Genomic DNA, 60,948 nt, shown 5'->3' with positions numbered 1-60,948 from the left:
GAGGGGGAGGGGGATATAGAAATGATCGAAAATGACCGATATTAGTGTCGAATCCACAGTTTTCTGAGTCGCTGAGATGAACAGTGACACTTCAGAAGCCATTTAAATCCAAATTCAGCCCCGCAACTTGGGATGGGGGGAGACACGTACGTAGCCAGGATTTCGTGAAGGGGAGGGGGTCCGTGACATGAAATACTATAGTCATCACACCAGAGGCTAGATCATTCTAAACTATTTTACTGTAACATACAGGGTGAGCACAGAAACAGTCCCAGGTTTCAAATTAGTACTTTAATATGTGAAGGAATATTTTGCTGAAATTTTGAACAGTGATACATAAACTCATAAAGTTTTTGTAGCAATAATTGAAATCACAAACACTCGATGTGTGCGCCACCTGTAACGCGGGAAATATCGAGGCGGTAATCTAGCTCCAACCACAGGTTGTGAAGCATATCCGGTGTGATAGAGTTGACAGCATCACTGATGCGTTCTTGGGGATCGTTCAGAGTTGCGGGTAGTGGAGGTGCATACACTTACTGTTGTTTGTGGCATCTGCAATTCTCTGCTAGCTTTACGTGTAGACTTCTGTGGGCTGTGTACGAAGGCTGCTCTTACGCGCTCCACAGTTTCCTCGGAGACTGGACGTCGGCCTGAATGTCCTTTTCTTTGATCACAAATGCACCCCGTCTCAATAAACGTTCTATGCCACTTCACAATGGATTTGTGTGTGAGTGGATCAGCATTAAATTGTCGTTTAAAATCACGCTGCACTCTCACAAAACTGCTTGTTTTTGCAAATTGTAAAACGCACCAGCTTCGTTGCTGTGGGGTGAACGCCATTTTCAATGTTACTGCCCTCTATCTGCCCTGGTCAGAACTAGGATTCTGAAAAGATAGATAGGAAAATATTTTGAGTTTACTGAGCTCTGTACAAAATTTCATGTAAATATTCAAGTAAATGTTAATTATATGGCACTTGGTTCGTTTAGTCAGGATTTCGTTACGGGGGGGGGGGGGGGAAGAGACATGAAATTCTGAAGGCCCAAAAGCTCGATGAATCTAAACTACTTTACTATTAACAAATATTGGTTAGTTAGGACAATAAAATGAGGATATGTTGGTAAGTATTTTAATAACAAACTATGCACAAATATCGAGTAAAATAATAATAAAAAAAGCGTATTAAAAAGATTTTACAATATTTACGTCATCCCTCTCTTAATTCAAATATAACAATTTTCCTTTCATTATGACCTCAACTATTATGAAAAGTACAAACTCAATAATGTCTTGTAAATTATTTTACAATATCTACGTTCCTTCCTCTGTTGAATCAACTGTTAACAACTTTTTTCCACATAAATTTTTGTTATTATTCCGTCAACTACTGTCTGTTCCAAATGATAGGTTATAGAAGCAGTAGGAAATTGTTTTGGAAATAACATGTTTGATACTGCAAGGATGCGATGACGAAAAAATATGATAAAAAATGTCCACGCTGTTACACAACGGCACTATGCTTTCGGGAGCTTGAAATCTCCCTGACTAGTAGCAGAAATTCTGAAAATTCCGTTAACTTTTCTAGAAATATCAAATTCCGTGACTCTTACAGGTTATCCCGCTCTTTCGCCACCATGTATTGCTAGTAATACATATTTCGTCAAAAGAAAGAGTAACCAAAAGCTTGCTGTAGCTTTTTATTTTTAACGCTGATCCTTTTTTTTTTTTTTCATTTCATTTTGTTTCATCCCTCCTTAATTTTATTCATTTCTAATCTCGAATGGTGGGGGATCCAGACACCCCCTTTGGCTACGCGCCTGGGGAGATATATACCGGTATAAATATGATCGAAAATGACCGATATCAGAGAGCGCTTCGGTAATAGTAAAAAGTGACTAACGAACGCAACATATTCATACTAATTTTTTCTTATTTTAACCGAGCGAAGTGGATAATTCACACTAGTTACTTATAGGAGTTCTTACAATATCTGGATATGAATCTTTTAAATTTTGAAAAGAGCTTCAGATAGAGATCTTAAAGATGAAATATGTCCGGAATGACTAAAAAACTGGACTTAATCCCCTTGTGCACGTAACGCACCATATGTAATACATTATACTAATTAAATAACAATTATAACTATATAGCATTTGAATTTCCTATTATGAAGTGCAAATTTCTACCAAGACTACTTCCAAAAGTCAAGTACATACATTTAAAATATAAGAGGAGCAAATTTTGAAATGAGACGAGAAAAGATAGTCGCGAATCCGGACGAGATTGTAAAAAAAAAAGTCCTTCGAGAATCAAGTCTTCTTTAATTTTTGTCTTTAAAAAAAAAAGACGAGAAAACCATTATTTTTATCTTGCTTTGTCTCGTGGGCAACATTTACAAAATCTTAATCTATTTAAAATGTTAGGTATATGTATTGACATCTCCACGTGTCCATATACTCAATCTGCATCATATCAAGTTGAGCTCAGCAATGAATATTGTTGATATATGTAAGAAAGTTCGACAGAAGGGGACCAGAAACAACCTAACTACCCTAACCTAATCATTATGCAATTGGAGCTGTAATAACCTAATTTCACAGAAGGGGACCAGAAATAACCTAACTACTCTAACCTAATCAATATGCAATTGGAGCTGTAATAACCTAATATATCTATCCTAACTTAGCCTAATCTAAATTTTACATTCTATGCCATCAATAATGTTTGGACAACTTATATGAAATAAAGGCCAAATTGTCAGAGAAAATTTTCATGAGAAGAGACTGTTAAACTTCCGTAGTTGCTGCCTATTCATGAATGGAATTAGTTCCTAGTTTCAATATATTTGTGTTGACATAACAGAATAATGAAAGCCAATATGAATCATTGTTTATAGCATTTAGCTTCAAAGACACCTTTTACGGCGAAAGTAGACCGAACTACAATTCTAAATTATCTCATCCCTAAAAAAGAAACAAGATCATGGGTTGCTAGCATACATGCCTTCGGCGTGGAACAGTGTTTCTTTCAAAAGGTGAAAATGAAATTAAATTTTTGAGTTTTACGTCCCACGATTATGCTGGCTAGGCTAAAGAAGGCGGCGATGATGAGAAATGAATGAAATGGTGGAATGAAGAAAGTGGGAATAAACGGGAGAATCTCGAGGAAACCCACGCACACGGTGTTTGTCCAACACAAAGTTCATTTGGAGCGGGCTGGGATCGAACCCGGGACCCCAAGCACCAGAGGTGAACGCTCTACCACTGAGCCACCGCGGCCCCAGTGTTTCTTTTAGAAACAATGTTCCGAGGGGGCATACTTAGTATTCCGGGCGGCACTGCCGTTACTATCCTATTTAGTATTATATACCTATTATTTTAGTCTCCTCCGGAGGGCACTCTCAGAGTCCCCCCAAAAAACATGTCTGGAAGAAACACTGGCGTAGAAGACCCAGTTTCTATTCCCAGTAGAAGCTCATGTGGTTGTAATATCGCCAACTCTGAAAAATAAAATTATCTGCACCTGTTTTCAAATTGTGTCCTAGTTCGGACCCAAAGATTGGGCATAACAAAAAAAAAAAAAAAGAAAGAAAGAAAAAAAGAAAAGAAAGAAAGAAAGAAAGAAAAGTATTGTAAATTCACTAATGAGGTAATAAGTACACAATGAAAGGAAATGCTGGTGCTGGTGTAGTTTTGGCGCAGCACATTTCAGAAGATTTACGATAAAATTGAATACTTTGTACGAAAAGACATTTTTATAAGAAACAAATTTCTGCAGACGACTAAATTAAATGAGTCATCCATTTTCAAAATGGCTCTTGTCCATTTACAGAAAATTCCAGAAAACCGAGAAAAACTGTAGAATAGATGGGTTTTGTAAAACTGGAAATATGCGAGGATGTCCAGGTTTTTCACATGAACACACTGAAGTATTCTCAGTTCTACAAAACATGCAGATATTACATTTAAAAAAAATTCTGGGATTTTCTGTAAATGGACAAGAGCCATTTTGGAAATGGGCGACTCAAATATAAAGTAATACAGTTGTAAGGTTAGGTTTACAAGTGTAGGGTTCCTAGTGTAAAATCATTACAATTGCTCTACGACGGATAAAATAAGTGAGTGCATATGAAAAATGATGCCATTAGATGCTACTTTCCACCGGCAGTGTATTTCTGCACTGTACTGAAGCTATATTTTATATTTATAAGTGGAGCATTACTAGTATAAAATCATGACAACTGTTATTGAAATTCGTATCATTCACTTACCGTCACTTATACGTATACCCACCATCGCTGACTCGCCCGCTCCCTTCGGATGCACAAATACTTCTGGTGTCCCCTTGAATTTTATCTATGCCGAGTGAGATATTTTCATGTTGCCCACTGCAAATCTTTTAGGTGACAACAAGGAAGAAATTAGTGAAAAAATTATATTTTTCAACACTTATTTCGAGTAGTGTGCCAAAATTAAACCCGCACGGAAATGCGACCATTCTGTACAATTCCCACCAGTGCACAAAAGTACGACGTATTAACAACGCTTGTCAAGAATGCCTTTAAATATTAAACTTTTCTACGTTAAGTCGAACAAAGAGGACTAGCTCGGGACTAATATTCCCGGAAGTAGGAACTAAATACACGGTTCTGGTTGCTTGGTGTTATCCGTTTCTTGCCACGTAGTAAACATATAGCAGAAATCAAACGCTTGCTGCTGTCGGCGCTCATGGCCGAGCGTTCTAGCGATACGGGCTAACAACAGAAATCGCTTTTGGCGTGGGTTCAAACCATTCCCTAGCAGGAAGAGGAATAGGAGTAGGAGTAGTAGGAACATTTTAGAAGAACCGCATGACTAGTTTTGTTTCACCTTGACCCCCATGTTATAAATTTCGTGACCAATTTAAAACAGCTGGCTAGGGTGGAGCCCGAAAAAAACGTACTTAAGGAAGTATTACTCTCCCGAGCGGAGCGTGAAGAAAGAAAGAGTTTCTCAAATTGATAGCAAAGCTATTATAGCGCAAGATTGGCCAGTCAGCGTTTAGCAGTTGAGAGGTGACTAGTGAAAAGATCGAACATATTTGAATTCTAATAAAATTGCGAGGATGGTGGCAAAGGAAGGTGCTTGACTATGTGGTATACAACTATCATATACTTACATATGCATGAATTACTGAGCAACTATGCAAGATGAATTGAAAAGTGAACTGCTCTCACTGCTTCCACACTAAATCCAGTAAAGTAAGAGGGTTCTGGCGAGGCGAAGTGCTTTACGGTGTTATACCATATACTAACATGACCATGAATTTCTGAGTAACTATGCAGGATGAACTGAAAGTGAATGGCAAGGTGAACTGCTCTCACTATGTATTCGGACTAAAATCAAGTAAATCAAGCACTTTAAGCCATAACTTTATAATCTATACGAGGCTCTACGTTTTCATTTTCACGTACAAGATTAGCTGAATGGTTAAACAAGTGCATTTCACGTGGTAAAAATGTGTTCCATCCAAAGAGAAAAGCTCTGAATAGGATTCGTAACAATAAAGGAAGAAGAAGAAAGTATTTGTCTGTGGTGAAATGTGTTATTTAGGTGCTGAAAAAATTGTAAATAATGTACGACTACTTTCATAATTATTTTAATTTTACTTATTAAATCAGAAACCACAACTCATCTGTCTCCAGAATTTATGTTTAACATTGAGTTTATGGAGGAGAAGGAAAAGTTAATTCTATTAGAATAAGTGACACTAAATCTAGTTCTGGAAGTACAGGTATTTCTAGAGAAACTGATTGGGAACAAACTTGGGGGTGAATACCTGTTAAAGACTTGTAAAGGTAAAACTGCTCTTGAAGGAGAAAAATAAGCGTTGAAGTAGGAGACGCTAAAGAAGTTAGTAGTGAAGTAGGAATTGGTAAAAGGATTGTTAATATGCAAAGCACTACCCCAGATGGTGCTGTAAAACCATGCAGTGGTGGTGCAGGAGGAGCGGGTGGAGGTTCAGGTGGTTGTGGAGGAGCAGGTGGAGGTAAAGGTGGTAAAGGTGGTTCTGGAGGAGCGGGTGGTAGTCCTGGAATTCCAGGTGCTGTAAAACCGTGCTGTGCCGGTAAAAGTGGTGGCGCAGGAGGAGCAGGTGGGGGTAAATGTGGTTCTAGAGGAGAAGATGGAGCTCCTGGAGGAAAGGGTGGTGGTTCAGGTGGTTCTGGAGGAGCAGGAGGTGGTAAAAGTCATTAGAGAGGAATAAGTGATTCTGGAAGAAGAAGTGATATAGCTGGATCTCTAGGATGGATAGGCACAGTTGATCAACTATACTTATTCTAATATTCTTGCATTGGGAAAGCTCCGTGAAAATGGAATACTTATTATTATATGTAAATGTCTCGAGTACCGTATCTAGTCTAGTATTTATGAAAGATAATTCGCAGGGGTGAAAGTTACTGTTAACAAAAGTGTAGCCTGTAGAAGACAAAGAATTTCTCCATTTCCCAGCTGATACACAATTCATATTTTAAACCATATATAATATTTCTAATATTTTACATTTCATACTTGTATATTAAATTATGTTCTTAATACAACAAAAGAGTTTCATTTGATATACGAAAAAAAATGAGTTTAACATCCCAAGATTATGCCTGTCAGTCTAAGGGAGACGATGATTAAGCAAGTAAATGACGATGGAAGAATTGGTGGAACGAGAAAGTGGAAGGAAACAGGAGTACCCTGTGAAAACCCATGAGCATGGTATTGTCTACCATAAACTTAGCCGGAGATCGAATCTGGAACCGCATGCACCAGAGGTAAGCGCTTTACCACTGAGCCACCGTGCCCCCCTTTGATATACGAGTATAACATAAATATTGTATAAACTGTCGAGTTTACATTCTAGGGCACGTTGTTAACGTGTAGAACAGTGTCGTTAACGACAAATGAAATATAATGTCAAGAGAAGTCAACATATCCTGTGTTTATTGACTCAATATGTGTTCTAATATTTAGTAATGTTTGAATACACTAATCTCTTGAATATGACTCGTATTATTGTATTGTCACTTTATATTAATAACGCTTATAGTAGATGTTATAAATTATTCCACAAACATGACTACTTTTTATAAATATGAGTTAAGAAGAGAATACTGTCACATGTTCGTTAAGCCATTTTTCAAAATTTATATTTGTAGTTCCTCTCTAGCACACTACGGGGCTCTGAGATTGATTGCTTCAGATTTCCATGAAAACTAGTATCCGTTAGTAAGTGATACACAATAGATTTTTTTTCGTAATCGCTTGCGATTTGTTTAATCAAGGGCAGTAGGAAAAGATAACATGCAATCATTTCAGCTGAAATCGTTATATGTAAATATAAAACGTTCTAATTTTTGTATTTGCAATTGGTGATAATCTCAGGAGGTAGCCCAGAAAGAAAATTTTCACTTGGAACAACGAAATCTACATCCTGATCATGGACATGTTTCCGATTATGGTCAAAATGAGTTATCTGTATTTCTGCAATCGTACTTTTCACCTACTGATGCAGTTGAAATTCCACCCGCGGGAAATCTGAGATTACCACTACAGTATTTGCAACTGCGCAAAACTAATGAAAATTAAACCTGATACATATAATCGAAAATTATAGAACTAAAGATATGCCACATTGACTTGATCCTAAGGCTTCCGTAGCAAGCGCTGCTATCGGCTGAAGGAATTCCACTCGCTTTTTCTCGCTTAGCAACAGCTGAACTCTTATTGGCTCAACGCGTGGGTGTGTGAGGGTGTGAGCTTTAGTTCGCATTTTTGCCACGGCTCAAGACATTTTGGCAGCACAATAGTGTCGATTATAGAACTATAATCGCAAATGATAGATGATTCAAATGCCAAATTAGGAATTTAGGATTTAGATTTCTGGGCTTTCGGCATCTATGGCCATGTTAGCTCGTCACGTTTGAGGGATGACGTCCCTCGGTGAGCACACTATCGGGAGAAAGGGAAGGAAGAAAGGATTGGGGAAGGAAGGAAGCGGCCTGGGTCCTATAAGTTAGGTACCCGCCCCGGCATTTGCTTAGTGTGAATGAAGAAAGCCGAGAAAAACCTCATTCAGGGTGGCTGGCCTGGGAAACCATGTTACACTTTTTCAACCGAGTGTACCCATCGTGAGTAGAACCCAGGACCGCTCGCACTGAAAGCGAAAGCATTAGCGACTACACTACGCGGTGTCACAAGTATAAAATCAATAGCAATAATATTTTAATACTCTTGATAAAGCATATCTAGGCTTCGAGGTAAAATACGGGACGTTAAACCCTTGTTCTTTACGCTCCATCTTCTGTTGCTCACCAGGCAAGACGATAAGATTTTTTATGACGAGATACAATATGAGACAGATTTTCTAATCGAAACAACATACTTTTGGAGACTAGATGGTATTTCCACAATACCTTTTCGAGACAAGACAGACCCAAATTTCGTCTCGCGATTAACACTAATTTCCTTCTATATTATTTCAGCGACTACTGTGGGTTATACATCTTGATTTACCGCAACCTGTTAGCTCAACTTTGGTAGTAAGATATTTCTAAGTTTGAATAATGTAATCCTGTTTATCTTTTTTTTTTTTTTTTTATTGTGATGTCTACTTATGATCTTAATTTCGTTGAAAGCTTTCTACCGCTTTCAATATTGCTTGTAAAAAAAAAAATTGTGATGATGTCAACTTTGCTAGAACATAATTCAGACTATAGTAACCACGACGACTCGTGAAGCCCGGACTCAATGCAAATCATAGAACTGCTTTTCTTCACGTGTGATGGATCGGAAGAATTACAATACAATACGAGGGGGCTCAAAATAAGAAATGCAACGTGATATAAAACAGATAGTCTATTTGCTGAAAGAACATGAATAAGAATGGAGCTACTCATCTTGGATCCAGAAATAGATATATTCATAAGTTTAATGCAACCGATACTGATCATTACATGGAAAGTATTGTCTCTTGAAACATCAAATCCATATCCCTCGGTACATCCATCGCCCCATTCAGAATTAACTAACTCTATGGCCTATGTAACCCGATGGATCAACACCACGTTCATACAAGCTTCCTATTGACTTCTGCCCTTAGCCAATAGGATCCATCTTGTTCTATCTTTTCTATCTTGTGTTCCTATTTCTGCGAGATTTATCTTAATATTGTTCCCCACGTGCGCCTAGAGGTGGAGTGCTGACTGCCACAGCCAATTATTGGTCCTGATTGCCACGACTGGCGCTGATTGCCAATATCAAGGTGCTGACTGCCACGAGCCTGAGATAAAGTTGATAGACGTAACATTACCGGACGCCAAGAAGCGTGAAAGATAGTAGATGAACCTTAGGATCGTGTTGTTCAGACCAACACCTAACAAAGGTAAACAGGTCTGTATGTACACTCATGTCCATGCAACAGAGTATAAAATTTTAGATATACTTCGGAAAAGCCCTGGTTTCATATTTTATGTAACCATGTTTTCTGTTAAAAGGGCTTATGTGTTAAAGGATTAATATTTTTGTAGATTAAACAATAATTCACAGTTACATTCTATATAGCTAATAAACAATTAGTAACCATGCACATTTACACATATTTTTTAAAATTTTTTCATCAACGAAACCGACTCGTGATAAAACAGTTTTTTGCCATTTTAGGAAAATTTTGTTTATTGCACATACGCCCTTTTAACAGAAAGCGATTCAATTTTAATGCAGGTATCCTCAACACTAATGCATTCAGAACCATCCAAAACCGAAAATCTATTCAACACTTCAAATTGACATTCCCCTCCCCCCTGGGCCATAAAACCCAATTCTAGAAAAGCAATACATAATACAGTGGTGCCCATCCCCCCTTATGTCCATGACGCACCCCCTTCCCCAATTGTGTATCCGTAGGTGTTCTTCCATTGTATATAGACGAGTGAGCCTCAGGCTCGGGTGCCAAATGTAAAATGACCTCTCAAGCACAGGTGTGCTGACATTTGCATACGACATGAAGTGTCCAGCATGTAAATTTGCGTGAGGCTCTGTAGAGAGAAGAGGAAGGCGTACCAGTGATGGTGAAGTGTGTCTCTCTCTCTACATTTGACAGCAGTCTTACGTCACACCTGAGAAGACTGTCTGTCCTCGTGGGTTCCATGAACTATGAACTGTTTGGTTGCGGTAGAGACTGAGTTAAAAAAAAAATGTTGAGACTCTTTAAAAAAAACAAAAATTTAATTTTGATAGACTAATCAAAATTGCCCCTATGTAGATCTATGCTACTTTTAAACTTAAACAGAAAATCCCGATTTTGAGATCTACACAGGTCTCATAGTTCATGTTTCCCTACCCTGATTGTACGCTCTCGAAGCGACTCATTGGCTACACAATTAGTAGCGGCTCATGTAACATGAGTTTGAGTCTAATGATACCAACAGAATACATTTACAAGGAGTACTATTAGCAGTAAGTTAAATGAAGTCGCCGAACGAAGTCCACCTGAAAAGAACAGAAGTTACAAAACATTTTAGATATTTTTGTACTCACCAGGCAGCAAGTAAACCTTCAGGATTCGTACGGGGATTGTAGTATGCAACAGACGTATAAGTAGATTTTCATAACTATTTAATAGATCCTTGGCGGAATTGAATTTGAAATATTTACACTCGATTTCACAAACAACACTTGTGCACGAAAAGAAAAAAAAAAACAGATACTCGTTTTAGTGGCCAATATGTATTACTTATACCAATAGTTCTAGTCTACGCGTGATTTAATTTGTAGTTTTCACAGATATGTCCTGCATGAGTCCAGTCTTCACTGTTGTCTGGATCCTCCCATCTGCACGCATTCTTCCGTATATGCGTGACGTAATTTTATCCCACATATTACGGTTTTTGATGATCAGTCTTGAAGATCACGTTGTCTTCGTCGATCTCTGCATTGATATCTCTCTGTTACAAGTCGAGAGTTACTGTCATCACTATTACAGTAAAGGTGACATAGGCTCGTCACGCCTTACTGTATTTGGTGCTCTGTGGTGCAAAAAGTCCCACTATTTAACTTTCACAGGTTAAAAAAAAAATATGTCTGTGGTGCACTAATTTGTGATGCACAGGTTAAAAAAAAAATAAATGTTTCTTCTGATGACATATCTTCTAACATATTTGTGTATTACACACAAAACAAACTGGTTGGAAGTGTGCTCATGGTAAATGTGAGCCACACGGTGAGTCCACCAACACTTGTTACTAATCTCTTTATAATACGTACATGTTCTCAGATAATAGTTGGCATTGGTGTACAACGAAACACCCCTAACTATATGTACGCATATGTAACTATAGCAAGTTACTTAAAAAAAAAAAAAACTCCCGATGGGGTCATATAGAGAAGATATTTCCCCTTTTTGCTATCTAAGCATTATGTGATACATGTCATAGTAGTTGCTATTACACTAGCAAAGACATGATAAACTAATGTCACTAAATGAAATGTTCTATGCACTAAGAACTCAAACGTAGTAAAGTCTCACTGAGCGACGTGAAGTGTCCTATGAACAGACTCGAAGTGTCACTGAACGATGTGTCCTGTGTTCAAACTAAGAACGAAGTGTGTCGTGACCTCTCCTGCGATCCTAGTCATTAGGCTCGCTGGAACTTGAAAAACCGAGACTCACCTTCAGTCTACCGGTTTTCTTATGGTCAACGTTCTCTCTCTCTTTTGGTGACAACCGAAATTCCTAAATAGGTCACCACTGTTATGCCCTAATATTACATTTATATACAATCTCTGGTGAGTTTCACATACTTTACATGATTCTTTGATCTTCTATGAATAGTTTGATATATAACACAACATATGTCATGTACCGGAAGACTATTTAAACAATTAAGAAAACAAAACATATTAGAAAAAATACATGTTCCCCCTTCCATCAAGAACTCACGTGACAGGTAGTGACATCTATCCCCAAACACAGTCTGCAGCGGGGTGTAATCTCAATACAAACTTTTACTGAATTTCACTCATCCCTGCTTATTGAACAAATATGCTGCAAAATCAAACCTTAGATTAATAACATTATACAATTTACTATATATCTACATTATAATACATGACTGTCATTACCTTAGGGGTGGTTAATTAATATATATGTCTTCCGGATACATTGGTGGGCTGGAAGCCCCTTCCATCTTTGCAGACGAACATAGCTCAACGAGCTCAAACAACTGCCTGTAAATAGTACTGTTAAAACGTACTGAAAGAGTACGTGATACTGTCGGACATGTGACATACCGTGTTAAATAATCATAATTTATAAACGGGTGCATCCAAGAACCTTTTAAATTTGAATAAAAACAAATTTTCGAAAACCAAATCACAATTTCAAAAACATATTACTCCGCGTTGAGGCTGGCGATAGCTTCGTTTTTACCGGCCTAGAGCCGTGGCGGGGAGGGCGGGTAAGGTGACAAAATACGTCATCAAGAGAGTTTCTAGCACCTTATTGTTCCCAAAAAACAACACTACTGTGTGACTAGTATACAATAGCCATGTACACGACTGAACGGCGCTATATTGGAGAGTAGCCAACCCATCTCTCATCCACTAGTCCTTGACATACAGCTGTAGTCCTGCATACAATTATTTCTGAATAGTCCAAAATCTAGTCTGGAAACTCATAGTAAGCTGGAAACAGTTGTACCATCTTAGTTGCTGTTCGTGTGTGTTCCGCTGGAGGCTATGAGTTTGCTGAACTTCAGCTTGAAAATTTTGAAATGCTCTTCCAGAAAAAAAAAAAACTTTGTACTCGAAGTTCTTCCATCTCTTCCCATGAAAATGATATGAATTCTTTACGAAGCATTTACATCTTGTTGGCTTTTAACATCTAATTATGCATGATTAAATATTTAAATGAATTGATATAAAATATATGTGGTTACATATTTACATATAATTTCCATTTTGATATGCAAAGATTTTGATATGACATTTGCATATCAAAATTTAAATAACGTACGCACTAGGTCTTTACAAATTCCCCCCTTTCGATATGTTTTGAGAGTAAAGATACTTTAGCTATCAAAGCTTATCGAAATACATCACTACACACAAGTATATACAATAAGTGCGGACGTAATAGAAAATACTTTAACACAACAATACTGATTAATACATAACAAAAACATGAAAGAAAACTTGTTTCCATAATAATCTAATGGCATAATACATACACAAAAGTTTAAACTATTAATGTTACACGTAAAACAAAATATTTACATGAATATAACACGAAGAGCTCAGTTCTTCTTCGGTGTTTCAGCAATCTCTTCTTCAGTTGCTGGTATTTTTCTCTGACTTTTAGGTTCTCTTTCTCTATACCGCTTAAGCAAGTAAGCGTTTCTTTTCATCACTGCCACTTTAGTCTGTGGGTCAGCGAGAGTATACACATTCTTGTCAGTTTTAGAGAGGATCAACCAGGGTCCAGAATACATCAGTAATATCTTTTTCGAAATTCCGGCCAAAGCATCAGATTTCGGAAATACACGTGCTAGCACTAACTGTCCTACATCATATTGTACTAAAGTATGATGAGCATCGAAATATTTCTTCCTGGCTGCTGCATTCTTCTTCAAGTTCTTGTGTGCTACTTCCACGAAGTAATCCTTATCTACTGGCCGTTCAACTTCGGGTATTTCAAATATTCTGGCAACGTCAGCAGTGGACGAAACTCCCAGATGCAGCTCATAAGCTGAAAACCCTGTACTAAGATGTTTAGCACTATTCAAGCATCTTTCTACTTTACTTAAATGTCTTGGCCAATAACGTTGATTGTTATGGCAATACTTTCTCAACATCCTGGTTGTACTTTTCACTACTGTCTCTGCAGGTTCCGCTTGAGGGTAATAGGCAGTAGACATGTAATGTTTCAGTCCTAAGGCCTGAATCTCTCTCTTCCACTGATTACTGCAGAATTGAGAACCGTGGTCCGTCAATAGAATTTCAGCTCGCGGACACAGTTTGAGAAACTGTTTCAACTTCTGTAAGGCTGTGTGTGTGGTTGCGCGACGACATGCGAAAAGACCAATTAATTTGGAGAAAATGTCAACAAATACAAGTATGTATTGGACACCACCAATACCTCGCACTAGTGGTCCACAGAAATCTGCGGCGATGAACACACCAGGCTTCTCAGGAATAATAGAGTTTAGTGGGCCACACATGTAGGTGTGTGGGGCAGTAGCCTTCTGACAAATGACACATGACCCGCAGTATTTCCTTATCTGCTCTCTCATTTTTGGCCAAGTGTATGTTTCGACGAGCTGTGGTATCAGCTTCGAAGCGGATAGGTGCCCACTTTCATCGTGGTGGTACTGCAGAAGTGGTCGAACCAAAACTTCTGGTATACAAATCTTTACACCATCCTTATCTCTTTTACATAATCTTCCACTAAACAATATATATTCGTGATGCTGACTTTTTATTTTCTTCGACGTTTCGGCACTCTGTGTCGTCTTCTTCAGAGGACCGTAAAAGGCATCTGACGATTGCAGTTCTGGCAACACTGCAATTAACTTCCGAAGTTCACACGGAACTTCCTCTAACAATGACATTAATGTCTCGCGTAACACAGGCTTACTGTCAAAATTTGTCACGTTACTAGACTGCGCTGGGTAGCGTGAATGATAATCCGCTTTATTGTCTCTTGATCGAACAAATTCGAATGAAAAATCTAAATTCGCGAGCCCTAAGGCCCAACGTGTGATACGTTGATTCGTCAATCGACAATGTAAAATGAACTTCAATGATAAGTGATCGCTGCGAACTCTAAATTTCCTTCCTATCAAATAATATTTGAATTTACCGACACCCTCTACTAAGCTCAAAAGTTCCTTCTCAGTAATCGAGTACGCCCTCTGCGCACTATTGAATACTTTTGAAGACATCCCAATGATTCTGTCTTCACCATTGTCGTCTATCTGATATAGGATACTATTACAACTCCTATCACTGGCATCCACTTCTAAAATGAATTCTTTATCAGGAAGTGGTTTCTTTAAAACGATTTCTTCTTGAAAAATCTCTTTTATTTTTACCAAGGCATCATCATGCACTTTTTCCCATTTAAATTTCGTATTCTTCTTCAGAAGATCAAAAAGTGGAATTAGTACCTCAGAATAACGATTACTGAAGGGACGATAATGTTGGAGGAAACCTATCAACTGTCTAACTTCCTTCACCGTCTTTGGAGGTCTAAAATTTACTACTTTCTCCATCTTTTCCCTGTCTTTTCTGATTCCTTCAGCAGACAACTCGAAACCTAAAAGTTTGACATGTGTGCGTGCAAAAACACATTTCTTTAATCTGAGCGTTATTCCGCCAGTTTCCAGCCTAGTGAAAACTTGGTCTAGATGGTCTAAATGCTGTGTAAAATTGTATGAGCCTACCGCTAGGTCATCGACGTATGTTTGACAAAAGCTCTTTACATCATCTCCTAGAACTAAATCAAGTGCCCTTATACAGGAAGACAGAGACGTCTTTGTCCCAAATGGTAGTCTGACGAAGCAATATGAAATGCCTTCGTGCACAAATCCTAGATACTTCTGAAATTCCTCTTTTACACGTACTTGAAAGAAAAAATCGACTGCATCGAAAACAGAATAAATATTTTTGTCGCTCAACTCTTGTAAAACATCAATGGCGGGGATTGGTTGGTCTGTTTCTGCCAAAGTGACCCGCGAAAGAGGGCGCCCGTCGATACAAAGGCGTAACTTCCCATTCTTCTTCGGTACTACTACTAGTGAATTGCTATAAGGCGTGGCAGCCTTTTTCACTATTCCCCATGCTAGAAAACGATTAATCTCATTCCTGACCTGATTCTGATAACAATGTGCAAACGGGAACATTTTCGAACGAATCGGTTTTGTGTCGGTTAGATGTATCTCATGTTCATAACCTCTAATGCAACCGGGTCTCTCATCAAACAGCTGTTTATGTCTTATGAGGAGGGAGGTGAGTTCTGCTCTCTGAGAATCAGTGAGATCAGTGTAGCCATCTACGTGCTCTTTTATATCACGCTCACTCGCGCGCGTTTGAAAATTTTTCCACTCTTCTGGTGAAAATACGGTTCTGGCCAATTCTGTGGGCGTCGGGTATCCTCTAACCTGCGACTTTACGGGTGGGTTGCTCTCAATTAGCCTATTCTTCCCTATCTCCGTACCCATCTCATGATTGCCAACTTGTCTACCTCTTACAAGTGAATAACCGTTATTTGGATCTCCGCCTTCGAGATCATCAAAACTAAAAATCTCCTCAATATTTCTTAGCACTAGATCTTCATTTGATATTTCGACGTCTTTGAAACTTACATCTACTTCTACTGGCTTCTTCAAACTGAACACCCCTCTCCCATAGTCTAACACAGCGTCAGTCTCAGCAAAGAACTGAGAACCAAGAATCAACTTTCTATTCAACCCTTGCACTACTAATGACACAGTTTCAAACTCTTCTCCATTGATTGTTACTTGCAATAAAATCTGACCAAGAATCTTAGCCACATTACTTCCGAATGCTGATGTTACTTTCATATTATTCGTTCTAAGGAACGCAGGTCTGGGGTTACTATTCTGTACTGTTTGCCACAATTCACTACTGATCGCGTTGATACTCGAACCTGAGTCCAACAAACCAAGTACCGGCTGAGCGAACACGATAACTTCAATTTCAGGTAAAGTTATCACATTATTTCTAACAACTAGGTCATCACTAGTGTCTAATAAATTATCAAAAATAGCATTTGCCTGATCATATTCTGTTCGATTCAACAGTATTACGTTACCATTTCTCAATTTTAATTCTAATTTCTCATTATTTGTATCAAAATTTACTACATTTTCCTTAAAATGATTTTTCTCAATAATTTCCTGGCACTGATTACAATTCTCACTAGCATTTACATTTACTTCCTTGACCAATGTCTCATTTTCATCTATTTCATTTCTCGAAATTTCCAGCACACATTCAGTTACATTATCCGACCTCATTGGTGTGTAATCGCTATCCTGAGATTCCACGCTAATGGGATTCCAAATGTGTGCCGAATGTCCTCAGTTATGAGAAACATTCAGTACACGCCCATTGTTGTCGGACTGTACTTGTCTCGAAGTACTTGCCCGAGTCTCGTCTCGTGTATCGTACACTTCAAGAACTTGTATCTGTTCATCTCTACTGTTTCTCATCTGGTGGTTAGGCCTATTTCTATTACCTCTGTTGCTACCTCTTGTACCTCGGTACGAACTAGTTCCATTCCCCCTGAATCGATTCTGTCGGGATTCGTTTCGAGGATTACTACTAGGCTCTCTATTCTCATTAGATCGTTCTAGCCTGCCCCTACTATTTCTAGTATACGGCCCCTGCTGTGCCCTGTTACGTCTTGTGTTACGTTTGAAGTTCCCCCCTGCTGATTGATTGTTTTCTGTCACTTCAATCATATTTATGTTTCTTCGCTGCTGGTTATTACCGTTCTCCCTGTGCGTTAACTGTACTTCATTCACTAACGCGAGCAGCTCTGAGATGCTTTGTGGCTTAGCACTAATCAAACACCTACAGATCCACTGAGGAAGCTGTCTCGGTAGTAACTTCAAAAGATTTTGCTCGGACAAGGGAGGGTCCAAAACAGCATTTCTCTGCAGCTGAGTGAGAAGGTACTCACTAGGCTGTCTGAAAATTCTAGGGTCATAATGACTCATTAGCAGGGTTGCACGCAAGGACGCTAAACGATCGGAGCTTAAGTAGTTTTTCTTAAATTCCTCTATGAAACTAGTATAGTCGGTGATCTTGTGTTGCATCACTTTGTACCATTGTAGACTGATTCCTCTTAACGAGCGTGTTAAGAAGCTCAGTCTATGCTTTGGCGCTACTCCAGTTAGCTCGAAATAATTATCTAAATCTACTAGATAATTATGGGTAGCTGATTCGTCCTCATTCCCATTGTATGTCGGTAGTTTCAGGTCTCTGTGCAAGAACGAGTTCATTGCAGTGGCAAGTTGGGCAGCTTCGCCACTACCTTGAACTGTGTGAACGCTTCCGTGTCCTCCCACACGCGATGTTGATGGCACAGGTTCCCTACTATTACTCGACAACAGTTCAGGCGGGGCTAACAAATAGCTCGTGCTGGGACCACTGTCGACAACTACTCTCTCCTCTGTTTGTTGTGTCTCGTTCTCGCTAGAACGAGACGACAACCCGTCTCGTGCAGTTAGTAGTGTCTCTATCTCTAGTCGTGAACTTTGCTTTACTTTCTGTATCTCACGAGACATTTCATCTCGGAGATCCTTGATTTTGTCTCCCAGCTGTGCTGTGGATTCAGATCTCAGTGCAAATTCACTTTGCACTGTCTGAAGTTCAGCTCTGATTTCGGCCTGACTGCCTACAATGTTATCTATACTTCGATCGACTCTCTCCATTCGCAAGTGCATGCTCTCAACTGCATGATCGATGTCTGTTTGTTTGGTGGAGAGGTCGCCTAACCTATCACTGAGGTCCTTCGATCTATTCTCGACATCGCTTATTTGAACTGTCAGTGAACTTTGAGCATCTTTCACTGACTGTTCAACTTTTCGGATCTCATTACTACATGATGCGATTGAGACTTCATTAGACTGTACCCTGTCGCTAACTTGTTCTAATGAAGCCTGTATCCTTTGACTTGTACACACGAGCTGTGTCTGCAGCTCTAAGTTGGAGGTGTCAAGTCTCCTATTCACTGACGCAATTGACTCGTTCAATTGCTCAAATTTTTTATTGTTCTCTACTACAAATGAATCTATTCTCCCTACTAGAGACTTTTCAAGTTTTTCGCTATTCGATTGGATACTAGCACTCGACTGCTCAATTTTAGCCGTAATAGTATCTAGAAATCCACTTAGTAGCCTCGATAAGTCAGCGGTCGTGACGAATTGAGCTCCGGACTGCCCACTTCCGGTCTCTACGACTTGACTTCCGGTAGGTACTACTTCACTTTCCCTGTGTGTTGCCTCAGCTGTGTTTTCCTGGACAGGTTGGCCACACTGTCCTTCAGCTGGGTCACTGTTTTCTCTCTCTGTGACGTCATCGTAACGTACGTGACTGTCACCGGTTCCTGAACCTACTATATCTTCAGTGGTTCTTTCTACGCCTGTTTCACTGCGCATATTATCTATGTCATTTTCAATCTCTATGCTATTGACGGTAACATTATTTCTAGCTATATCTACATCCAGCTCAATACGCTGAGCGTACACGTCAGATCTAAATTCCTCTTCCATCTTACGCGTCTGAGCTCTCGTTACCGGCATTTAATCAAAAACAAAACAAACTCTAAGTTGCCTAATGGTTATTACACACAAAATCTTTCCCCCCTAATTTTATGCAAATACACATGACACAAAAATTTTCACTCATAATACACACTCTTAAAAACAAATACAAGACACTGTTATAAGGTTCTTGGATACCATGGGGACTATGTTTCAAACTATCACGCGGCATAAGAGATAATAATAAAAAATGAAAAGTTACTGCTCTACCCTTGTACTTCTGTTGGTGTATCAAGGTAGGTACCCTTTTCGGCTTACGCTGCAAGCGTATGCTTAGCCCCTAAAGCTCGGGCGCCACGTTGTATAAAGACGGAGACGTCCATCAAGCCCCACGCTGGGCGCCACGTTGTATATAGACGAGTGAGCCTCAGGCTCGGGTGCCAAATGTAAAATGACCTCTCAAGCACAGGTGTGCTGACATTTGCATACGACATGAAGTGTCCAGCATGTAAATTTGCGTGAGGCTCTGTAGAGAGAAGAGGAAGGCGTACCAGTGATGGTGAAGTGTGTCTCTCTCTCTACATTTGACAGCAGTCTTACGTCACACCTGAGAAGACTGTCTGTCCTCGTGGGTTCCATGAACTATGAACTGTTTGGTTGCGGTAGAGACTGAGTTAAAAAAAAAATGTTGAGACTCTTTAAAAAAAACAAAAATTTAATTTTGATAGACTAATCAAAATTGCCCCTATGTAGATCTATGCTACTTTTAAACTTAAACAGAAAATCCCGATTTTGAGATCTACACAGGTCTCATAGTTCATGTTTCCCTACCCTGATTGTACGCTCTCGAAGCGACTCATTGGCTACACAATTAGTAGCGGCTCATGTAACATGAGTTTGAGTCTAATGATACCAACAGAATACATTTACAAGGAGTACTATTAGCAGTAAGTTAAATGAAGTCGCCGAACGAAGTCCACCTGAAAAGAACAGAAGTTACAAAACATTTTAGATATTTTTGTACTCACCAGGCAGCAAGTAAACCTTCAGGATTCGTACGGGGATTGTAGTATGCAACAGACGTATAAGTAGATTTTCATAACTATTTAATAGATCCTTGGCGGAATTGAATTTGAAATATTTACACTCGATTTCACAAACAACACTTGTGCACGAAAAGAAAAAAAAAACAGATACTCGTTTTAGTGGCCAATATGTATTACTTATACCAATAGTTCTAGTCTACGCGTGATTTAATTTCTAGTTTTCACAGATATGTCCTGCATGAGTCCAGTCTTCACTGTTGTCTGGATCCTCCCATCTGCACGCATTCTTCCGTATATGCGTGACGTAATTTTATCCCACATATTACGGTTTTTGATGATCAGTCTTGAAGATCACGTTGTCTTCGTCGATCTCTGCATTGATATCTCTCTGTTACAAGTCGAGAGTTACTGTCATCACTATTACAGTAAAGGTGACATAGGCTCGTCACGCCTTACTGTATTTGGTGCTCTGTGGTGCAAAAAGTCCCACTATTTAACTTTCACAGGTTAAAAAAAAAATATGTCTGTGGTGCACTAATTTGTGATGCACAGGTTAAAAAAAAAATAAATGTTTCTTCTGATGACATATCTTCTAACATATTTGTGTATTACACACAAAACAAACTGGTTGGAAGTGTGCTCATGGTAAATGTGAGCCACACGGTGAGTCCACCAACACTTGTTACTAATCTCTTTATAATACGTACATGTTCTCAGATAATAGTTGGCATTGGTGTACAACGAAACACCCCTAACTATATGTACGCATATGTAACTATAGCAAGTTACTTAAAAAAAAAAAAAACTCCCGATGGGGTCATATAGAGAAGATATTTCCCCTTTTTGCTATCTAAGCATTATGTGATACATGTCATAGTAGTTGCTATTACACTAGCAAAGACATGATAAACTAATGTCACTAAATGAAATGTTCTATGCACTAAGAACTCAAACGTAGTAAAGTCTCACTGAGCGACGTGAAGTGTCCTATGAACAGACTCGAAGTGTCACTGAACGATGTGTCCTGTGTTCAAACTAAGAACGAAGTGTGTCGTGACCTCTCCTGCGATCCTAGTCATTAGGCTCGCTGGAACTTGAAAAACCGAGACTCACCTTCAGTCTACCGGTTTTCTTATGGTCAACGTTCTCTCTCTCTTTTGGTGACAACCGAAATTCCTAAATAGGTCACCACTGTTATGCCCTAATATTACATTTATATACAATCTCTGGTGAGTTTCACATACTTTACATGATTCTTTGATCTTCTATGAATAGTTTGATATATAACACAACATATGTCATGTACCGGAAGACTATTTAAACAATTAAGAAAACAAAACATATTAGAAAAAATACATGTTCCCCCTTCCATCAAGAACTCACGTGACAGGTAGTGACATCTATCCCCAAACACAGTCTGCAGCGGGGTGTTATCTCAATACAAACTTTTACTGAATTTCACTCATCCCTGCTTATTGAACAAATATGCTGCAAAATCAAACCTTAGATTAATAACATTATACAATTTACTATATATCTACATTATAATACATGACTGTCATTACCTTAGGGGTGGTTAATTAATATATATGTCTTCCGGATACATTGGTGGGCTGGAAGCCCCTTCCATCTTTGCAGACGAACATAGCTCAACGAGCTCAAACAACTGCCTGTAAATAGTACTGTTAAAACGTACTGAAAGAGTACGTGATACTGTCGGACATGTGACATACCGTGTTAAATAATCATAATTTATAAACGGGTGCATCCAAGAACCTTTTAAATTTGAATAAAAACAAATTTTCGAAAACCAAATCACAATTTCAAAAACATATTACTCCGCGTTGAGGCTGGCGATAGCTTCGTTTTTACCGGCCTAGAGCCGTGGCGGGGAGGGCGGGTAAGGTGACAAAATACGTCATCAAGAGAGTTTCTAGCACCTTATTGTTCCCAAAAAACAACACTACTGTGTGACTAGTATACAATAGCCATGTACACGACTGAACGGCGCTATATTGGAGAGTAGCCAACCCATCTCTCATCCACTAGTCCTTGACATACAGCTGTAGTCCTGCATACAATTATTTCTGAATAGTCCAAAATCTAGTCTGGAAACTCATAGTAAGCTGGAAACAGTTGTACCATCTTAGTTGCTGTTCGTGTGTGTTCCGCTGGAGGCTATGAGTTTGCTGAACTTCAGCTTGAAAATTTTGAAATGCTCTTCCAGAAAAAAAAAAAAACTTTGTACTCGAAGTTCTTCCATCTCTTCCCATGAAAATGATATGAATTCTTTACGAAGCATTTACATCTTGTTGGCTTTTAACATCTAATTATGCATGATTAAATATTTAAATGAATTGATATAAAATATATGTGGTTACATATTTACATATAATTTCCATTTTGATATGCAAAGATTTTGATATGACATTTGCATATCAAAATTTAAATAACGTACGCACTAGGTCTTTACACCATGAAAAAATCTTCTTTTCGATTAATTTTTACACCTTCTCAAACATATTTATATAGATTTTTACCCCCCCCCCAAATATTTCAATGGCGCAGTTTGCGTCATAGCCCCCCTCTGTGGGTACCCCTGCATAATAAGTTACGTAAAATATCTACATGTAGAAACAGTAGATAGGTACATACCAGTAGATATACTGCAGTATGTGCTTGTCACTTCCAGTTCTGTACAACAAGAAAAATATTTTCAAATGTTGAGAACAAAAACGAAATTTTTATACAGGAAAAACAAATAGCCTTCTCGCTAACTTATTTCGTTGTAGTATGCAATTATTTTATGGTAAAGCGTCAGTCTTGGAAAAATGATATCACTGAAATAAAGAAAGAAGTGCTTAGGAAATTCAAGAAGGTTGTAGGTCTCCCGGTAACATCCTGGTCCTGGGATGAGCCTACATGACATGATCCAAGAAGTCATTGACTCAAATGAATGTAGGACAATTCTGTTTCTGATTTCTGTTCGGACTAATGGAAATATAATAAATAGTTACAAGTGTATGCCAACCATGGTATTATTATGCAAATTGAAAACGTCATTTCAGACCATCCACACCAATTACATGTTGTATATGTCACTAACTACTAGTGTTATAATTATATTTCGCTCTGGTTTTCTAGTTACACTGATCCCACTCATAGCGCTCTATACTCTTCATCTGCTCGAGTGTCATGAACATGAGATACACTTTGCTTATCTTGTACCTAAACCACTCTGCCAGAAGCACAGGAATAATGTAATCCCACAAGAGACTTCACCAACAGGTTTTTGCGTCTATTTACCTTCAAATGGATGCATCGCATGACCCTTTTCTCATTTACACCAATCGCATTAGCTTCAACATGTCATCTTTCAAGATGGCGGATATTCTTTTTATTACTTTTAACAGATCTCACCTACCAGCTCGTAACCATGTATGCTCATTTGGTGTCGTTACAATGACCAGTTTTAAAGAAAAAACGTGCATTCTCACCATATCCTTAATGTACTGACTCGAGCCCTAGTCAGTCTTGGACAGTGCAGCTACAAGTTTGCTTGTGCTAGTTTCCCGAGGCACACTCTATATATACAAAATTTCATTAAGATCGGGCTCTGATAGATACCTAGGGTTCCTTATAAATTGCAAAAAAAAAAAAATGTACTTCGCTGCATCGTCTCACACGCGCTATACGCATCTTAATTCGCGCCTAGTCTAAAGGTATGTTTGCAATATACACACCAAGCACGACTCGTCGAACCACCCTACATGCTTTCAGCTCTCTACACTCTTAAGCTGCCCGTATATTGACAAGAGGATAGGACAGCCGAATCGGGGTTCAGTACTGTGAGCAATGCAACAGAGTTTTGTACCACATAGGCCTATACCCAAAGGTCTTTCAGGGTTATGACTGAGAGATATAGTCAATGCACGCAAACCTCTCGTTCCGCATCCTCTTCTGCCTCAGCTGGTTAGCCTTCCTCTGGTCGATATGGTCTTGCTGTTATTCTGTTGTCGTTTTCCTATAAATTCAATTACTTTAATAAACATAACAAAATACTAAGAATGTAGAACGTACAACTTGCACTTATCATGCTTACATAATTTATAGTATTTAATAGTATACTCGAAACAGAAACTCGCGCCAAGTAAGCTTTGTGGTGGACAAACACCGTGTGTGGGGGGTTCTCTCGTTTCCGCCCACTTTCTTCATTCCATCATTTCATTTATTTATCATCATCACCGTCTCCTTTAGCCTAGCCTGCATAACCGTGGGACGTAAAACTTAATGATTTCATTTCATTTCATTTCGAAATAGAAACTAAACTAAATTTCCGGTGCAACAGCTGTTACGGGTCCGGGATCTTCAAGCAGGATTGCTTCATTCATGTCTTTCGGTTGATGCATGGTGTTAACAGGAGTGCACCTGGGGGGACCACCGAACTCCCCAAAACTTCCTAACTCAACAGATATTTGTACTTTCTCAACAAAACTACAGCGTGATTCAAAATGATGTGAATGATTACAACTCCTTATAACTTTTTTATTAGTCATCCAAATAGCTTCAAATCTTACAGTTAAATGCTAAAACTCTCCAAGTTTTTGTGATAAAAAATGAAAATAGTACATCACAAATGTTCTATGTGGGCCCCCTTTGTTACCCTGCATACATGTATTCGGTATTCCAATTCCGCCCAGACTCGTTTCAACATGTTTGCATCAACAGTTTGCACTGCAACAGTGATGCGCTCTTTCAGTTCATTCACATCTTGGAGTAGAGGGGGTTTGTAGACAATGTCTTTTAGATGTCCCCACAGAAAAAATCGCAGGGGGTTAAGTCCGGTGATCTTGGTGGCCAACGTAGAAGCTGATGATCATTTTTACCTGACCGCCCAATCCAGCGGTGTGGCAGTTTGTTGTTGAGGAAATTTCTGACATTGTGATGAAAGTGACATGGAGCTCCATCCAATTGATAGATGAAGTTTGTACTGCCATTTTCGAGCTGTGGCATAAGCCACGTAGTAAGCATTTGTAGAAATGTTTGTCCAATCACAGTTCCTTCGTCAAAGGAGTACGGACCATAAACTTTTGAAGATGAAATTGCACAAAACACGTCTTCGGTGGATCACGCACAATTTAACAGATTTGGTGAGGCTTCTCAGTTCCCCAAATGCGAACATCTTGTTTATTCACTCTTCCTGTCACATGGAACGTAGCCTCATCACTGAAACAAAGTTTGCCCAAAAAATCATCATCAACACTGCATAACTCTTGAAATGACTCACAAAATGTCTTGCGACACGTATGATTATTAGGTGTTAAATGTTGTAACAACTGCACTCGATACGGATACATCTTTAAATGTTTACGCACTACGCGCTAAACAGTTGTTTGAGGCAATTGAAGCTTTTTGCTAACTCTCCTTGTTAACTTTTGTGGGCTGCGTTGAAAACTGGTTCGAACCCTTTCGACATCTGCCTCAGAAGGGGACGGCCTGCCGGGCGATTTTTCTTTACAAATGCATCCCGTTCTGTTGAATTTGTCATATCATTTACGTATGGAGTTTGATGGTGGATCTTTATGAAATAATGTGCGGAACTCGCGTTGAACACTAACAACAGACCGACAAACGTGAAACTGTAAAACGCAAAATGCTCTCTCTGCACCACAGGCAGCCATCTTGGAACTAATCACTCTGCCACCTAGCGGATAAATTTTAAACTACTACGCTCGTGCCAAACAAAACTTGAGGATAATATTGAAAGTATTCCCATAGAGATTTCATTGTTGATAGAGTATTATCACTTATAGAACATTTCCTTATCGTTCACATCATTTTGAATCACGCTGTATACTTGTTTAATAGGGAAATAACTGATATAGAAGTTAAAAAATGATCTTACACTTTATCTGCATTCTTTCTCTTATGAAAACATTTTTTTATTTTTTATTTTTTTTTAAAAATATAAGTGGAAGTATCTTGCAATCACTTATCCTCTTTTCGGATGCAGAATAATACCCGTTCAATACTACATAGACGTATGGCTTGTAATATCGGACCATCTCCCCTGAAGCTTGGACCCGTCCCGATGAAAATTTCTGGATGAGTGTCTGGGTCTTACGAGAGATATTCCAGTGCACTGATCTTACGAGAAAAGATATATCCCAATGAGGATAGAAACAGAAAATACCATAAACTATAAATACAAATTGCTGAGCAAAACAACGTATCTGAAGAGTGTCTGATGAAGTCAAATTTGTTCACTTAGTTGGCGAAACTGTTACACATTTATTTATTTTTAAATTAACGTTGCTTTCCTCAGCAATTTGTACTTTAGTATAAGCTATTGAATGTAGCAAAGGTAGCAGGAATCAGTTAGAAAATACCAAAAAACCTAATTTGGCGTTTTAATTTTTGTTTTTCGATGGGAGATGTCGTAAACTTATCTTCATATATATTGTATGATCTATATTTATCGTAGAACTTCATGGAAGTTAATTACATTTTAATTTCCGTACAGTCTCAACTGGAGTCGAACAAGCGTTTTACCCAGGAAAAGTAAGATAGTCAATCAAAGCGAAAAATGCACTAAGGGTAATATTTTAAAATACAAGTTCGTTCTTACATTATTATGCTATTACCTGCTACATCATTATGCTTACACATGATGCTATTACCTGATATGGAATCCTGTTCCAATTAAAAATTAAAAGTGAAAAGCTTATCTAACACATTATCCTTAACATTGTTGACATTTCGAAGGAAACAATTTCCTTATTGGAACCGTTAAATCAATAGGTTCAAAATATGTTCCTATTTGAATTAGCTTATCAATAGATTAGATATGAATTGACGTCAAATATTTATTAATTCTTTTTCTGAGTTTCTACTAAAAGTAATGAAGCAATATGGGAAAATCCTGCTCAGTTAATAACAGGAAAATCTAGAGAGTCGAATTAATTGAATTTATATTCCCCGTAATCAATTTGACGAGTCATGTTATGGTTTAAATGTTATTAAGGCATCCATTGATGCAATAAGATAATATCGAAGATACGCGAGTAAATGTTTACTGTAGAGAAGTGGGCGTAATTTCATTCTTCCGCAACCCATGTAAAACTGGTTATGTAGGTGTCGTATGTGCACCACATAACCAATCCTGACTAAATTTTGTCCCGTTATAGTAATTTTTAATGGGAAGGACATGGGTAGATTAAAATCGAAGTCACTCTATTATGTAGGGATAATAATGGAAAAATCTTTTCATCCCATAGAGTATGATGGAAAATTGAAAAGACATCGACAAAGTTGCCCACTTTGGACTAATCTCACTCAAACTCATGCTCACGACATCATTTCAACCTCACGCTCACATCTTTTTGACATCACGTTCACTCGACCTCACGCTCACAACATCCTTTCGACACCACACTCACTCAATCTCACACTCACAACATCCTTTCGACACCACACTCACTTGATCTCACACTCACAACATCCTTTCGACATCATGCTCACTCGACCTCACACTCACAACATCCTTTCGACATCATACTCACTCGATCTCACACTCACAACATCATGTTGACATCACGCTCACTCGATCTCACACTCACAACATCCTTTCGACATCATGCTCACTCGACCTCACACTCACAACATCCTTTCGACATCATACTCACTCGATCTCACACTCACAACCTGATTTGGAACTCGTGCTCACTCAATATCATGCGTGAGGGTGAGGTCGAGTGAGCGTGAGTTCCGAATTCATGAAAGGAGGCCGACCTCATGAGTTCAGGCATCTTTGGGCATGTGAAACCGATGTTAACTGAATAATTTTCCAGTTATAGAAAATAGTGAAAAAATCTATCCGATTTCATCTGTAGATTAGTTTTCTTTTCGAGAGTGGATGTTGCTAACTCCCTCAAACAGGGTTGCGCACGAGGCAAAAGCTGTGCGATTAGAAATAAATACACTTCCCACAAAATCCTCCCTCCGGTCTAGTCATTAGAGCACACAACTTTAGTGCATGGAATCCTGAGTTCGAGTCCTAGTGAGAGAGCCTTGAAATTTGAAGTATTAGGGTGGTTTGAATTCCACATTAAGTAGTAGGTCCACGTCTCGTATAGCCTCGGTGCTGAAAGGAACCAACCAACCAAGTATTCGATAGAAATATCACACCATCAACGGTGCCGATTCGCTACCAGTCTAAAGTACTTGGGCAAAACTCACCCCGAAGTTATTCTTATCCCCTCAAAAAGTAGTAGAGAATATCCTCCCCCCAAAATATGAAATGAAAATGAAATCTTTGAGTTTTACGTTCCATGGTTATGCCGGTTAGGCTAAAGGAGACGGTGATTATGAGAAATGAATGAAATGGTGGAATAAGGAAGTGGGAGGGAACGGGAGAATCCCGAGAAAACCCACGCACACGGTGTTTGTCCACCACAAAGTTCGCTTGGCGGGAGCAGGGTTTGAACCTGGGACCCCATGCACCAGAGGTGAACGCTCTACCACTGAGCCACCGCCCCCCCCCTTAAATATGAGTTCATACACTGATTTGCATGTTAAATATGAGTTGCTACTTTACTTGGTATGCCTGTACAGTGTTCCCATGTTTTTAAACAATATCAATCTATATCCGCTGAAGTGTTCCGACACAATTTCGACTTTTCTATCAAAAGAGAATGCATTCTTTGCTGTGTCAATTAATTATCTTAAAATGTTATTCACGCTAAGTTCTTCACAGTTCCTGTTCTTAAAAGCGTTATTACATTACGGCATAATTGAAGTTCGATTGTGCCATATGCAAATAACCAATCTATATAGGGTTAGGGTGCGTTTTTAAATTTGAGAGTGCAAAATATGTGAAGAGACAAGCTTCTGAAAAAAAAACTATCGAAATAAAAAGCTATTTTGGAGAAGGAAATACACCTGTGATACAATTATTATCCCTCGGCTCCCTGTGGGTGAAACTCCATTTTTGTTTTACTGAAGATTGGGATTCTACATGAAATTTTCATTCGAAACTTTGTTTGATTCTTGATAGATGGTGCTGTAAACAGTTTAAACTATAAATAATTTTACTAGGGCTTTTTCGATGGAGAGTTCCTATGTTTCATTCTAGAATAAATCTGTGATAATTAGTGTCAATATTCTTTGTATTAAACGAGGGGCATGGTGTCTCAGTGGTAGAGTACAGCACTTATGGTGCACTTATGGTGCGTGGGGTCCCTAGGTCGACCTCCAACCAAGTAAGTTTCTGGTGGACTATATCGTGTCCGTGGATTTTCTCGGTGTACTCAAGTTTCCTCCCACAACATCATTCCACCAATTTTTCTATCATCATTCACTTGTTTTAATCATCGTCTCCCTTAGCCTAAAGGGCATAATCGTGGGACGTTAAACTGAAAAAAATCGTTTTTGTTTAGAAATATTTTTTCGCTTCATGGAAGGCGACGTGAAAGATGGCTCTGCATTCGTTGTGAATTCAGATAATTCAAATATGGCAGTCCAACTAGTCTGCTGTTATAATCGTGCATTTTATCGAGTGCATCGCTCTATAGTCATGAAACTAGAGTACGTCTGTTTTTACTTGGCACGCTTCCCACTCAAAAGATGGATCTGTCTGCAACAGGTTGTTGCCACGCCACGGTTAAGTTGAGAATTACAATAAGCTAGGAAACAGCAAAACGCAACACCATTCACAATTTACTGTAAACACACTTGTTGACGCGTGACAACTGAGCACTTCAAATACCCGCCAAACAGCAATGAGGAAATTTGATGGGCTGGCTGACAACTAACGTCACCTGCACGACAAAGCCAATAAAACGTCTATCGGGTTAAAACGTTCAAGTGAGTGCTAGCAGAAAATACTTTAAAAACCAACCAAGTGCACTCGCGGAAGTGTGCCAAGATAAAACAAACGTACTCTAGGCGAAACTAGTTCAAAAATAACAAATGAACGCGATTCAAAATAAAGCAGCTTAACGAATGTAGTAAAACTATCCAATTGTATGTGATAACGGTAGTACCCAAAATGTGATATAAAATACACTTCAAAAGTAATCAAAATAAACCAATGAAGCGACTATTAAACAATCTTTCTTATTAATAATTAGGTCAGGGGCGGCAGGGAGGGGCATTTGCACCCCCTGAGTTTGAGATGTATATAGATTTTATCAATAGAATAGTAGTAAATCAGTGAAAAACGCGAAATTTTACTTATATCAAGGGGTCTTGCCCCCCCCCCCCCCAAGCAAAATCTGAAACGACGCTCCTGAATTAGATTAGTATTGCCCTCAATTAAAGAAGTGAGTATCAAATGTAAAATTTATTATGGTTGTAGATCTAAGATCTGTATATAGATATTATAGATCTAAGATCTAAGGTGTTGTAGGCTTGGACCACAGAGAGGTACAGCCGACAAAATGCCTGCACTCTATATGCCATATTTGAATTATCTTCATTCTCCCAAATAAAGCGCGGTCTCCCATGCCATTCATCCCAAGTCAAAAAAATATTTAAGACAAAAGATTGGCACTGCTTATCGCAGGTTTATTCTGGAATGAAACGTTAAAACTCCCAATCGAAGAAACCCTAGTGAAATTAGTTTAAACTGTTTCTAGCGCCATCTATCAGGGATCGAAAAAATGTTTCGAATAAAATTTACTTATTTTTCAGTAGAATTGGAATCTCCAGTAAAAATAAAAATGGGGACCTCATTTAATTTTTCAAGATTACTCCTACTCAGCCTCCAGTGGGGCGATCTTGTTTTTATCACAGACTTTCTGCCTCCAAAATAACATTTTATTTCGAACATTTTTTGTCCGATGCTTATTTCGTCAGTTATTTTACAATATCAATTTTAAAAAGCTCCCCTATATACATGCAGCCATTTTTAATATTGTCAATATCTTGTGATCAACTAGATGGACCAAACTGTAAGGTAATCCATCTAGTAGTTTTTGAGATTTTATGTTTCAAGGGTGGATAAACAGAGTAAACCTATAAAGGAAACTCTTTTAATTATATCCCCTCCTCCTAAAAGAATATCTTGGACGCAACTTACCCCTCAAACCCGCCTGTGAACACCACATGATAGCTTTAACTCCAGTCATGTAGGCAATTGTGTATTACCTAAACATATTTTACACAGTTACATTTTGCCAAATACAATATTTCATATTAGTAAGTAACAGGATATAAGCTGAACGCATATTCACCACAGGAAGGTCAGCCAAACCAAAGCAAGAAGAGACAGAAGCGGATCAGAAAAGGTCTGAGTGCCTTGACTGTGTGTCTCAACCCAACATTGGAGAGGCCTTTGTCTAGCACTTGCTCGAGTGAAATATGAGGTACGAGGTTCTGTTATATTACTTACGATACTGAACCTCAGCTTGACTGTCATATCATCTGGTCAATATACGGCCAACCTAAGACTGTAGAGAATTAAAACATGTAATATGGTCTGATGACCTGTTTACCTTTAAGCTATAGGCGCAAATTAATAGAGACGTGTACAACGTGTGTGAGGAGATGCAGCACAGCGCGCTCTTTAAATAGGATGGCACAAGTTGGAAACATGACGCTAGGCACCACTGTGAACTTTGTGGTGGACACACACCCTGTGCGTGGGTTTCCTCGGGGTTCTCCCGCTTTCTTCATTCCACCATTTCCTTCATTTCTCATCATCACCGTCTTCTTTAGCCTAGCCGGCATAACCGTGGGACGTAAAACTCAAAAATTGCATTTCACTTTCATTTTTCGCGTCTTGCCATAGTATCGTGGCGCTGCAATTGAGACAATTTCTCGTGATTAACGTGTCCACAGCATGTCGTCTCGTGTTCTGCAGTGTCTAGTCTTTTTCCCTCTAGACTTTTTGTATTATTTCGGAATATAACATAAGAAATGTTGTATTTCAGCAAACTAGTTTCGATTTACTCGGAAGTAATTTATAAAATCTGCATGACCCATCTTTGATCTAGTTTTAAGTTAGTCACAGTCTTTCCTTCCCCACACAACATCAAGAAATAGAGCTTTGTCTTTAGCATCAATATCTGATTTTGGTTTGAAACTCAAATTTAATAATAACAAATGTTTCCTTCGCATGCCCGACATTTTTTGAATCGAGTAATAAGTGAGTCACTTGAAAATTGTCTCAATATACCGGTCAATATGTGTGTGGCGCGTGCACGTCATGCCACTCGTTTCGCGCCACCTCACATCGCGCTATACGCGTCTCAATTTGCGCGTAGCCTAATCGGGCGTGATACGAGCGGCAAGACGTGCACGCGCCAATACGCCTAACTGATTCGCATATTAAGATGCAGTTCCCAAGTAGCTCACATACCTGCGTTATGCGTTAACAAGACGACTATGGCTGACCATATGTGTATTTCTCATAAGAGATAAGTTTTCTTTTCAGAATAGGCACCGCTTACATTGACTGATTCGTCAGATGTATAGTATGATTATTGTGCTATCTAAAATATTGTGAGTTGTATAGTTGTTGGGTCTATTCTGAAAAAAAAAAAAAACTAACAAACAAAAAAAAAAAACATCATTTACAAGAAGTATACATAGGTCAAAAATTACCCGCTGTCTTCTTTTACAAAAATTAAGATTTCATGTTTTCAACTGCTCGTACCTCAGGCATTAACTGACCTAAAGATATGACACAAGAAACAGAATACAGAGAATAGGGGGCCGTCCACATATTACGTAACGGTATTTTTGACCAACTTTTACCCTCTCCTTCTCCCTTATCAGACTTCGTAACGCAATACCGAATCCCTTTCCCCTTTGTTACGTAACACTTTTTGATTTTTTGTTTTTCCGCCAATTTTGCTTATTTTGTTGCTTATTTTTAATGGTAGAACTTTCGGTTTGTATTCTGAATATATAGGCTATGTAGTGCAAGGAAGCAACAAAATTTTATTAGCCCAAGAAAAAAGCTACTAGTCCACATCCCACAGTATAAATCATTTACTTACCTTCGATATGATAATAAATACTCGCCCGCACCGATAAACCATTCGTCCCGGGCGAGCGGTTATTTGCATTCCTGCTATAGTGTTTTTTCGCCAACAAATTAAAGTATTAGAAAACGGTATAGTACTGTAGTAATATTTTAACCCCATAAGATTGTTTAATTAACCAATCTTAATTCTTCGAAATTGCATACTGTAATTTTCCCAAGTAGATCGCACATTTCCTTTTAGAAAACCATTGAGTGGCAAGGAGGAAATACTGCCGGAAGATGAACACAGGATCCAGGTGAAACAAGATCTAAAGAACTGACATCGACCTTTTTCCCGGGATCCATAATGCTTCGTGTATTTGAAGTTCGCCAGTTTCGACGATTCAAAGAGATTCTCTTCCTTCTCGACCACAGATTCGAAGTGGCTGCACACGTAAAGAAGCAGAGACATGTCGTTTGTAAACAAGCCTTCGAGCATCTTTTTTTTGGACTTTGGACTTCAGTTTATCTCTTTTAAAATTATTCTTGTTCTAAATCAGTGGCAGAATGCGAATAAATTCTGTTTCTCCAGAAATATTTAAATCCAAAGTGCAAAAAAATCAGTACGGAATGAATATCCGACGAATTAGTTTTTTAATATCTTATTTTGCTCTGCAAATCGTGGATCGTTCCATCGCGGAAAATTATTTCACGAAGAAGAGATTTTTTTTTTCTGTTTCACATGTGAAAATAGAGTGGGTAATGATTCAAATCAAAAGTTTTAAATAATATTCTCAGAAATAGCGATACGAATGAGAACATGAGGGCATTTTCAAGTGGTGGTTACGGTCACTAACAACTAACTCCAGAAAAGCGTGTGCCGTATATACAATGCTGCAATAGCCACAAAACGGAGTTTTATTGTATTGTAATACACGCAGGGTTCGTCACCAGTCATACTGGTGTCAAGTAGCGTCTTCGAATCCCTTCTGCATGATTCAATTTATATAGGTTATATGTTTGCAATTTCCCAAAAGAATAGGAATATTTATGTATAAAAAAGAAAAGAACTGAATAAAATTATTTGTTTAAAATATTGCATACAAACCTGAGAGCAAAAATAAAAGTTACAGCAAAAAATGCGTTACGCAACGAAAACGCAAACCCCTTCCTCCCCATTGTCACACTTCGTAACGTAAGACCGAACTCCTTTCTCCTCTTTGCCGCGTTACGTAATATCTGGACCCCTAGGACAAAGATTGAGAAAATATATGAGTTATTCACATTCAGTGACCCATTGTATCGGAAGAAGAAAGGAAATTGGAAAATGACATCCAAATGTTGCTCTTATTTTGTTCTGGCCCTCAGTGCATTAAATTGGCCATCGCTGTTCTATGCTATAGAGGATAGATTTCTCACGTATAACTGCTTGCCGTCAACGCGACGTTGGTCGCAATGATGGCACTCAATTCTGTGGCCGTCTGTGCGATAGTTGCAGCAATAAAAGTAGTACCATTAGATTACAATTTAATTTCTGCACTTGTAGTGCCCGCCAAATGAAATGAAATGAAATCTTTCAGTTTAACTTTCCATGATTATGCTCTTCAGGCTAAGGGAGACAGGCGATTAACGCAAATAATTGTTGATGGAAGAATTCTTGGAATGATAAAGTGGGAGGAAACGGGAGTACCCGAGAGAGTCCACAACAAGCTTACTTGGCCGGGGATCGAACCAGGGACCCCACGCACCAAAGGTAAGCGCTCAACCATTGAGTCACAGTGTCCGTCTTAGTGGCCGCCAAAGCGAGCATTGTATCCTCAGATATTTTGACTACAATTCACTACAATTATATCACCAGGAGGTTAAGTGTTTCAGATCTCAGGTTAAGCTGTAGGCCCATGTCTCATATTGTCTCGATGCTAAAAGGGACGCTAAACCTTATGATATATCGTTACCCTGCCAGTTCTGGTACCCAATCGCCACCACTGATAATCACGATTTTTGACATTTTTTTTCTTTTTCTGGGGCGTAGTGGCTCAATAATAAAACACTTATTTCTGGTTCGATCCCAGGTCATGATGGACATTGTGTTCATGAGTTTTTCCATTTTTTCCCCACATTTGTCAATCCACGAATTGTGTCCTAAACCAGTGGCGTATTTAGGGGGAGCTTAAGCCCCCCCCGAAATCTTACTTACTATAGTAAAGTATATGAAATATGTTGCAGAATTTTCACGTTTTCAGGCAAAGCCCCCCCTACTTTAGCCCTACTTTGTTAAATGTTCGTCTACTTTAGCCCAAAGGGCGTAACCATGGGACGTTAAATTGAAAATTTCATTATTTTTATATAATAATAATAATAATAATAATAATAATAATAATAATAATAATAATAATAATAATAATAATAATAATAATAATAAATACCTATTACGATTTGCTTCTAACTACAAATATAGGAAATACTTCGCTGAACGAAAACAGCCAGAAGATCTTATATTAAAAATATAGCAATAGAATCCAGATATTTTGCAATTGTTAAGTTCACTTTATATTTGAAGGTTAGTTGATCTGATGTCACATACTTGATACACTCGTATTGAGACATTACTTATTGTTAAGCAACAATGACCGAGAGGGTATCAAAATGAGCTCAGCTGGGGGCCGTTGACGTCATCAATCTATTCCCTTTCATCATAGGCTATCTGATGCAACTCTAGACAGAGTGACAATTAACAATATTTTAAGAATTATTCAACTTAGAAACCAAGAAATCTAGAAAGGAAGATTCCCTCATGATGGCCTTGATGCCTCCATGACTTCTGAGACTTTTCTGTTTCTTATCAAAATTATGCACTATTTATTTTTTTAATGATCTATTTATGTTAAATATTTCTCAATAGCTATTGTTGCAATAATTTGACGTTCTTTCATATATATATCTGGAAGAATTGCGGAGTTCTTTGCCAAATGGAGATATGAATTTGACAATCTTATAGAGTCGCGTGCAGCTCCATACACCAATGACGCTAGTCATTTACGACATATGCAAGTGGTCAACGAATGTCACTGGAGTCAAGAAATGGCACGATTTTTCGAAATTTGAAACACAAATTACGTTGGACGCAGTGACGACAATAATCTATCAAAGGGGGTCTATGTAATATGCATATTTATTGCGTGTGTACATGTTTTAGACATAACCATTTTAAAAACATATTGCATTTTTTTTTCTTTGGCCCAAATTATATTGACGTCCCATTAATACAATTACGTGAAGAATTACTCAATCTATTCTTTGACGCTCAGACTTCGTATTCAGATGGTTAAATGTATAAACTATGACTCAATTGAATTTTACAACTATGTCGTTTTTCAGTGATAAGGACCTGAAATCTTTGTTAAAATACGTAGCTATTCATCCTTGATGATACGCATACCACGTGAATATTTAAATAATAATTAAATTTTGAGTAACAAAAAGTGTCGAAAGTTCAGCTTAACTTCTAAATACGTCATTCGTGTATTAAACTACGTGTAAAGTGAAATCTTAAACTTACTGACGTCAATCATAATGCTGATGAAATGTTTGCACATAATTTTACTTACATTCGAATTCAAAATACAGCAAAACACGTTATTAACGAAATCCAATTATCTCTATTCTGAACAGATTGAGATCCAAATCACATGAGGTCCCACCGGAAATTGAAGCCAGGTCTGCCGCGCCAAAGACTCATACGCTAATCATATAGTCATGAAGGAGTTATGGCCTTGTTTTATACGTGGGTACCGTAAACTGGTGGTACTTTGCACCGTATTTGAAGATATGGACATTTTATTGTAATAATTACCACGTCAAAATTTCAAGTTTCTAGCTTAACCCTTTCACTGTGGAAGGCGACGGAAAAAAATTTCCCTAACCTGCGAATGTCGATTATAGTCGACGTGTTAAAATTTGTCTGTATCTTGGGTTTGTCGATTGTAGTCGCCAAAGGTTTTCTGTGTGATTTCTATTGTTTATCGAAAATAATAGAACACAAACAAAAATGAACGGTACAACTTTGGCGACTACCCTCGACAAAGCCAAGATACGGACAAACAAATTTTAACACGTCGACTATAGTCGACATTCGCATGTTAAGGAAATTTGGTTCTGTCGACAAAAGTCGACTTCCTCTGTGAAAGGGTTAAGGGGACAAACTACTAAATATTTTTCAAAAGCTAACAATTTTTCTTTTCTCCGTTTTTCCTGAGTGAAAAGAGATAATGAAATGTAACTTACCACAATAATAGATAATGTTATTCTACACCCGAAAATACGAATCAATAGAATTGTTATTATTGCCATCCATAGAAATTACAGTGAGACCAGATTTTGAATTACTCAAAAATCTAGGTTAAGGCAGCGACTAGAAAAATGAACTGAACGGTAATTGATGGCTTATCATGTTGTCTTTGTTCCTTGTTAACTACTTTTTAAATAATATTTGTATTTAATTGTAATTGTATTTCAACTGAGTGAACAGCTCGATCCGGCTCAATTTAGATGACCCACCGACTCTCTTCGACTCGGCTCAGGTGAGCCATCAGATCGCTTGAAATGAGTCCATCAATTCGATTCGACTCGGCTCAATTGAGCCCATGGCTTGAGCCCGTTCGGGTGGGTAAGCCATAAGCTCGTTTAAGTTCAGTTCAGGTGAGCCATTGGCTCAAGTCAGCTTGGTTGGGTGAGTTATTGGCTCGGTTCGGCTTGATAATGAATGAGCTGTAAGCTGTGCCGCTCCAGTCATTGACAATCGTAAATCCGGGCTGAGCAGTTGTGAACATGTTTGGCCGGCGCTCTACAACTTTTAATAATTTTTGGCTCGAACTCGAATACTTGCCCCTCCGGAACTCTAACCCGGAACCTCGTGAATGATGTCCTTGCCTAGTATACTTCACGACTACCTAGGTTAGCAGTCAACTAGTTTTTAGTATTTACATATAAACCTCCTATTATTCATGATTATACATGGTGTAATAATAATAATAATAATAATAATAATAATAATAATAATAATAATAATAATAATAATAATAATAATAATAATAATATAACGATGTAAAATAATATTATCAATCTGTACCTGTTTTATATATATGATCAGAGGCGCAATAGTTGAGCAGAAATATGTATATTGAAATAGAAAAGGGTTGTTGATAGGTCTTGTTGATATGATTGTCAAGATGATATGATTGTCATGAAGAGATATAGTTGATGACACGAAGATATAGATTTTCAACAAATGTTTGTGATGTAGTGGATACCTGTAGTCATCTTTCAAAAATAAAAGTGTGTAAGCTTTTAAATATCTTATAAAAGTCTTTCTGCTCATAATATTATTATTTAATAATGGTATATATAGGTATATATATATACTCTCGTTGTATATGGTGCGACGAATCCCGGGACCCTGTAAAAGTCTTGAAGAATACCATTATTAAAGACAGGGTTCAATTTTAATATTAAGGGACTTATGAACATAAATTATACTTGTTTGCGTAGTGGAAGAAAAATTGAGCGCAAGACTAATATGGCCAATGCACATAATGATGGTAGGTCAACGAATGATAATACAGAAGAAACCGTGTCGCAAATGGTAAATACTAACCAAATCTTGGATATGTTTATGCAATTGAAGCAACAACTTACAACGACAGTCGAAGAAATGAAACTAAATACGAGTCAACAACTTACAACGACAGTCGAGGAAATGAAACTTAACACAAGTCAACAACTTACAGCGAAAGTCGAAGAAATGAAACTTAACTCAAGTCAACAACTTACAGCGAAAGTCGAAGAAATGAAACTTAACACAAGTCAACATATACAGCTGATGTCTCAAGAAATCACCCAACAATTGACTCAGCGAATCGATACTAAGTTGGACTTAATGAACGAACAGTTTAATGCAAAATTCGAATTGACTGACCAAAATGTGGGACGGATATCACAGGAAGTTACCGGAATACAAAATACAGTAGAAACACTTGAAAACATTGTAACGCAACATTCGAATAAGATTAAAGCCTTACAGGAGGAGGTCAATATTTTACAAGAAGCGTGCCGTCGTCCTAAAATTACCGAATCAGAGAACACTCAAGAAATTCCATCACCCAGTGTACAACAGTCTTCAAATATACCAGAAAATGTAAACGATGATTTAGAATCATCTGCCTACAGTGAAGACAGTTCAGATAAGGAAGGAATACATAATGGTGTACCTCATCATCAGAAGGCAGTGTATGCAAACGTTCGTACATCGAAACACAAGTAAAAGGGTAAATCTCTACGTTTTAGTGAGATTAGATCTCTTTCAAAATTCAGTGGGCTATCCGAAGACATATCAGCGAGAGCATTTCTGGAAAAATTCGAGGACGAATGTAATTTAATGGGAGTCGAGGAATCTCAATTTTTAAAAGTTTTGCCTCATGTATTATTGCCTCCATGCCTTACTTGGTTTAAGGCTATCAGAAACAGTTTACGTAAGTATTCCGATTTTAGAAATGCATTGTTGTCAAATTATGAGAATGATTTTGTTTTAGCCAATCAAGATACATTAATCCGATCAAGGCATTATAATTCGAGGATTCATAAAAGTATTACTAATTTTGTGGTTGCTACATATAATGAACTAAAATCTCTCAATCCGTTCCATCCCGAAGCTCGTATCATTGCTTCTATCCGTATACTTTTGCCTTTTCGGTTGCAGCAATCGTTGATGACAGCACTATATGTTAATTTCAACCATCTCCTTATGATCATACAAAATTTCGAAAGTCAATCTTCGATGCAGAATAATAATAGATGGCGGACAAGCAAAACAATCTGACTCGCACTCATGTTAATTATGCATCAATCCATAACGTAGATATCCAACATAATAATCGCCAATTTAATGATAGGGTTATTAATCAAAGTGGTATCGGCGATCAGGCACCATCTAATTGTAGAAACAGTAGAATCAGTCCTAGAAACTCCAGGAGTAATAAACGAAATTTCAATAGAAATTATAGAAATTGCAGTCCACGTGCTTTTATGCAAAATCAACACCCAAATAATAGAAATAATAATTATCGTCCTTTTGCGCAAAATCGTGGTACTTTCTCAAGAAGTGTGTTCCCAGATGGCAGGAATTTCGTGAACAGAAATTAAAATATGGTAACATCCTATGAAAGACAAGATAGTACACAAGAGTGTGGGATACAATGTGATCTATAATTGATTCATTATGAAATGCTTATGTAGTGTACCTATTGTCTTAAATATTTTTTTCTGTTGTTAATTTGTGTCCTTCTGATAATTCTAAAGCGCTAGGTTTATCTTCATTTATTTGTTTGTTCCAAAAGGAGGGCCGATTATGCTTAGTTGAAAGTTCATGACATTAATCTTAAATCAAAATCTATTTTATTTACTTTGTGTAAATAATATGAATATTTTCTTTTGTTGTTGTTTTTGTTAATTTCATAAGTTATAATAACATATAAGAAGGTAAAAGGAAACGTAAACGAATTCTATTTGTCTTATCCTAATTAAAGTATTTGTTTCAATTTTATATTAACTGTAGATCATAATTCGCTATTATACAATCTGTACCTGTTTTATGAGTTGTGATTGCTAAGATCTTTGCATATTATATTGCCTTCTGATTTTGTTAACATCTAATAAAACGATAGTCGTTATTTATAAATAATGTTGATGGGACATGGATAAATATGTTAAATGTAGATAAAGATGATATTATATTATTTAATACGGGAAGGAATAGTTAACTGAATAATCCTATCGACGATATTTTTTATCGACGTTATTAATATTTGAATATATGATTAATACTATATATAAAATAATATAATATTGTAATATGAATATATACATATAAGGAAAAGAGAAGAAAAATAGTTGTATTAATGTAATTTTAAATTCATACGAGGGCTATTCAAAAGGTCAATAGTTGGAAACATTTAATCCAGGGTTCTTCCCTTTACAGTATTACTCTTATGTAATTCCCGTTCGAGCGTCAAATTATATAACGATGTAAAATAATATTATCAATCTGTACCTGTTTTATGTATATGATCAGAGGCGCAATAGTTGAGCAGAAATATGTACCGTATATTGAAAAAGAAAAGGGTTGTTGATAGGTCTTGTTGATATGGTTGTCAAGATGATATGATTGTCATGAAGGGATATAGTTGATAACACGAAGATATAGATTTTCAACAAATGTTTGTGATGTAGGGGATACCTGTATTCATCTTTCAAAAATAAAAGTGTGTAAGCTTTTAAATATCTTATAAAAGTCTTGCTGCTCATAATATTATTATTTAATAATAATAATATATATAGATATATATATTCTCGTTGTAAATAATAATAATAATAATAATAATAATAATAATAATAATAATAATAATAATAATAAAGCAAAAGAAAAATGGCAAATTTTGCATTATTTTTAGTAAGGCAGGCTCTTAACTTCCCTACTATACTTTCAGAGAAATGTATTAGGCGAAGTCGGCAGAGGCCACATATTTTGACTAGCCCGGGGACTCCAGATGGGTTAATCCAGCCCTGGACTTAGTGGTGGACAAACTCTGCGTGCGTGGATTTTCTCCAGTGGCGTATTTTATGGGTAACCGAACCTACCGGTGGTAGCCATGCAACATTAATAAAGAAAGTTAATATAACACGTATAAATTAATTTAAACTAATACGTTTACAACTTATTATCTTCTTTCCATGGTACTAGTTTCTCTATATTTTCGCAAATGTGAATACTTACTAAGGCAGCCGTTAACGTTTAGGATGCAATCCCTCTCGTTTTCATAGATACTGATGATTTGGCAACCTCTGGGATACCGCTGTCTACTACTGCCAAGCGCACCCACGTGGATTCCTCCGTAAAAGTGTTCTAGTAAGGCATGGGCTGGAAATCAAGCAGGTTTCCTCTCTGTGTATCGGTTTCTGTAGGCGGAGCGAGTAAATCGAAGTTAAGTATGTAGCCATTTTGGGGCTAGCTGAGAATTTCGGGACATCATTTCATAGCGCTTTGCGTCAACACAATGCAAAATTTGTGTTTTATTTTGCGATTCTTGTTATTGTAGTTATAATTACTTATTGTATTATTTGCATTGAGTTGAATCCGCTGATTTTGCGCCAACCGTTACGAGATGAGGCCAGCAGACAGTATTGTAGATGGGAGAATGTGTTAACTTTTATTACTCTGATGAACATTGTAATATCTAGCGGGAAAATGAAATGATACAAAGAAAATAATAAATTTTTATTTTTATTACTAAGCAAATTGATTATAGAACGTTTTTTGTAAGGCTAAAATCAATACACTAATGGAGGGATGAAAATAAGCAACAAAATTTTACTAGCCCAAGAAAAAAAAACTACTAGCCCACGCCCACAATAGAAATCACTTACTTACCTTCGGTATGATATTAAATGCTCGTCCGCCAAGGGCGCCGATTTCTCTGTAACTTTGGGGATCCCATTCATTTAAAAAAAATACATATAACTAGAAAAAAAATCATATAAAATACATATTCATAAAAATACAGGGGGCCCACATGAGCTTTGAGGGGAAAATCTTTAAATAGCAAAATCAGTGTGCATATTTCATTATGCAAATTGATGAACGAAAAATATTGTATGAAATAACCGGGCACATTCCGTAACCGTTTGCGTTAACACAACGCAAAATTTGCGATTTAGGTAGCGATAATGGACATAACAGTTACAATGACTGTCTGCATTTTTGCGTTACGTTGCTATACTCAGAATTTTTGCGAAGGCTGGTACGGAATGACAACCAACGTCAGTAACAGAGACGACTCTTGAGAGAAGTGACAATGGTAAATATTAACATTTTACGAATGCAATCCACGAGAAATTAACTGCGCAAATGTATGATGGAATTTCATTTACGATGGAAACACATTAATGGTCGCAAAGCAAAATGTGAAACAAAACACACCATCCACTTTTTGTTCATTGTAATGCGCATTTTGTATATTATTATTATTATTATTATTATTATTATTATTATTATTATTATTATTATTATTATTATTATTATTATTATTATTATTACAAATAATATACAAGTCAGTGGTAGCCCATGCCTTCAAACCCAGTGGTAGCCCATACACCACTGATTTTCTCGGGGTTCTCCAGTTTTTTCCCACTTTCTCCATTCCACCATTGCATTCATTTCTCATCATCATCGTCTCCTTTAGCTTATCCGATATATTCGTGGGACGTAAAAGTGAAAAATATCATTTCATTTCATTTCATTTCTGGTTTGAAGTTTTAGAAAAGAGACTTCTGAATGAACCAAAAGATGGAAGGAGAAAAAAATGTAAAATTCTTGAAAGGAGTCAAACATCTAATGACTAATTGATGTTTCTGTAAAGATGAACCGGCGAGTTTGTTAAAACTAGGATTAATTAATGTGGTTATACAATTCTTAACTAGCATTGTCACATTTCATACCACGCGAAGAAGTTTCGTTTGTCACAGTGTATACAACGTGAGCATTGAAGTTTGATTTTTTTATATATTTTTTTTACGGATCCACAATGGAAATCCCCTTCCCCACGTCGTCTTCTTCCGGTTTTAGTAAAATGAAGAAAGAATATATCCTTGGGAGGGTTAATTAATCGCAGGAAACCGCTTTTCGTTATTTATTGCCGTTTTTCTCGATTAGTGATCAACGTCAAAATTGGAAATGATTTATCTCTACCACTTTCCGGGAGATGGAACTCTTCCATCAAAGGACTCGATTCCTAATTTTTGACCTTCTACTTTGTAACCAAAACTTATTGTAGTCCATCAAACTGTTTTTGAGATTCTGTGTCTCTCGGATACACACACGACCAGACCCAGAGAAAAATATCCAAAGGAGTTTCCGGTAATCAACTTCCTTAATAGTAAGTGGGAAGGAGGATTATGTACCAGAGGTGTAATGGGTCAATGGGTCATGTGAGTCAAGATTTGTGAGTGGGTCAAGAGGACATAACCCGCTGAAACCCACCATAGACCGTAACCCACTCTTAATCACAGACTCACTCTGCTCAGTGCATTGTAGACAGTATTTGCTCAACACTGATGAATTTGTGTATGTTTTACTTTCAAGGTCACCATTTTTCTTTCTTTTTCATTTGTTTTTATTTCCTTGAGATGAGTATGCCTAAGGACTTACTGTAAGTGAAAAAGAACTTCAGGCAAGGGCGCCGATTTCTCTGTAAAGGGGGGGGGGGGCATTCAGATCAGATGCAGATTCAGATATGAGAATTTTAAGACAAATTGCATTCAAATTATGCCAAATATTGTATATTCATAAATACAATGCGGGGTCACACATGAGCTTTGAGGGGGCACCCTCGCCCCCCCCAGGATCGGCGCCCCTGACTTCAGGCACTTTTTGGTATTCATAGTAGTAAGTGTAATACCAATAGCACTTACTACTTGGCTTTCGAGATACAGTCGAATTTTACACTGTTTTTTTTCCTTTACGTTGGCCTGCTTTGGCTTGATTTAAGGCTTTCAAATTTTGTCCTATTTTCCACTGAAAGTATCTGTAATTCAAGGAAATAATTATATATAATAATTAAATTGAAATTCATCGTAATTTGGTCCATGAAGAACACTTTATCATTTTATATCGTAAAGGTCAGATCCACCGATATCGTAACAGAGGTGTGCTTGAGCGATTAATCGTAGAAATTCAAACTCAAATTCAAACTGCGGTACTTCCGCAACAATTTTAATAGAGGTAGTTGGTGAGTATCTCAAATCATATCCCCTTAGCCAAAATCCCCCTATAAAAATTGTTGCGTGAGTACCTTAGGATTCCGAAATATGTATTTTTGGATAGCTCACATATTAGTTCCGAAGTGAAGTCTTAAACCGACTACGGTAGTGCCCATAGTTTTGGAGCTATGTACCTTTAAAGTTCTTTTTTTTTTTTTTTTTTCATGTTTTCGGCAGCCTATAACTCCGAAAGGAAGAATTTGTGCACCGAGGTTGGTCTATACTTTTTGTCTTATCTTGGTGTCAGGAATCACCTCCCAAATGTTGTCGGTGTTGTTTTGAAACACCTTGTATATAGGCCGTCGTCGGGACTAGAATAGTATATTCTCAGTTAACAACAGAATATGATATCGCTTTTCCTTCACCTCGTGCTCTTTTTCATTATATTTTAAATTTAATGTGCCTCAGACAACATATGATAATGAAAGGCACATGGGAAAGTATACGTCACTGACACTGAAGCATGAAGTTTGGACTTCTTTATCAGATCAAAGCGATACAGAAAATATCTTTTTAATGTTAAAAACATAACAAAATAAAAAAGAGAGAAAAAGAAATCCATAAGTCTGATGCAAGAAATACTTACGAAAGGTCTTTTCTATATGATATTATGTGAAGGTCAAGTTTATGTAATCCTTCTTCGAAAAAAAAAAACAATTATTTCCACGTCATATACATAAATTCCAGCCAAGATATCTCTGCTGTGGCTAGTAGGTACTTTATGACGTCACGGATAGATTGGTGAATTATTGTTATTATTATCATTTATTTTTATGTTCTCATCATTATTTTTATGTGAAGGTTCCCTTTTCCTGCACGCAGCACTAAGGTTTCCCACAAATATTCTAATTGAATGCGTTTGAATTGTTTTGATATAGTAAAACTAGCCTACGATAGACGTCATTGCCTTCACAGGAAAATGGACAACCAAGTTATATAAATCACTAATCTAAAGAAGGAAGTAAAAAAAAATCACTAATAAATCAATAGTGAATTCATTTCTTTTATATTCTAAGTTGACCTTTACAATACATTGTGATGTGTTCTGCTTTAGCTAACACTTGGTTCCTGACACCAAAATAGCTGCCGAAAACATGGAAAATTGACCTTTAAAGATTCATAATTCCAAAACTATGGGACCTATCGTAGTCGGGCCAAGACTTTACTTAGAAACTAATATGTGCACTATCCAAACATACATGTTTCAGAATCATAAGGTACTCACGTAGCAATTTTTGCAGAGGGAGTTTGGCCACGGACGTATGTCTTGAAGTACTCACCAACTACCTCTATAAAATTGTTGCGGAACTACCGCAGGATTCTGAAGCATGGATATTTGCAAAGGGCACATATTAGTTCCTAAGTGAAGTCTTGACCCGACTACGATAGATCCCATAGTTTCGGAATTATGAACCTTTAAAGTACATTTTTTCATGTTTTCGACAGCCTATAACTCCGAAAGGAAGCAATTGTGCACCCAGGTTTGTCTATACTTTTTGTCTTATCTTGGTGTCAGGAATCACCTCCCAAATGTTGCCGCTGTTGTTTTGAAACACCCTGTATATACTAGCTGAAATATCCATTCTACGCATGGGGGCTGTATTTGGAAGTATTACCATTCATCTCAGTGACAGCGAAAACTATGGATTTGACACTAATATCGGTCATTTTTTACATGTTTCGGTAACCCTTCCCCGCAGGTAACCCCGCCCGCAGCCGAATGGGGTGAATTTTGAAGTTAATGCAATCGGAGTTTCACCATTGATATTAGTGACCGCGCAGACACTAATATCGGTCATTTTCTACTACTTTTATATCTCCCGGTAAATGCCTCTCTGAGACCCTCCTGGTTCAAATTAAAAAAAAAAAAAAAAAAAAACGCTTCGTCTTGGTCTGGGGTCTGGACCAAGGTACCCATGACCAAACTGGGGTCCACTCGTCTGGTTTCCTTGGGGTCCCGGGTTTGATCCCAGTCCCCACCAAGTGAACTTTGTGGTGGACAAACACCGTGTGCGTGGGTTTTCTCGGGGTTCTCCCGTTTCCTCCCACTTTCTTCATTCTACCATTTCATTCATTACTCATCATCACCGTCTCCTCTAGCCTCACCGGCATAACCATGGGACGTAAAACTCAAAGATTTCATTTCATTTCGTCTGGTTTCCTGGCCACACACAAACGAACTCTATTTTATTTATATTAGTCTAGATTGACCAACTTGTCTAATTTGAATCTTTTCTTTTACGAGTTTAACTCTCCACTCACCGAGGGAGATTGTGATAACAATGGTGAAATAAAGTGGGGAAAATATGGGAGAACCCCGAGAACAAACGCACAAAACGCACACGGAGTTTGTCCAACACAAAGTTCAATTGGCCGATGCTGGGATCGTACCAGAGAAACCTCACGCCAGAGGTGAGACTTTTACTACCATGACACTGTAGCCAGGGGCGTCCGAAGGGGAGCATGGGGGCTCCCGTGGCTCACGAAAATGTATACGTAATATAAGACACTACGTATATTAAATATCAGAAATACTAAACGTAATATAACAACCATGGAAATGCTCCCCCAAGATTTTTTTTTCGAACGCCACTGACCGTAGCCCCTAGTTTGAGACACCAATGCACCTGTTGGAAAAAAAATTGTGTTATAAATTACTACATACCTTGAAAAATGAAAAGAACTAATTTCTCTTACGTTGGTGTTCATGTGTGTGGTTTGTTTGAAAAATGGTTTGTCTATTATATTGCAATCTATATTGAAGATGAGTACATCTGGATTGGACATTGTGTATTGACCACGGAGGATTTTGATCAATATGATAGGGGCCCGTCATTTTTGAAGGGGGCAGTTACAATTGTGTTACAGCTAGTCATTTTAAGCCCTGAAAAAACGGAAAATTTAGGTTTCCGTCCGGAAAACTAAAAAAAAAAAATTTTTAAAGCTTTTTTCTTTGCTTTTTCTCCATAAATATTATGTACAAGGTAATTATTATTATGCTTAACCAAGAACTGCTGCCCCGGACCAAATGTTATACCTTCGTGCATAACTATTTCAATTTAAACCCTTATACACAGAACTTATCTACATAAGACTGATTTTCCTTGAAATTTCACTTAATTTCTTTAAGATTTCCTGACAAAAATATTTACTTATTATTCGTGACTAAACAACACTATAATTATTTTAACAGCTAGGCTTATATCATCTCACTTCCTGTTTGACAAATAGAAAAAAAAAAAAAGCTGAAGAAGAGAGTAGAAACGTTGTTTTTCATCAAGTTTTCTATGTGATAAAAACAGCATATAAAAATATAATGTACTTGCAAATCAGTTTAGTACCATTGTTATATGGCAGTATTCATTGTACCTTGTTAAAACTTTTGTCTTCTTACTGTCAAATATAAATCACAGTAAATTGTTTAATTTGCTGTCATACAATGAAGTATTTTTCAAAGTCCATTTTTTATTATGCAGTATATGTTGTCACAAATTTAAATAAGAATTAGACACAAAGGATTATAAATGGTGTGGAATAATATAGTTCCATTATTCATATCTTTTCCATCCAATTTGGATGTAATTGAAACTGAACTACAAGAGGTTCATAGTTAGCTGTGCATTTATTTGGTCATTCCTTACACGGAAGAGACATAATACTATTTTTCGATCGATATGTAAACTTTGTTATTTTTAAATGGCTGATGCGAGGTAATCTTACGATAACATTTCAAAAGCTGGTCATTTCGGGAGGGTGTCCAGGAAATCATTTGCTAAGGCCTGACCCGATAGGCTCTCTGTGGCTATACCCCTGCATACAAGTAGACAGTTTCCTGCAATTATATTAATATTACAAAAATATAAATAAAATAGACTATAATAAAATAAGGATAAAGAGAAGTGTGTAGTTTAGATGTTACGGATTACAGACATTTAAATTTGTTTATAAGAAGCTCACTTTCACTCCTGAAATTTATAAATACTAGGGATACGCACGAGACAAGATTTCGTGTCTCGTCTCGAAAATGTGCTGTAAAAGTGATGTCTCGACTCGGAAAATGATATTTCTCTATTAGAAGAGCCATGTCTCGACTCGAATTTTGTCAGGAAAATCCTGTCTCGACTCGTCTCGTGCGCATCCCTAATAAATACTTTATTAGGGATGCACTGGAGATCGATGAAATATCTCTTGTACGTGGAGATATAATTTTAGACTCTCACTTACGGCCTACTAAGATGATTTTATGCGTGATTTATTTTTTTCAAACTTTTTTGCTATTTTCTCTTAAATTTTTTCTTATTTCTTTCTGTCGAACTTAATTGATTAAAATTAAAACAAATTTAGTTGGAAGTTGTATTTGACTATTAATTACCAGGTTGAATACTTTTAAATATTTTCTGATAAGTTTGACGTAACCCATCCAGAACTATCAAGAATCATTACATTTACTTATGTGTATTATATACTGCTATTTTGGCTTACGTACTATATTTTACAAATTGCGTTAGCGTAAGAAAATACGAGTTATTTGTCTACAGATTGTACACGTTAACGTATTATTTAATTAATTAATTTATTTATATTTTAAATTTAATTACTTAACTCTACATTATTGTCTATTTTGTTGGTTTAAGTGCTGTATTGCCGGACCAATTTTAGGAAATTTAGCGGGTTAGAAAATTTTTTTGATTTTGTGAGGAAGAATGAGTAAAAGTAAAGTAATGGGAATACTTTAGGATTGTAAGTTAAGAAAGTGGCTGTATTTGTTGGGTGTTTTTGATGTTATAAGTGGCGCTGTATGTGGAGGCGGATGGACTATTTCGCGGATAGGTACACTTGTTTCACTATACGGATCCATAGATTGTAAAGTGTACAGAAAACTTTGGGGAAATCTTTAAGTAGTGATGATTTGAGTAGTGATGATGAATATAAATATGGTAGTGATGATTATGATGATGATGATGAGTAAGTTTACAAAAATGATTTAATTTTAATATGTGTATATGTGACTTTGATGGGTTAATCCCATAAAAGCCGTGTTCTAATACAACGCGTAATATGTAGACAATGGCAGGGGTGTACAATGTTAAGCGTTGTACTAGGACAAAGAAAATGAACTGAAATAACCCGGTAAAGATAAAAATTGAAGATTTTCTATATAATAAATAAGATGAGTAATTATAGTAAATTTACTGTAGTAGAGTTAAGACGCCAATGTAAAGAGAGAGGGATCAGAAGATATTCCCGATTAAGAAAAGCAGAACTGATAGACCTTCTTAAACAATATGACGATGAACAAAGCAGAAGGCAGATTAGAAATATATTCCCCTTTAAACAAGAAGTATTTGAAGAACCAAGAATCAAAATTGAACCACAACCAATCGATGTAAAACGCCAGAACATTGCATTAAAATCAAGATTAGAAACATGGAGATTTACAAAAGATTACAAACCACAAGATCCACTTGAACAATATATTACTGCAACATCTAAAGCTATATCAAACAGATTACAAATTAGCTTAAGTAAACATAGTTCATTGAAAGCTAATCTTTATATAAGTTGTACATATAAGAAAGGTGAAGAAACTGAAAACTTCTATTTTAACACTGAAAACCAGGAAATATACCGATCAAGTAATCTAAAGGAAGAAATAACTAAGATGAAACAAAGATTAAGAACAAGAATGGATGAGTTCCAAGCTAGAGGTTCTGGTTGGGCTCTTATAAACATTAACTTTTTACAACTAGCAATCGCCAAATATACACCATATAGAGGATCAACATACATAGAATTACCTAAACAAATTCAAAACAAAAAGGCAGTAATTAATGTAAAGAATGAAGATGAAAAATGTTTCTTATATTCAATTTGTTCTGCGCTATACCCAGTTAATAAAGATCCACAACGACCTTCCAAGTACAAGCAAGCTGTCAAATACTTAGAAGAAAAATTAAAAAATATTCATTTTCCTGTAAAACTATGCGATATTCCAAGAGCTGAAAAATTACTTAATATTTCTATAAATGTTTATGCATATGATAAAGACTATTCAATCTATATACTACATCACACACAAAACAAGCAAGAAAATCATGTCAATTTATTATATATAAAAGAACAAAATGAAGATCAAGTTAAAACGCACTATTGTTGGATTAAAGACCTAAGTAGATTAGTTAGTACTCAAATAACAAAAAAGAGAGCTCGAAAATATTTATGTGACAGATGTTTGTTATACTTTTACTCTCAAAACGCTTTAAATAAACATGAGCAAGATTGTTCGTTAAATGAGCCAGTAAAAATAATAATGCCCGAAGAAGGTAAATGCGTTGAATTTAAAAACTACCAATACATAATGAAAATGCCATTTGTGATTTATGCCGATTTTGAATGTTTGTTACATAAAGTTATGGGTTGTAAAGAATGTTATCCGGATGACGAGACATATACAAAAAATATCAACAACATAAGCCATCTGGATTTTGTTATTATGTAGTAAAGAGCGATGGAAGTAAAACTAATCCTGTTTTGTATAGAGGTAAGAACGCTGCTAAGAAATTTATAAGACTGTTAACAAAAGAAGCTAAACACATATCGAACATATACAAACAAAATAACGAATTACCATTAACAAAAAGTCAGAGAAAAGAGTTCAATGAATCTAAATGTTGTTATTACTGTAAGCAGGAGTATACTAAAGAAAATCATAAAGTAAAGCACCACGATCATATAACAGGAAAATTTGTAGCACCTCTATGTAATAACTGCAATTTAAAAGTCAAAGTACCAAAGTTTGTACCAGTGATCATACATAACTTGACAGGATATGACTCACACTTGTTTATAAAAGAGCTTGGATGTAATAAAGAAGAAATAGATCTAATACCCAATAACGAGGAAAGATACATATCATTCAGTAAAAAGGTTGGAACTATTAAATTGAAATTTGTAGATTCATTTAGATTTATGGCTTCTAGTCTAGACAAATTGTCATCGAATTTGAAACGCGAACAAATGATACATACCCAACACTTTTATCCTAATCAAGAACAGTTTCGACTTGTAATAAGAAAAGGTGTTTACCCATATGATTATGTTAACAATTGGGATAGGTTTAGAGAAAGAAAATTACCACTAAAGGAAGCATTCTTCAACAAGCTTATGAACACACATATAAGTGATGAAGATTATGAACACGCAAAGAAAGTATGGAAAACATTTGACATTAAGAATCTCGGACAATACCATGATTTATATTTGAAAACAGATGTATTATTGTTAGCAGATGTGTTTGAGAACTTTAGAGAAACATGTCTTAAAGCTTATGATCTTGATCCAGCTTGGTATATGACGGCACCAGGTTTAGCTTGGGATGCAATGTTAAAGATGACAAATATAAAATTAGAATTGTTGTGGGATTATGATATGGTATTAATGGTAGAGAAAGGTATAAGAGGTGGGATTAGTCAATGTTCAAAAAGATATGTGAAAGCAAACAATAAGTATATGGAAGATTACGATAAGGATAAAGAAGATTCTTACTTAATGTATCTAGACGCCAATAACTTGTATGGGTGGGCAATGAGTCAATATCTACCGTATAAGGGATTTAGATGGTTAAGTGAAGATGAGATTGAAGAAATAGATTTCACAAATATACCTGATGATTCTGATACTGGTTACATATTAGAAGTTGATCTTGAATATCCTAAAGAATTACATGACTATCACAAAGACTACCCATTAGCTCCTCAAAACATATGTCCGCCTGGTTCAAAACAATCAAAGCTATTAACAACTCTATATGATAAAGAGAAATATGTGATTCACTATCGAAATTTAAAACAGTGTCTTTCACTTGGATTAAAACTTAAGAAGATACATCGAGTAATAGAGTTCGAGCAATCAGATTGGTTAAAGAACTATATAGATTTAAACACGCAGATGAGAACTAGAGCAACAAATGACTTTGAAAAAGACTTCTATAAGCTCATGAACAATTCAGTTTTTGGAAAGACTATGGAGAATATTAGAAAAAGAGTTAATATCAAACTTGTAAGTGATGAGAAAAAATACGAGAAACTTGTAGCAAAACCGAATTATAAGAGTACTACAGTTTTTACGGAAAATTTAGTAGCAGTTCATATGAACAAGGTCAAAGTGAAATTTAACAAACCGATTTATGTTGGTATGTCAATTCTAGATTTGTCAAAATATTTAATGTACGATTTTCATTATAATGTGATGAAACCAAAATATCAAGACAAAATAGAAGTATGTTATACAGATACCGATAGTTATATATACCATATTCAAACAGAAGATGTGTACAAAGACATGAAAAATTACATTGATTACTTCGACACGAGTGATTACCCTAAAGATAACAAATATAAGATACCACAAATCAATAAGAAAATACTTGGTAAGATGAAGGATGAAATTAAAGGTACAATCATAGAAGAGTTTGTGGGTTTAAGAAGTAAGATGTACAGTATAAAAGCACCTCAAATAGATTTAACAGATAAAGACTTTAAAGGTAAGTTCGATAAAGAAAAGTGTTGTAAGAAAGCTAAAGGTGTTAAGAAGAGTGTTGTGTATAAAGAACTTTCATTTAACGAATATAAGGACTGTTTGATTAGCCAAAAAGAATATTATAAGAAGATGAATTTGATTAGAAGTTATAAGCACGATTTGTACAGTATAGAAGTAAATAAGTTAGCTTTAAGTTGTGTGGATGATAAGAGATGTGTTTTAAAGGATGGAATCAATACCCTACCATGAGGTCATTATAAGTTAGAAGAGTTGTAGTTTTAGATGTAAGATTTTAGATTGTAAGTTTTAGATGTAAGTTTTTATGATTTTAAATGTCATAAAAGCATATTCAATCTCACTTTGGGTTATCCCTCTGTGTTAAAGTGCACAGTGGCGGCTTCGTAATTTTTGGTAGTTAGGGGTTGGAGGGGGAAATGCGCCAGAAGTAACCACCCCTAACTACTTACTTATACTATGGATAAGTATAGTGATACTGCACACCTAATGTAACGTAATCTAACGTAACTTAATGTTGTCCAACCAAATATAACTGAATGCAGTACAGTTTCCTACTTGTTTCAATTTTGAAATTGGTCCGGCGATACAACACTAATGCCGTTTTGTTTTTACTAATTTAGTAGTTACCATGTTGTTTGCTTTATCTTTCACTAACATAATAGATTATTATTTAAGGAAAAAAGAACAGCCCCAACGAGATTGTATTTGTAGTGTTTAGGCCTTTCTGAGTGTGAGTGCTCTTTCCCTCCATTTTGTTGCTCATGTTGGTTTAGCATACTTAAAATCGTTGTTTTTAAGATTTCTTCGTTCTGGAGAAAGAGGGGACGGCAAATTGTCTAGGGCCGGCCCTGCATATCGAAAAAATTGTAACACTACGTTTCAAACTTAAAAGTTTCTGTATATTTTTTCATGTTACATACAAGAATTAAAACATTACTGGTCTTTCCTTAATTTGAAGCGATAAAAGATAAAAAATAACTATTTATTTATTTATTTATTTGCCATCAACACAACAGGCATAAGCCCAATTATAGTGTTGGTGTATTACATAATACATTTACAATAGTTTTCTTAAACATAGAGTTCATATTGCAGATGTCAATTTCTTTGTGTTTGATACATATTTTGCTATAAGTAGAACACATTCTCCAAATTGGTGATTTCAATAATAATGTTTATTATCGTAACGTCCTTCAAGAGCTGCTACTACATTTATGTTTATTCATTATTGTATGCACTCTCACATTTTACTGTACTCGTGCTGCCGTTAGTGTTCGCTGATATTTCTCAAGTTACTAACAATAAACTGTTTTTCTCAAATTGACGTCATTTCTTCTGGTAAAACAAAAGTATTTCAAATAGTCCCACAGGAAAGTTTCTGAAACGCTAAGCATTGTGGGCTCATTATTATTATTATTATTATTATTATTATTATTATTATTATTATTATTATTATTATTATTATTATTATTATTATTTGTTTTACGTCGATCAACATAAAAATGATACCTAAATAAACTAAACTATAGTGTTAGCCAGGAGTCGAGAAATTTTTCGTTCTCGAGAGGCGGAGGTGGGGAATACATTATTAAATTCAAGACAAGACGAGACAAAGCGAGGAAGGTGACAAATTTCGTGTCGTTTTGAAGACGAGATGAGAATTTTTTCAAGTCACGTGGCAACACTACTTGCGTGTAAGAGGATCAGAAGTTAAGTCACTAATCTTTGTTTTTCATTCAGGATGTTCGAGAAGACCCTAACCATTTCTGGGAAAACGCTATATATATATATATATATATATATATATATATATATATATATATATATATATATATATATATATATATTCATTGCAGGTACTATGAAAGTTGTTGCCCCTACAACAACAACGAGACGTCGTAAAGTGGAGAGTCCATGAACTACCTTTTGCTGAGGTCCAAGAGCGGTTTCGCCGACGTTACCATAGAAAAGCCTCAACGCGAACAACCATTAGAAGTTTGTTCAACAAGTTCCAGCGAACTGGAAAATGTTCGTGACGAGAAACTCGCAGAATTACTGTGGAGACCATATGACAAGCGATCGAAGCGATTCCCAAAGCATCGACACGTCTCAGTCGGGAACACGTCATCCCAAAGTGCACTCTGACAAACAGAGTTGAATTCAAGCATGTTCAAGGGGGGGAGGAGCTCCCCTAGAATATATATGCGCCCCCTAGAATATATATGCGCCCCCCTAGAATATATATACACATGAATTGAAATATTTGCTTTTTCTGTTTAATTTTTTCAGAAATAAAACAGTCTTAAAAGCAAAGATTTTTTTAAAAAAAAAAGAAAATTAGTTTCGTATTTTACCCCACCTAAAAAAAGCGTTTTTCACAGTCCTTTGCACCTTTCAAAAAACAAACCGTGTAACTTGATGTTGTATCACTGCGCGCACGACTATTTGCTGATTGGTGAAGAGGAAATTGTTTCGTCTGTTTCCCGCAATATTTCTGCTGCAGCACGTGCATGTATTTCTGCTATTGCGATGTACATCACTCGTCTCACTCTTACACCATTGCCGTGATATAGGGCCAAATACCCAATACTATATAATCCCTTCTCCTTTAAGAGCAACTGAACATTGTTATTTTCCTCCAAATTGTAATTACAGGTAAAACTACAATGAATTATGTCAAATTATCAACTGAACGATAAAGAGATGGCTCTGGTATATTACAGCAAGCATATTTATCATTATGCGAGATTATTTGTTTTTCAATCATTACCTAAATCATTACGCATATCCATGAAAACAGATGGTACTTTTCCCCCTTAAGTTCAATTTATTGATGTGCTTTCTTAGCTGCGAATGTACAAATAGTAACTTCAGTACTACAAAGTAAGTAAATAAATATTCTATGAGGACATGAAAATTAGCTATTATAGGTCTTAATTTTCTTCAAGTGAATTGAACAACGTTGATATCGTTTGATAAACTATTTGCTTTTCTTCTGCACTTACGGGTTTGCCTTGTTTATGTTTAACAATAACTCGGAGCAGCAGGTAATCTGCTGGCTTCCTTGGGCGACATCTTTAAATTGTGGCGCCATTTCTTGTGTTTTGTCATTTGTTGTAACAGTTTTCCCTTACAAATCCGATTTTGGTTCAAGATTTCGATCCCATATAGATACATACTTTGAGTCGAAACATAAATGTTCTTACTGTGCCTTAACAATACATGAATTACCATAATACATCGGATTTGTTATGTACTATTTGCTCATGGAAGAATAAACTGTTATTAGTCTCATTTTCAATGTTGCTAACTCATAATTATTTTTCAATTTTTCACAAAGAATGGTTGTCAAACAGTTGTGTTATTTCATGAAAATGGGCTAAGAAAATGAAAAAGAGAAATCAAGTGAACTCACTGTTCTTATTGAAGATAATAAGTTCCTTATAGTATTTCAGATCTTTGTTTGACCTTTCATTAGAGATGAGTCAATTATTAAATAAAAAAAGAGAGAGAGAGAGAGAGTGAGGGGAAATAGAGAGAAGTTAAAGAGGATAAAACCTGTTTTAGTGATTCAGTACGAAGTAATATGAGGCTATTTTTTCAGTTATAATTTGTATATCCCCTTTTTAAAATGCGATCAGAATAAATGACCATTTAAAAGATGCAAAAACCGAATATTCGGTGCCAGAAATGAAATAATGTACAAAGGAATCTTCAACATTTAAGAATTTTTATAATATTGGATAGGAATGTTCATAACTTTTGAGTCTTATTATTTTTTTTCTGATTGCAGTGAAATTAAGAGGAGGTACTGTGTGAATGTTAAATAATGTGTCTTTATTCCTATGTAGAATCTAAAAAGTTTCTTGGAATTTGTTGAATAAGATGTCGATAGAGTCTTCATACTCTCATGACTGATATTAGTTTATGGCGTAACTTTTCTGTTAGATATCAAATGAAAGGATAAGTCTCGAGGATTCAAAATATATTTTATAGGTATTTGATTACATATAACAAAGGAAATAAAATAATAAATTCCCTATTCAATAAATAAGTAAACTCAGTAGTTTTCAAGTTCTTGCAGAATGAACAATTGCTTGTTCCAAACACTCGCTCGCCTACAATGGAAACGTGCAAGGAGCTCAATTTTGAAATGAAATGAAATAAAATCTTTTGAGTTTTATATCCCACGATTATGCAGGCCAGGCTAAAGGAGACGGTGATGATGAAAACATGAATGAAATGGTGGAATGAAGAAAGTGGGAGGAAACTGAAGGACCCAGAGGAAACCCACGCACACGGTGTTTGTCTACTACAAGGTTCACTTGGCGCGAACTGGGATCGAACCAGGAACCCCATGTGCCAAAGGTGAACGCTCTACCACTGAGCCACCGCGGCTCCCCAAGAGCTCAATTTTGAATAGAAGTCGTGAGTAGAACTGCACATGTTTCTAGATCTGATAATTAACTCCTTTGTGGCTATATGATCCACGTATTCGTCGTCGGAGACCCGCGTCCGATTTCCGGAGGAAGTTCATGTAGTTCGGATCACTCGTTCGGCTGTAGGTCCAAATCTTATAGAGCCGTGTTGTTGAAGGGGACAATAAACTTTAATCCATCAATCCAACCATAGATCTGCTAGTAGGAACACTAAGTCATCATGTAATAGTGGCTCTGAATCCTAACATTTTAGGTAGATTCTCAGTTAGAGTAAACGTTAGGAGTGGGGATAGTAAGTTTTAGTTGTAATTTACACTGGTAGAAGAAATTCAACGTTCTGCCCTTCTTCCTCCTGATGCGTATATGCGTTTTTATATAGTAGTTCAAAGATTGAGGAGAGCAGCGCGTACGCCACTGCAAACGAGAGAAAATGGTTCCTATCACAAGCCCATGCAATTTTATTTTTAATCTCATTATTTTCCCCCCTTCAGTTTGTTTATTCATTTCTTAGCACAAAATTGCATATAACATTTTTTGTTTAATTAGTTGGCAACATTTGTGCACTGCAGTCTGCATTGTTTACAAGGAGTGCAAAGCTTCGTGAAAATCAGATTAGTTGTTCTAATTAACAAAGCGCGTTCTCGTATAAAGTCAAATAAATTAAAACTTGGAAATCAGATAGAGACGCACATAAACGCTTTACAACGTTACTTAGGAAAAAAATGGCAATATGTTGGTCTCTTTGTAAATATAGCATGAAGAGAGGAAGGAGAGCTAGGATTGGCATGAAATGTTGATATAAAAAGATTTGGGGTGGATAAAAGGCTATAGTAACGGCTTGGTAAACAAAATAAAATAGCCCCGAACAAGGTTCAAATTAACCTTTATCCTTCTGATTCATTCTTTACATATGTATTACGTAGGTTTCGAGACGTGCTGTTTTAGAAGCCTTCTTCCACTGTTGGGAGCAAAGGAGGAAAAAAAATCGAAAAAGAGTCTCTCACATGGAGGTGTAATGTGAGGGTTTTCTACACGAGTTTAAAGAATTCTTTGGAAAAATTTGAGTTAGAAAGATCTTGCCAGACCAAATCCGGAAGTCTTTTTTAAAAATACCTCTTTAATTTTTACTGCTGCGCCCTTGTGCAAAAGACTGAATTCAACACTGGTGGCAAATCTTGCGCTTTGTACTGGACACGCCACGTTGTACCTGGACATGTTTCAGCAATTCTCTTGGCCACAATTGTTTGGCAACAAGATTCTGGATTCGTTGGTATTTCAACAAGACGGCGCCTCACCGCATTTTGGGCACATTTTGCGTGATTACCTCAACGAGACATTCTCAGGACGCTGGATTGAATGAGTCTTACCACGTTCTGGCAGAACGTGCTCTCCTGATCTAACGCCATTGGATTTTGTTTTTCTTGTATAAGGTAACATCAAGAGTCAGGTGTGCGGTGAAGAATAGGGATTTCGCGCACCTGCGTGAACGCATTTCGGCATCAGTGCGTACAATTACCCTAGCAATGTTGAAGTGTGTTCAGGTGCACCGTGAACAGATGTCACTTCTGCTTAGGTATGGAGATAGTCATGATGAACTGCTGTGATTTCTTTGACTTACAGTGTCTTGTTTGATATTAGAAACGTTTCACTTGAATTCACGTTCTCCTTCCCAGAATGGTTAGGGACTTCTCGGGCATCCTGTATGTACTAAGAAAACTTGCCGTTTTTAAATTAAGTTACCGGTGCTGTGATCGATTTTTAGGTTCGTTTGGGTACGAACTTTGCTTAAGAAATCTGTGGATGTGTATCTTCTTAAATTAATTCTAATTATTCAACAGTTAATTCCTAAATAACATTTGAATTTCTTATTACTAAGTGTAAAATTCTACCAAGAATACTTTCCAAAAATCAGGTAACGTAAATATATAAAAACGAGACAAAGAAAAATATTTCGAGAAACAAAACGAGAAGAGAAACAATCCTTTCGAGAATAGACATGAGACAAAACTTCTACAGGGTGTCCAATATACAATGCAACCCGGAGTTTGGGACAGTAGAACTTCTGAACCTGAAGCAATATATAAATAATGGTTATACCAAAATGAAGCTTTGTTCATGCATATATTTTTAAACTCGGAAGCAATGATTGAAGTACACTAGGAACCACACAGTGTTGCCGGATGGAACCGAAGGTGTAATTTATTTATTTATTTATTTATTTATTTATTTATTTTTTTTACAAAACACGTAAATTGACTCTTAACTCATACGTATGGATGTTCTGTTGTTATTTTCAGTTTGTTTAGTTGGAGTAGCTTGTAAACTATGGAGCAGAAAAAAAGATTGTTTTCATTTCCACGAATAACTAATCGGATAAGGCCTCTGTAAGAGGGAACTAGGAAAATCGTAGTTTTCATAAATTAACACTCTAAATTGGTAACCCTGCTAATTGACTTACACCTTCGGTTACATCTGGCAACACTGTGTGATTCCTAGTGTACTTATGCATGAACAAAGCTTCATTTTGGTATAATCATTGTTTGTGTGTCGCTTCAGGTTCAAAAATTCTACTATCCCAAACTTTGGGTTGCATTGTATATTGGACACCCTGTACAAAATGTTCGAGACGAGATGGGAAAATCTTATTAGGATCTCACTAATCGACCTTATAAAATTGTAATATTTTGCGTCCGTCCGTTACTCCACACGATAATTCTTTAAAAACTTATTTTTTTAAATTATCTTTTTACA

General features: G+C 36.8%; 1 long non-coding RNA gene across 1 annotated transcript; it reads right to left on the bottom strand.

The window, feature by feature from the left end:
- Nucleotides 1–276: 276 nt before the first annotated feature.
- On the bottom strand, nucleotides 277–35,849 carry LOC145683498 (uncharacterized). Its single transcript, XR_014131124.1, has 2 exons — nucleotides 35,761–35,849; nucleotides 277–888 (listed from the first exon to the last, which is right to left on the bottom strand). It is a non-coding gene; the product is annotated as an uncharacterized LOC145683498 (long non-coding RNA).
- Nucleotides 35,850–60,948: the final 25,099 nt, after the last annotated feature.

The sequence above is a fragment of the Thermobia domestica genome, chromosome 4 (assembly GCF_964235325.1).
Source record: "Thermobia domestica chromosome 4, izTheDome1.hap1.1, whole genome shotgun sequence".
NCBI classification, from domain to species: domain Eukaryota; kingdom Metazoa; phylum Arthropoda; class Insecta; order Zygentoma; family Lepismatidae; genus Thermobia; species Thermobia domestica.
The sequence above is the reverse complement of the archived record's forward strand: the minus strand, read 5'-3'. Positions and strand labels throughout refer to the sequence as shown.